Source organism: Cupressus sempervirens, chromosome 10 (genome assembly GCF_028749045.1).
Source record: "Cupressus sempervirens isolate cs-2001-9-10 chromosome 10, ASM2874904v1, whole genome shotgun sequence".
Lineage (NCBI taxonomy): Eukaryota > Viridiplantae > Streptophyta > Pinopsida > Cupressales > Cupressaceae > Cupressus > Cupressus sempervirens.
The window spans coordinates 750,198,911-750,263,642 of NC_143127.1; the positions used below are offsets into that span (position 1 = coordinate 750,198,911).

At 35.6% G+C, this 64,732-nt stretch overlaps 2 pseudogenes; both read right to left on the reverse strand.

Moving 5' to 3' along the window:
- Window positions 1–29,144: 29,144 nt before the first annotated feature.
- Window positions 29,145–43,169, reverse strand: LOC149536056 (cysteine desulfurase 1, chloroplastic-like; annotated as a pseudogene).
- On the reverse strand, window positions 43,166–49,696 carry LOC149536057 (cysteine desulfurase 1, chloroplastic pseudogene; annotated as a pseudogene).
- Between the last annotated feature and the right edge of the window lie 15,036 nt (window positions 49,697–64,732).

A 64,732-nucleotide genomic window follows, 5' to 3' on the forward strand; every position in this document is an offset into this window, starting at 1 on the left:
GCTTTTGGGCCCAAGGATAATAGAGAAAAATGTAAAGACATTTAAAAGGTGAAAAGGATATGAAAGTTTATACAAAAAAGGGGTTGCCAAATGAAAATAATTAGAGCATAATAAAACATGACATATGAAAATACATACAAAGTTTATTCCAAAAGTTTTTTAACTATTTCATTTTGACACATGTTGGTATATTTACATCCATGTAGAATTACTAAGGTACTTAAGATGTATATAAATTTTACATTCATTCTACTTTCATAAATTTGTACTTCCTTGAAGTAAGAAATGGAATTGAATACCTATGTTTTAATAAAGTTTTTGTTTGATTTAGAATCATCATGGTTTTTTTTTTAATCTTCAAATTACATTTACTTTTGTGTACTTCAAAAAATTCATGTATTATAATATAGATTTAATGGTACCACTATAAAAACTTTTTTACATATTTAAACAATATTAAGGGTCACTAACAATATTTAAAAAAATTCAGGATGGGTAGAAAGAATAAGTGGGAATCACTTATCAAGTTAGATGTGCAAGACATCCCAAATGAAGGAAATCATTTCTCAAGTTGTGAACTTGAATGGACACCTATTGGAGATGATAGTAAACAACAAATAGATTGGTGTGCTGCTATCCCTCTTGAGAAGCTCCCTCACTTTGTCAAAGGGGAAGGTTTATTGGATAGTACTGAAACAACGTTTGTGCGTAAAAGGATTTTGGAGAGTAATTTGATAGAACCTACTAATCATGCCACAAAGATGTATTCAAGATTTGTCTAGCTTTAATAAATTGATTAAGCATGTCACTTTTTTTTATATCTATTAACTTATATTTTTTCACATGTTTAAACAGTTATCATTGTGCTTTTGGGCCACTAGATAAAAGAAATGCACCAGCAAGTGAGGAAAGAAGTCACAATTTTATTCAAAAAAGGGGTTGTCAAACTCATTTTAATGTTAGGGTTATGTATGGTAGACCAGATGTTGCAATAATTACATATAATGAATTTAGTCATCAAGATGCCAATGGTGAATTTTGTCATGGAAAAAATGACCCTTCTACTGATCCAAGGAGTAGTTTTGCACCAAGGTTATCAACTGAATGTAAATCATATATTGAATCCTTACTATTGATGGGTGTGGGGATTGACACAATATGTCAACGAAATTACCTAGATTCTAGTCTAACAAAGTTGATGAATAAGAGGGATACTTGTTTTCTATGAAAGGATGTGTTAAATGCATGGAAAAGAGTGTGTTCCCTACATTCACAAAAAAATGAGGATGATGCAAAAAGTGTATGTTTGTGGCATATAGAGGCGAAAGATAACTTCTTTTTTTATAAAACACCGAAAAATAAAGAAAATATTCCATTTATCATAGGCATCCAAACACCATGGATGCAAGAGATGATGGTGAAACATTCACATGATTCAATTATTGCGATGGACTCCACATTCTCAACAAACAAATACTGTGTGAGTAGAACAATTGTAAATTTTTTTTATGGATTTTAATTTAGCCATTAGTTTTATTTGTCTAAAAAATTAATATATTGTTGCTTTTTTCATGTGTAGTATCAACTTTATACTTTGCTTGTATTTGATGAACAAGAAGCTGGTGTACCGGTTGCATGGGCCATATCCTCAAGAAATAAAGTTGAGGATATAAATGAATGGCTAATGGAGATTTATGAAAGAGGGAAACAATATAGAGAAGATTGGCATGTCAATGCATTCATGACATATGATGCTAGTGCTGAGATTGAAGCAATAAGGTTTTCTCCAACCTTAGTTTATAGTTAGAAGAATGCAAATTTTTAATGTTTAGTTTATACAGATATATGTTTTCCAATTTTTAGCATAAAAAAATTTTTATTTTAAGATTTTTTTTTTCGAATACTACTTATGAACTTTGATAATCAATTGTCTTGTAGATTATCCTTTAAGTGTCGAGTGTTGTTATGCATCTGGCATGTGCATAGGGCGTGGCTGAAGAATGTCTACAAGTAAGTTAATATTTTATTAGAATATATGAAAAATCAATACATAACATCATAACTCTATATTGTTGTATATAATCCAAATTTTTAAAAAATAAAGATGTTGGAACAAGAATATTTGATAGACTAGGTGAGATAATGTATGCAATGCATGAAAATGAAGACGCCATTACTGATTTGATAATGAAGTTCATAGAGGAATTCAAAGAAGAGAAGGAATTCATTAATTACTTTCAGAATTATTGGTGCCATGATGAGAGTCACATTGGTATGACCATCAAGATTATCTTTTATATTTTATTATGAATTTATATAATTTAAATTAATTATTCTATATGCTAAGATGTCATGTTTGTTTCTCTAGCGATGTGGGCAAAAAGCTTTTGGAGCTTCTCTCATGCAAATCAAGAAACTAATGCTTTGATAGAGTCATATCACTCCCACATCAAGAGTCAACATCTAAGTGATTGTTCTAGGAAATGCACAAGAAGAATGGATTGGCTCATCTATACACTTCTTCATAGGATAGAACCATTCTATAAAAATAAAAGATATTTGCAACAATCTGGATTTTTAACCAACTTCAAAAAGGAAAGATATTACATAACTGCATTAGAAAGATCAAAATTAATACTAGATACTGATTGCTATCAAGATGACCAGCTACCAAACACATATAAAGTTAGAAGTCAAACTATTCCAACAAAATGGTATTTCGTAAGGAAATTTAGACCAAATTTGCATGTGTGTGATTGTGAATGGGCAAAAAGAGGAAACACATGCAAGCATGTGTTGAAGATCTTATATATTATAAAGAGAAACACACACGATAAAGTTTTTAGTAAGTATCATTTAAAATTTAGCATTAATTTATTTACATTTTATTAAAAAAAATCTATGTTAACTATATTAATAGTCTCATTTAAAATTACAGAAGCTTCTACTCCATTGGTCGTTGATGATGAGGAAGTCATAGGAAGATTGAGTCATGACATTAATGTCATTGGTAATGATCAATATGATCTCTATAGTTAAATATTAAATGATTTTATAATTCTCAACATTAATTACTTAATATTTCAATTGTAGATGATTGTATACTTTTTAGGAATCAAGATGTGCTTGAGGTTAATGTTGGTGAATGTGACAAAATTGGTAAATTTCATAACTATCATTTTTAATGAAATTTCAATATTTATCAGTAATTTTGACTTTGTCATTACATTTGTATTGCAGATAGTTGGAATTTATCTACTACTATCAATGATAAGTTTTAAAAATTTGTTGATTATTTAAATTCATTTCTCAAAAATTTACCAACTAGTGATTATGACAAAGACATCTTTAGTCAATCTGTTGACAAATTTAGAGAAATTCATGCATCTCTTGCTTCAGCTTCCAAATTTAAACCAATCCCTGGCTCAGATAACATATCTATGAGATGAATAGCACCATGGTTTAGTCCAAGTAAAATGAAAAAAAGTCATTCCATTCACAAAAAGTGTAAATCCCTCTCTAGAAACTTAAATAGTAGAGTTTAGGAGAATAAAAATTTCCAGTTCCCCTCTATAGGATGCAAAAAGAAAAAGAAAAAGAAAAAGGTCATAAATCGCTCAAATATAGCTATTCAAGAAGAAAGAGATATTATCAGGCAACAAGGTGAGTGTATTTTTAAGAAAAAGTATTTTTGTAATTACATAGCAATAATTTTTATTTTCATTTCATGTATTAATCATACTTCATTGTAGGTTTGGGTGATCGAGAAAGTATTCCACGGCATCAATTACCTTTCTCCATTGATCTAAACCATACAACAATTGGTGAAGTGAAGTTTCCAAATGGTAAGCTTTTAGCTATTAAGTGTCTTTGTTACTTTTATAATAAAATACTTGGTTCATAGTTCTAACCACTTCTGTATGTACAAGATACAATTATTAGAGATCAACCATCAATGATCAATACTATCCCTATCCATACCTTTGAACAAGTTATTGTAGGTAGATAGTAATTTTAATATTGTTTAAATTATTTACATAAATTAATTTTATACTTGAACATTTTATATAAGTTAAAATGTTAAATATAAGTTTTTTATGTAGATTTGGATGATCAACAAGATGCTCAACAACTTACGTTGCCCTTCTCTATTGATCTTAACCAAACATTAACAACAATGGATGCGATAGATACTAGACAAGGTAATGACATTATATAAATCAATGAATTATGAGTCTTTAGTTTGTAAATTTATTTTGCAAAAGTTTACATACTAAATGTTCATATTATTGCAGGATTAGATGATGAACAGAAAAATCAAGAATACATGCAACCAGATTCCATTGAATCTAATCAGGCATCAACAAAAAATGATGCAATAGAAGCTAGATATGGTAATGAAGTTATGAACTAAACATAATTATGAGTATTAAATTGACAACTATATTTTAAATTTATTGATGATATATATTAAATGTTAATGCTTTTTTTGAATTAGATGACCAACAAAAAATTCAAAAAAGCATGCAACCATATTTTATTGATCTTAATCAAACAATAGCAAGAACGAACACAATGCGAAGTAGAGATGGTAAGGAAAATAAGAAATGAACTTCAATCAATTGTGTCTTTAGTTTGAAAATGAATTTTATTATTAACACAATATATTTGCAGGTGTTGATGATGTTTATATGGAGGATGGTGATCAACACTTTTTTGTAAATTTATCAAAGTGATAAAATGGTTCCAATTAGAAGAGAGGTCAATATAAGTCAAGACTAAGAGCTTCACTATGAAGGATTTTCAAAATATATTGTATTATTTTATCATCCAAATATTACATCCTTGATTTTGTACTTTTACAAGGGATTTGATTTTGTCTCGTAGTGAAAGCATTATGATGCTTTGAGTTATATTTTGGTAAAATAGTTGTTCATCATCTTCATATATTTATGTTGTCTTGAACTTTCCATGTGTTATTTGATTAAAGTTAGCATGTAACGTTTGATCCAACTTTAGTATTGCAATAACACAAATGTTGAAATAACATATGTGTATGGTTATGAATAACATGGTCAAATTAAGCAATTTTTTTGTAAAATTTTATGTGGTTAAGAATCACGTAATTTTTCTCATTCTTACTTAGAAGAAAATAAGATGACAAGATATAGAATATATAAAATGAAATGTTAAGTAGGTTAACTATCTAAGAAATTATATTCAACATGGTTGTCTTATGAATTATTTTGTACAAAAAATTGATACTTGATAAGTAGGAGATCATTTCCATGGAGGAAACTCCATAATTAAGCACAGTCAAGCTGGAGTAGTACTAGGATGGGTGACCTCTTAGAAAGTCTTGGTGCTTCACCCTTGTGAGCATCACCTAGATCCAATGAGTGCTAAGTGTTACATTTATACTCATGAGAGATGGATTCATGTTGAATCACTACTCATGAAACATGGGTCAATGAGTTTGACTCAAAATCACACACTTAAATCTTGAGAGGAATATCACAAATTGATGCTTGCTTAGTTTGTTGTCATTAAATAAGTTTAATAAATAAATGAGGAACTATTAATGTTACATGACAATGGAGACAACACATAAACATCTATGTTAAAAAATAAACAAGTTTGAAAACATATGTATTTTTATGTCGTATTTATAAAATAAATAAAATATTGTTAAATTTAATTAATTTATTTGTTATAATTATTAATTTTAAACTATTTCATTTCAATTTTTAAAATTATTTTCTTTTTCAAAATCTATTAGAAATCTTAAATATGTTAAATATAACTATGCAAAAATATTATTTTATTTTTTAATGTACTAAATTATTAATTGAATTTTATAATATAATTAATATAATAATCAATTGATTCAATCTTATCTTTCAAACAACTAATTTTTCTTTAAAAAACTTATTACTTCTATAAAATAAACAACATTTATTTTATTTCTATATTACTATATATTTAAAACAAAAAAATTAACAATATAATTATTATAATAAAAATATATAAATTCTATGTACTTATTTAAAATAACGAATATTTATTATGGAATGAGCTCTCTAGCTCCATTGATACAGACTCCACGAGAAAAATGGTGGGATGAGCATTTATGGGTTTGGCTGATATTAATTGCAAAAAGTTGGCAAGAAATATTGCTTGTTGGACAAGCTGGATGGCGGAGGGGATGGCGGAGGGTAGCATCGGATAACATACGATGCAGTAGAATACGGTAGTCAGAATGAATAGACGTCTGTACTTGCACCTGTCGATTGCATTTGTACTTGTGCTTGCAGAGTTAGGATGGAGTCGGAGGATGGAGGAGGGGCCTGGCTAGTAAAAATATGTTGCACCGTAGCCGATGCCTACTTTCCACTAGCCAATCATAACACTAAGTACATTCCCTAATCCTAACTACATCCCTAAACTTTCCTTTACCCAATACTAGTTAGGATAGTTAGGATATAGGTTATTAATTAGTAGTTGGAAAATATTAAATTGGGAGAGAATTTAGATTGTGTGATATATATATATATATATATATATATATATATATATATATATATATATATCTTTACAATTTTTAATGTACTTAATCTATAGTAAGTATTGAGTTTTTACTAGATGGCTTTATACCACAGTCAAAAATTAATTTGCCCAAAAATATTAAGGGGATGTAACTATGATCAAAGATGTAGAAGAGGGTTCATACATATATAACTTATCATATATTACAAGATTTGTAATAAGGTTCCTTTTTTAAAACTTAATGTCTTTAAATGCATAAAACCATACGAGAGCACCAAATCACATTGACTCAACATTATTTTCCTCATTACTTTATTTCTCATCGAGCATTACCGTTATGTCTTAGGGCCTCTATAGGTCATCTATTAACTTTCTTATATGACCTTGAATAGCATCAATTAGGATCTTATATGGAATGTCACCATGATATTAAGACCTTTTGTAGTTTCACTTACAACCCAACATACTTTAAGAAGGATCACCATGACTAACCTAAAAGCATTATAATTATGCAAACATAACTTAGACCTAAGAATGTCATTCATGACAAGGTAGGAGTGCTCTTGCAATAATGTTATCCCTTATGATTGAACCATTAAGGTAACACCTTCAAATTTGGATAATGATACTAGGTGAGACCTGACATGATAGCCTAGTATGAACATGAGTAATGTATCCTATTACTCTACCAATCCATAGGCCCTAGCCACATCTTGTGTTGTGAGAGAGCAACCTAATTTACTTAAAAATAATATATTAAACAAAAATAATAATAAAGTTCAAAAAAATTGTAGTTGTGTTTTTGCATTGTAATTTTAGGCATGACAATTCATTTTAATGTAATTGATATATATTTATGTATATGTATATATGTGCATGTATGTATGTATGTATGTATGTAGTATGTATGTATGTATGTATGTATGTATATATGTATATATGTATACATATCTATATCTATAGACATATACATGCATATATATAATTTTTTTATTATTAATCAATTATTTCTCTTATGTCAATCTTGTGATAGGAAAGATCAATTACAACATGTGGAAATGACTTCTAATTTTTAAGTTTTTCATTTTTACCCATTCCATTCAGACTCTGATAAATTTGTACATGTTTGGTATGAAGTAAAATTTGATAGTGTCACAAAATATATTCATAGTGAGCAATTTTCATCTTTGAGCAATGATGATAAAAAAGGTAGTACATCAGATGATGCCACTTGTTAGTACAACATACTTCTATGAGATCATTCACCCTACATTTATGTGGGAAACCAAAAAATGTGCTACATGTCCATGTTGTTCATCTTAACACCATGGGCCCCAAACACCCTCACATAATAAATTGACAAGCGTTTTAGGGTGAGTCTAGCCTCAAGATGTGCCTTCACATGTGGCAACAACCCTAGATGGGGATATTTGCATCATAGGTTTTTATGTACCTCCATATTCTGTTACCCATAACATTTTGTAGAATAATGATGAAATACTCATGACCTATGTAATGTAACTCTTCCTTGGCTATAGGGTCAGTCAACATGATAAAGACTTGATAAATGCAAGAAAACAAGATCGATTTTTTTTTTAGCACCTACAATCACAAAGGATAGTCTATGCCTAGGCCTTTAAAATTGGGAGGAAAAAATATTTTAAAGGGAGTTTGAACTAGGAATTGTTACTAAAATTGAGAGGATTCCTCTCTGTAAAACCTTATTATTATGATCAAGTTTTTGGGTTTTCAATATAATCAATCATGCCTTAAGTGCTTTGGTATTTTTTCTAAATCACATTGTCTTTATGAATGTCTTATGTCTAAATTGTGACTTTAATGTATAGATATTAATGAGACAATGCATTCAACTTTTCTATTTATAGTTAAATTATTATATGTTATGTTCTATATTTAAGAATTATTTCCTTTAGTGATGTGTAATTATTTTCCTATCAGAGGGATCCATTTTGTGTCTTGATACAGGTTGTATTGAGGTATCTTATGCACTTAGTCGGAAGTTTAGAACATTACCTTGATTTTCATCAAAATCTCATTGCACCCTTTTCCCCTCCACTCAACAAAGAGCCAACTTCTCAAATCCAAAATGGCATCTATTAAGGTGCAATAAGTGTCCCTACTCACTGAACATATCATAGAGGTTCCTACCTCCCAGGGGAAACTTTGGTCATCAATAGATTCTTTTATGGCATGCCTAATGGGATACTAATCTCAATAGTTGAAGATCTAGTACAATATTTATTCTTCACCTAATTTGAAGAATTTTGTTGAGATTAAACCACAAACAGAAATAACAATTACATGCAAATATAACCAATAACAGAAAATAATAGATCACATAGAAAAGAACACAAGGCACCAAGATTTAACGTGGGTCACCCAATCCCTCGGCTACATCCACCAAACAAAAAGTCTGATATTATTACGATCCAATGATTACAACTTGATTGCAATCCATAATCCCTTACTGTAGTGCCTGCCCTAGTTTGCATTTTTCTATTGTTGCCGAACTCTTTCTCGGTGAATTTTCTATTAGTTAAGCCTAATTAAAAGATTTAATTAATGGTTTAATTTAATGGAAAATTAATATGATATTTTAATATTTAGTTAAATTTAATTAATTGGTAAATTAATTAAATAAAAATAATTAAATTTGAAGATAAAAATTATAAGTTTAGATTTGGAATGTGATAATATTTATTTAATTTAATACTAATATATTTAGAGTACATTTTAAAATAAATGCTAAATAATAATATTATTTAAGTTAATAAATATTTTATCAATTAAGTTTCAAAAATAAATTTAAAAGTGGAAAAGATATTAAAATTATTAAAAGATTCTAGATCACATGATGTGTGCATGTGATTGAAATATATTAAGATAAAACAAGTGGATTTAATAAAGCGAGTGCATGAGATTTGAAATTAATAAATTAATTTTAAAAGGAGTCAAGTGAATATTAAATAAAAAAATTTAATTAAATAAATTAATGTGCATTATTTTAATATTTATTCACATAGGAGTATGCAAACTCGTGTGAGTTGTCATGTTGACAACACAAGAGTTTGCACTCTAATTATGCACATGTTGTCTACACTTAGGAGTTAACACATTATTTGAGCACATGGTGTCTACAACATTCTAGACACCTCATCATGTTTATCTTCTTATCGTGGAAGATATGTGCTTAGTTGTCATGCTTATCTCCTAGTTCTTTCTAGACACATTCTAGATGCATCTTAGAGGCCTTTATATACAGGATCTCCTAGTGTGTATGGACATCCTCATATGCTTCTACAAGCACTCCTAGTCACTTGGGGGGGGCGGGGGAGGGGGGGGTTTCGGTTCTTGGAGGAATTGCGAATGTTAGAGAAGGAAAGAATTTTTAGAAAGGAGATAGGTTCCAAGAGGAGGAGATTCTCTACAATTTTTTGAGGTGTAGCGAATTAGCATCAGTGTCCAGGTAGGCACTTGTGATTATTTCGCATATTTTACTACGCTCTTTCTCTTCCTATCTTCATCGTGTATGTTATGTGTGTCTGAATAATTCTCTATGAATGAATCTTCAATTTTGTAATTCGGGCATGCATATTGTTTCATCTAGTTATGGGAATTAAAAATATTATTGCAATCTTCCCTTAGTAGAATCAAGATTTGAAAATTGATTTGGGTTTAGGTTCGAATTAAAATAGAATCTTATTATTATGCATTAGTTTTATAAGATTTATTAACTACTCTAATCAAATTTAAATTTAATTAAGATTAGTTAATAGTAGAAGGAGTCTAGTTAATTATTAGTCAATTTAAGTAAATGGATTTTTTAATGAGGGCAAATTAAAAGAAAAGAGACATTAATAAGTATTTAGCGGAATTAAATAATTGAACTATTAATAAGATTGATTTTACTTAAAATCAATGAAGATTATTTTAAATAAATGATCGTCCTTGAAGTGTTTTAAGGAAATTTTAAACTAATTATTTGAAGGTTGATAAGTACTATTCTAATTATTTGAATAATGGGAGACGCTTCTTGGAATTATTAGTAACATTGATTTTTAGTGAAATAATGCCAATCAATGGGAACTAGTTCGATGATTTAAATAAGTAAATAATTATCTTATGACTATTTTAGAAAATTGTTTTAAAAATATGGAGGGATAATTCTATGCATTATTCAAAAAATAAATGGGTTGACTTGTAGAAGAATCTTATACTCTTGAAATATACTTGATACAAAATCTGAAACCTCATATTTGGCTTAACCATGTGATTGCAAAAGCAAACCAAAACATGTGTTTGTATCTTGTTTCTCTATGCTATATTTGTTTTGGGGTTTTGGGGTTTGTCCTAGCTTTGACTAGTCTTAGGTTGTTACCAAAGGCTTACGGGTTATGTGTTTGCGATGTCATGCTAATGTTGATCTCGATCTTTTTAAACCCAACCATGGCAATGTGATGGTATGGTCTATGAGATGTTTGTATTTACTGTTCGTTGATACTTTTTAGTCTTCTTATGTGAAGCTAAGGTGTATGTATTTGTGATATTTGACTTAACCATTTTTGAGTCATTGATCATTTATACTTGGACTACTTTCCAGTCACCTTGATGGGACTGAAGTGTTTGATTTGATCTTTATGATGTCATGTTGTGACATGTTTTGACTTGACCATTTTGGAGTCTTCGATCAGTATTACTTTGAGATATTTTTCGGTTGCTCATTGAGAATTGATGGATATTATGATTATCATTGGATGCTTTTTAGTTGCTCGTGGAGAACTGATGTGATTATTTTGATTATAATCTTTTGATGCTTTCCAATCGCTTGTTTAGGACTAAGGTGATTTTATGTGATTATGGATTTGTGCTTTTATTGAGCCTAGGGTAGGTTATCTACATGTAGTGTCAGGAAGTGGCTTGCAATGGGGGTTGGGGCCCTAAGTGGCTGCAAGGGTAACTCATTGTAAATTATTTAATAAGTGAAAAAATTTGCACTAAATTGGGATTAAAATGAATCTAATAAGATAATTGTATGTTCTTGCCCATGCGTCAAGTGCTAGTACAGACTAGGATGGGAGTAGAGAGAACGCTTGGTTATGACCTTGCATTTCATAGTATGCCTTGTCAACATGAGAGGATACTAGTGGCTGCATAGGGATCACTAGGGGGCTGGGGTCTATTGAGAGACTACCAGGGTAACTCTAGCCTGATTCGTACGATGACACTTTCTCACTTACATAGTAGGTTTCCTACATGTCATTATTGTGCCTCTGGGTATAGGTGTCGACCTTTTTATGTTGGAACCTTTGAGTTAGTATACTTTTAGGATTCCTGGACTTAGAGAGTACTTGTGTTATGTGATTTTTTATCTTGTGTTATGTGATTTGATATCCTATTTGGGACTTGAGATTATCTCCTCAGCGTGGTGGGAGTGGGCCATTTAGGTTCCACGCAGTCGGGTGGTAGTGCTTTTTCACTCTTACCATTTGAGATCCATCCATAGACACTGTGGCCGGAGCATTCTTTGTTGGTATTTATCTTCATTATGTTTTTGGATCTTATGATGGATGTTATTAACTACTATGTTTCTTTATATTGATGATTAGCATATGATAAATGATGTTATCTGCTTTGTAGGATCATCTTATGCTTTATTCCTTGCATGTTAAATTCCTTTATGCATATGTTGTAGCATTTTAGATTTCTTTCTACATATGTTGTAGTATGTTTTAGGAGTGACATCCCTACTATGGCAATACCGATGATCTCTTTGGTGACTTGGGATGTTACGCACAAAGGGATGGCTAGGGCTCACAATGGTCTAATGATGCTATTAATAATTGGGAGGAACCACGCATTTAGTTAAATGTGTTTTATGATGGATGATTATCTTTTACGATGGTTGTTATATCTTTATTGATGGATAGATGTATCATGTATGTTAATAGTTTCATTTACTTTATTGTACCTTGTATCATGGATTCAATAAGGATGATATATCTTTATTTTTACATATGTTTAATCTTTTGAGCTTTTCATACCTTGTGATATGTATAGTGGATGATTGAGTATTCCAAATTTAATTACCAAGAGGCATTCAGAACAAATGTATATTATGGACATTGGACTTCTTAATTATTCTTTCATGTAGATGCAATAGTTGTTAGACTTAGTTTTAGTTAGATTAAATGTGACGCAATGTCTTGGGATCCTTAAGGAATGTAACCTGTTATGTATGCTTATGTATGCTTTCAGTTGAATGTGTGTTATTGCTTCTGCTAGTAGGTGTTCGATGTGAATGGTTTATCTTTCATGATTTAAAAAAAAATTGTTTGGCAAACTTAGTAAAACTTTAGGTTAATTCTTTTGGATCCCTTGGTGGGGTGTTACACTTACAGCTCAATACTACTGCAAAAACCAATTTTACATCATAACTTCATAAAAAATACCTAACCCTAAGCCCTTTTATACAAGTAATTTTATGCTGCTTTAGGGTTACAATATGTCGGTCATATGTTGGCCACAATGTTGGGAAGTTGTTTCCTATTACCTGTAACCCACATAAAAGAAGAGCATGTACATATGCATATATCTCTAAGCTAAACATGCAATAGGAGGATTTGTACATTATGTAGATCTTGACTAGCAGGTGACTATAATTGCTTCCCTTATCCACATCAAATGCATCAGATAGAAAAATAAAATAGAAACATGCACCATACACATGCAAGTATGGAGTAAGTATCATAATAAATCTTGTGTACAAATCATCTCATATCCAAATATAACAACTTGTCATCATGAATATAAAATAATCATCACAAATCACATTTACTAACTAGGAATAATTAAAGAATCATTACTATGCAAGTAGTCATAATCATCAAATATAACTTGTGAAATATAATCAATAAAGTAAACATCATTGATATCCAAGTCATGAAATAATGTCATATATCTATGAATAAAATATCTCTAAAACTAACATATGCATGAAATAGGCCTAAAAGAGTTTAGCAATCAGAGAAGAAAAGAAAACTATGGGTGGGAAATACAAGGGACCTAGAAAAATCCCAAGAGGCTGAGGAGGTGGATTTCACATTTTTAAAGGAGTTTGATGTTATTTTTCCATGACTCAAATCATCCAATGATGTAGCAATAGGAAATGACCTTAGCAATAGGAGTTGAGCCTTTGGACCTAGTTTTTAATGAGAAAATACCAATCTAAGGGACATAGACATGTACCTATTAATAGGTGTTACATTGAACACCCATCTTAGAAACTAGCACATGCATGAAATAGAGCTAAAAGAGTTTGACAATCAGAATAGAAAAGAAAACTACAAGTGGGTGTGACAAGGGACCTAGAAAAATTCCAAGAGGACGAGGAGGTGGACTTCATATTCTTAAGGGATTTTGATATTATTTGTCCATTTGTCACTTCCCACATCTCTAAATGTTTAGACTCAAATGCTTCTGAGATGTAGCAATAGGAAAAAAGCTTAGAAGTAGGAGTTGACCCTTTAGACTTGGTTTTTGATGAGAAACTACCAATACAAGGGACATAAACTTTACCTATTAATAGGTGTTATGTTCAACACCCATCTTAGAGCCACAATTTTCCCCTAGTGACACTCATTATGGATCATAAGTGTAGGTTCAACAAAGAGAATAAAGAATCCCCCACTCACTCTAATACAACATCTAGATATGGGAAAAATTATTTGTTCTCATCTCCAAGGGAACATCCTAGAAAAAAGGATGCTTCCAAAATGTCTAGATTTTTTTCTAGTTATATGCCTATTAGTACCCAATATGGACTCGATGTTTAAAATTTTTAGTTCATCATTTTGAACCTCTTTGAACCAAGTTTCAAAGTAGTTCCAAGTATTTTGATGGTCAAATGGTTCATTTTGCAGGTTCAGTGCAAGTGAATCTCATATTCGTGGTTCGAAATGCAGATTCATTAATTCAGAAAGGTTCAGGATTCATGTTCAATTTTCAAACTCGGCTCCAATTCAATGGTTTGAAATAATTTAGTTCAAAGGTTCAAATCCACTTCTTGAGTTTTAGATCATGATGTTCAGAAGATAAGAAATTCAACACTTTACAATACCTAAAAAGATGCTCTAAGTTGATAACAGAAAAGAAGATAAAATACACGAAGATTTTGAATCAATGTCTCTAATATATTGTAAAATGAGCATAGTGCTTGGATTTATGCTTTTGAGCATAAACTTTCTTGGTTAGACAAGTTCTAAAAGCTCGTGAAAACCTCTGAAAAATAGTCATGTTTTCACATTTTGTATGTGAAATGCTTGTGCAGAAGTGGTGCAGAAGCTATTTGACAAAATGTCACCATATCATGATAGATCAAATTCATAAGGAAGCCCTTATAGTTAATTAGAAAAGGATAGTTGTATGCTAGAGCCTTCACAAAGATTCTCATCAACTGATAACGTCATGTCCCAAATTTTCTTGAACAAGACACACACACACATACATATACAATAATAACATTCAATTTAATTTCTTGGAAACCATTTAATTTTTTTTTTAGAACAAGTATAAATTCACAGTATTGAAAATTTCTTTCAAATATTACTACCATAATTGGATCCTTACATCAATTTACAAATCACATGAAGATCTACTGCTGATATTTTACATTACATAACTTTTACAAATGTGCACAAATGAATCATCTTTAAATCTTTAGCAGAAAGTGAAAATCTTCCAATCTTTTCTTCAACACATATCCATTCAGAAAACCTATACAAAACAACCGTGTATACCATGGAGAGCTCACCTCCTAGCCTAGGTCTCTAAGAGATCACCCACTGAGCTTGGAGAACCAAGACCAACTAGGTAACATTCAAGCATACACATATAAATTAACAATACATGATACAAAATCTAACACCCTTTTTGAGCTTACATAGTAGGTTACCAGAGGAACCAATAGAATGGGTGAAGGTGTTCCTAAAACCCTGAGGAGAAGCCAAATACATAAAACTAGATCTGCCTTCATAAGGCATACAAAATAAATACCTTCTCTCACAAACTTTCTCCCCTTATCACCCCCAAAGTGCATAACAAAGTACTAGCACATGCAACCCATACTACATGTTTATCCCCTTTCCTACTAGGGAAGAGACTCTGCACTCAGGGGATAGGCCCAACTAACCCCTTCACCCTAAGGGCCACTTCTTCCCTCCCAAGGGTGAGTGATGTCCTTCCACACCCATAACAACACACTCTCAAAATCAAATAAAAATAAGGCAATAGAAATTTCATCCACACCCAACAATACCATAGGGACAATGAACAACACACATATGCAACTGTAGCAAAATTTTCACATCTTTTATTTAGAAAGAAAAGAAACAATACAACACATAATTTCCAAAACATGACAAAAGCTCCAACCTTTCTCGAAGCTATGGTAAATGACTCAATTTGAGAAGAGCCCTCTATATCCTTCCTTAATCCAATCTCCAAAAAAAAAAATTTCTAAAACTAGAGAGTGGGTGAATATCCCCTCTATTTTCCAATTTCCCTCTAAAAGAAGAACATTCCTAATTTTCCTCCATCATGGAAGAGAACAAACACTTTAACTCAACCTAAGTTCCCCTATTTGGTTGGAATTATCAACTCACTGGAGATAAGGTGGGAATTTGGGTAAGTCCTCTTCCATTTTCGCAATACTTAAGATATGGGATTTTAAAAGTGTTAGAAAAGAGATTTTAACTCCAGTATAGCTAAAATTAAAGCCCTAACATATAGTACTAACATGTAGGTAACTTAATTTCACTAAAAGAACATTCTAAGACTCAAACAAAGCCCTCTAAAGTTACCCTAAACTTGGAATCCGAAATTTGATTGAATTAAAAACCTTCATAAGATATTTTATGCAAGGGGATGAAAACTTAAACATTTCTAACTAGTTAGGAATAAGGTTGGGTGTCTTTTACCAATGACTCAACCTGACTTGCCACTAAACACATAACAACACAAGTGTCAAGTGACACTATAAATACACATATAACATTATGAGTAGCGATTTAATTTTCACAAAAATAAATGTAATCTAAGACATCCATTCGCATTATGTTCACAAAGTAAAATACTTAACAATGAGGTTAAGATCTCTTCATTAGATCTAACCTTGGCAATCTCAATTAATCCAAGGTATAGTCTTGGCTCTCTATTTTACCATGGCTATTTCCTACACACTCAAACCACATATCAATAGTCCAAGATAAATAAAACATATGCATGATATAATTCCTCAATTAATACTATATTCATAATTGAATCAAAACATAAGACATTTCTCAATTGAATAACATTTTTTTTTTTCATTTCTAACCATTATGCATATATAATACAATCATTATCGAACTAAACATGACATGAATCTTTTGCACATTTCATGATTTTCATACATATATATAATCCATCTAACATTTATATTCAAACATAATTTCATACTCATTACTAAAATAACCAACCAAGTACATGAATGTAACTAATCATCAAGTATCATAAATAAGTTCTAACATCATAAATGATTACCATTAACTAAAGTGTCCCATAGTATCAAATAGTCTGAGTATCAGTCCAAAATAGTCCAACATATAACAAGGTCTCAAATATAAAGTATCTGTAATGCAAAATATAAAGTATCTAAAATGAAAATAAACTACTATGATATGCTATGATGAAGTATCTAAAATGAAAATAAAATGCTATGATATGCTATGATGGGCCAGGGTGAGGCCTCACATCCTCCGCCCCTAGGCATGAACCTCCTCTTGGAGTTCATCAAAGAGGTATGGATACTGAGCTCTCATCTATGTTGTGTCATCCCATGTAACTGTGACCTCATCATAACAATCCCACTGGACTCTAACTTGGTCCAACTCCCTGCCTCGAAGTGTTAGGGTCTGTCAGCCCAAAATATAAATGGGCTTCAGAGCTATGTGTCCGTCTGACACCACCTGTAAGGCACCCCAATCTATAATGTGAGACCCATCATAAATATACTTCCTTAATACTGAAACATGAAACACATTGTGGATGCGTGATAGGCTAGGTGACAAAGCTAAATGGTGGGCAACTGATCCTATCCTCTCCAGTATCTCAAATGGTCCAACAAATTGAGGTGCCAACTTAGAACCCTTTTCAAAATGGATCGGGCTTTTGTTTGGATGCACTCTTAGAAAAACTCTATCGCCAACCATGTACTCTCTATCTACCCTCTTAGCATTAACATACTTTTTCTATCTATCTTGGGCTTCCCTAAGGCGTTGCCTAATCAAATCAACTTGTTGCTCCATGTCCCTAACTAACTATGGTCCAATGGATACTCTATCTTCAATACTATCCCAACTCAAAGGAGTCCTGCAAGGTCTACCATATAAGGCCTGATAAGGAGGCATACCTATAGAAGTATGATGGCTATTATTATAGGCAAACTCCATAAGATGAAGGTACTCCTCCCACTTGACCTGATGGTCCATCCAATACCTTCACAACATATCCTCTAATACCTGATTAACCCTTTCTATCTATACATCAGTCTGAGGGTGATATGTTGTACTGAAATTAAGACTAGTACCCAAAGCTATATGAAGCTCACTCCAAAATGAAGATGTGAATAGAAAGTCTCAATCATAAATGATCTTACAAGGGATGCCCTAAAGTCTGACAATGTCTCATAAGAACACTTGCACTACTATTGCTACTATAAAGGTAGTACACACAGGTGAGAAGTGGGCGACCTTAGTCAATGTATCAACTATCACCAAGATAGCATCATGATGACGAGAAGACATAGGAAGGCCAACAATAAAGTCCATAGATATCACATCCCACTTCCACATAGGTATCTCATGCGGCTGTAAAAGTCCCCTTAGATGGCTGTGCGCTACTTTCACTCTATGACATTCAAGACATCTAGCAATAATATCGGCAATCTATACCCTCATTCTGGGCCAAGAATAAAAATGTCTCAAGTCTGAATGTAACTTCTTGACACCAGGATGTAATGCATATGGTGCTTGATGAGCCTCTAAAATGATGAACTCTTGGAGTTCACCTAAAGAAGGTACATAAATGTGTCCTCTATGACATAAAAGCCCATTAGGCTCCAAAGAAAAGTCTGCAATGAATTGAGATCTAATTCATGAGGGTGACAACTTAGACATTATTGTGATACTTGTCAAATATATATATATATATATATATATATATATATAGATGGGCAAGCTTATACAATATATGGCTAGTGAGAATGGAATTGTAACTTATTGTGGTTCGATTGAAGCAAACATTGACATTGATGCTTTTGATGAAGAGAAATATGAAGGCTATTACATATTGCTTGTAATTTTCATTATGTATTAACATGTGGCAAATCATTAAATTATGAATTTCTGAGTTTTCATTTATTTTGCAAATTATGAGGTATTTTAATTAGTTAATTTTTATCTATTAACAATTGTGAGTAACATTGTTTTGTATTATATAATTAATCATAGAACCTTTGTATGTTGAAAATGATGATTCAAAAATCTATATAATGTTTGATGTAGAATCTACATGAATTTCTGATATTTTGCTAATATTGTGTTTATAATATATCATAATAATTAGTGAAAATTCAAGCCTGTAGGTCATTGATAGTTATATTTCGTATTACTCTCTCTCTCTCTCTCTCTCTATATATATATATATATATATATATATATATATATATATATACATACATTTATACTATATCTCTATGCGCATGTGTGTGTATAGTACTATTTCTCTATATACATATACATATAGGTGAACTTTTACCCATGTTGGCTTACTCTAAGCTCAAACCTATACTTGTACCCAAGAAAAAATATGATACTACCATGCCCAGGCTTTGAACCCATACTTATTTCTATACTAAGATTGGTACCTTAGTTAAAAACATGCTCACATAAATATCAAACCTCTTTGATTGTATTTTGTATATTAAGCATTGCTTTGCAAATTCTTAATTGAGCTTTTTGTTGTTATATGTCCATATTTGTCAAGTTGTGGGCTGCCTTATTGTGATGTAAGGATTCAAACACGTGCCACTCTTTTGGATGCCTTGTTTTGATTTCTTGGTAAGATTTTATAGAGGTTTTTGCTCTTTGACAATGGTATTGCTTCTACATTTGGACAATAGCATAATATCTGAAGGAAACATGGAATAAAATTAGCCAGAGAATTTATATAAATTCAAACTTAAATGTGATATAGCACAAAAAAGAGACAAAGAGTATCCAGAAACCTTTTCAGCATGTGACAGATTATAGACATGTATAATGGAAGATGCAAAAGCTTTTCGGGTTTCTTTTAAGTTACAGGAAGGTTCCTTTTATATTCTTTTGTTAGATGTTAGTTGTAGCAGCACTGTTGCCGGTGTTGGCTGCATTGCCATTTTTACAATTTTGGTTTATTTTGTTAATCTTAACTTCTTTAACATTTTTATCAAAAATTGAATATTTGGTATTTGACTATATAAAGGTGTAGTGTATGTACTATATATAATCAGGACATATTGTTTTGATGTTTGTAAAGCTAGACATCTATTTTTGAATCTTTATTAGATGCGGGAGTATTATGTAAGTAGAAGATATGCATTTTTTTTTCAAAAGGTTAATTTGATTATCTATTTTACATTTATCATTTTTTTTTTTCATTTATTAATGCATGGAACTTAGGCATCCATTAGTGTCATCGATAGACAGGAATGCTCTACAGGAATGGGGGGGATCAGGGGTATATAGTAAGCTAGAGTGAACACGTTTAGTCATGATTATGGTAGTTTTTGTTCTGTGTTTTCGTGATCGTCTGTCTCTAGGCACGAGCTTGCAATCTACTGTCCTGTGACCATCATGACATGCTTCTATTTACAATACCTGTTGTAGGATTTTTGTTGTTTTTACTGTATCATTTGTTTGGCTACATGTGCAGGAACACAGGCAGCAAAATCTTAAGATTATGAGTGGAAGAGGAAGTATGAAGGTGGTGTAGGAGCACTTCAAATATTGAAGCCACAGTTGAAGATTATAAAGACCGCAAAGATCTTCAAAACAAATCAGAAGGAAGGAATGTATAAACAAGGTCATCAAATCAATTGGTCAGCCTTGAAACCTATAATGATGCTAAAATAATATTAGGTCTTCAAGATAGGTTTAGGTATAGGAAAGAGTTTAATGTTTAATAAAACCATTGTATGGTTTTTCAAGTTCAAACATTAAATAAAAAAAAGTAACAACTGGTTTAGAGGGAAGTTTAGTTTGTAATAATTTTAAAATACCCAACTCAACAATGATAGTTGGTTGGAATCAGTTATTTTAGGGTGTCTTATAAATTGGAAAGAGTCTCTGATGTAAAAAGGAGAGAAAATATTGGAAGACTGGTATGTACGGACTCGTGAACAACAATATTAAAACTTAGATATTCTGCAACTCAAATTGCATATTGTGTTCCGCAAACTGATTGGTTGGCTCTACAAATGCATTAATAAGGTTCCCTTCATCATTCCAAGTACTTTGTTGATAAGTTTCATGTTATTATAGGTTTGCTATTTTGCATGTTGCAAAACCAGTAGATTTCTCTTAATTATTTATTTTTTGCAGTAGGTTTTAAAGGAAATGAAGATCTTTCCATGAGGATGAAGGCCTGATACTCATGGAAAGAGTTATTCTAACATGTATGATATATTACTAACCAAGCACGTGCAGAATTAAACAAGATAGAGATTCTACCCGAACAAGGGGTCTATTTGTTGATTGGAGACATTAAACAATGTCCATGTGAAGGTGAATCCATTGTTAGTTGGGATTGGAAGTGTGTGTAATCAAGTGATTGAGAAAGCCCTAGTTCAAGAATAAGAACTGCTAGGAGGAGTCTGCCATAAAGTTCCCTTGTAAATTGTGTCATTAATTTTTTTATTTTCATTATTGTGAACTTGCTCCTCATCATATTGGTATCAGAGCTAAGAAAAGGTCTTGTGGAAGCGTAATTGGTCTTGTGAAGTTGGTTCTTGAATCCCTTAGTGAGCCCTTGTAGTTGAACTATCCTGAGAGGAGTAACCCTATAGTAGATTCTTGTCCCAAGTTGATCGAGCAACCATGTCTAAAGGAGAAGAAGAGATTCCTACAAGGTTGAAAAATATGGAGTTGGCAAAGATAGTGAAAGAACAAGTGGCAGATAACAAAAATTTAAGGGCATCATTAGAACAAAGGGACAAAGAGAGTGCTGAAAAAGATAGATTGATAAAGTCCATGATGGAGAGGTTGTCAGCACTAGAGAAGAAAGATAAGAGCATTAGATTGGATGAAGAAGTCAGAGATGAAGAAGAGGAAGAAGAACCCAAAGAAGAAGAAAAGGACCCTGAGGAAGTAAGAATGGCTAAGTTCACAAAAGCCATAAGAAATGAAGATAAAAGGGTAAGGACAAACTTACCTGTGTATGGAGGAAAAATGGATGATGAAGGACTAGTAGATTGGTTTGGTGCAATGGAAAATTGCTTTGAGTGTGAAGGGATAGAAGAGAAGGAAAATGTGAAGATAAAAAAGTCCAGGTTGAAGGGGCATGTTTTGTTGTGGTGGGATTGCATCCAGGTAGACAGATGGAAGAATGGTAGACCCAAGATCACATCTTGGTATACTATGGTGGACAAAATGAAGGCAAAATTTTTGCCAAAGGATTATAGAGTACAGTTGTACAAGAAAATGAGAGATTTCAGGCAAAAGGAGATGGATGTACAAAAGTACACTGAGGAATTTCACAAGCTTGATATTAGGGTAGATCATGATGAAGAGATGGAAGAAAAGATTGCAAGGTATATGGGGGGACTAAGGTTCAATATCCAAGATGAACTTAGTCTTGCTACCCCGAGGTCAGTTGATGAATGTTATCAGTTAGCCTTGAGGGCTGAAGAGAAGATAAGGAGACAAGAAAAGAAGAGCAACAATAGAGGTGGATCTTCCATGAGAGGAAGAGGGGGAAGAGGTACTACTAATTTTCAGAGCAGTAATGATAAGGATAAGGACAAAACATTTTCAAAATCAAGAGGGGGTTATAGAGGTGGAAGAAGTGGAGGAAGAGGAAGTGTAGTGTTCACGGGAAGATGCTTCACTTGTAATGAAGTAGGCCATCAGTCCTTTCAGTGTCCTAAATGGCAGGAAGACAAAGGGAGAGAGAGAAGAGTAAACTTGGTTGATGAAGAGCCAAGAAAGGATGAGCAGAATGAACCCATTGAACTTCTTCCAGAAGAAGGAGAGTGCTTACTAATGGGAAGAAGCAATCAAATACCAAAATATCCAAGCATATTCAGATCAAATTGTCTCATTCAAGGTAAGGTATGCAAGTTTATAATTGATTCAGGGGCAAGTAATAATATGTTGTCTTATGAAGTTGTTAAGAAATTGAATTTGAAAACTTTTGCACATGCTGCTCCTTATTATGCTACTTGGGTCAATGAGAATCAGAATTTGTTGGTTAAAGATCAAGTGATGGTTGAGTTTTCAGTTGGGAGTTATAGAGACAAGGTACTATGTGATGTCATGCACATGACTTGTGGGCATCTCATTTTGGGAAGATCTTGGCAATGTTCAAGGAGAGTCATGCATAATGGCTATGAAAATACATATGTAGTTCAACAAAGAAAGGTGAAGTATAAGTTGCATCCATTGGTGAGGAGTCATAAGAAAACTATACTGATGTGTTTTGGTAGAGATATTTTAGTGCAGGATCAGGGTACTCCACATTATGATACTGGTTGGAAGCAATGCCAGGCTAAGAGGCAGGACAATTCAAGGGTGGTAGGGCTGGTTGAACAACCTTTTGTTTTGGTTGGAGCAATGAAGTATCCTCTAAGAGGGCAGACAGATGAAGGTGATATGGTGATAGAGCAAAGACAAATAAAGACTTTCCAACAGTCTAATGTGTAGCATCAATACTATCAAGCAAGAGGACAATCTAACCCAATTTTTTTTGTATCTAAACCTTGGTGTGTGACTACAGGAACCAGGATGAAGGAGCATATCACTTTGGGGAATAATTTCACCCCTCAGCAGCAGCAAATGGGAGCAAGGAACAATGGATCAAAGGTCAACTCTTGGGGCAAGAGTTCCTTTTATGGTGGGGAGTATGGTGCAGGAGCACCTCAAATATTCAAGCCACAGTTGAAGATTATAAAGACCGCAAAGATCCTCAAAACAAATCAGAAGGAAGGAATGTATAAACAAGGTCATCAAATCAATTGGTCAGTCTTGAAACCTATAATGATGCTAAAATAATATTAGGTCTTCAAGATAGGTTTAGGTATAGGAAAGAGTTTAATGTTTAATAAAACCATTGTATGGTTTTTCAAGTTCAAAAAAGTAACAGCTGGTTTAGAGGGAAGTTTAGTTTGTAATAATTTTAAAATACCCAACTCAACGATGATAGTTGGTTGGAATCAGTTATTTTAGGGTGTCGTATAAATTGGAAAGAGTCTCTGATGTAAAAAGGAGAGAAAATATTGGAAGACTGGTATGTATAGACTCGTGAACAACAATATTAAAACTTAGATATTCTGCAACTCAAATTGCATATTGTGGTCCGCAAATTGATTGGTTGGCTCTACAGATGCATTACTAAGGTTCCCTTCATCATTCCAAATACTTTGTTGATAAGTTTCATGTTATTATAGGTTTGCTATTACGCCTGTTGCAGAACCAGTAGATTTCTTTTAATTATTTATTTGTTGTAGTAGGTTTTAAAGGAAATGAATATCTTTCCATGAGGATGAAGGCCTGATACTCATGGAAAGAGTTATTCTAACATGTATGATATATTACTAACCAAGCACGTGTAGAATTAAACAAGATAGAGATTCTACCCGAACAAGGGGTCTATTTGTTGATTGGAGACATTAAACAATGTCCATGTGAAGGTGAATCCATTGTTAGTTGGGATTGGAAGTGTGTGTAATCAAGTGATTGAGAAAGCCCTAATTCAAGAATAAGAAGTGCTAGGAGGAGTCTGCCATAAAGTTCCCTTGTAAATTGTGTCATTAATTTTTTTATTTTCATTATAGTGAACTTGCTCCTCATCAGAAGGTGACTGCCATAAATGGCGTTAAAATCAACGCAATCAACGCAGTCTTCACATGATAACAAACCCGCTCACACTACATTAAAGGAGTAATAACGTTACGTGATATTCGAATTGATCTGTTCAGTGGATGGCCGGGGAAGAATTGGCAGCTCAACCTAAAAATCAGCAAAGCAAACTTCTAAAATACATGAATGGCGCGTGTATTGCCACAATGGGCGGATGATGAGAAAGATTTATCAGGCATTGAGATGCCATCTATTTCGCCGAAACCCTCCGCTTTTTAATTGCGATGCCCTCCACATTGAATATTTTAAAGTGTAATTTATGAGAGGTTTCGACACTACATAAACTCTATATTAATTTTTTTTTAATTAATATTTTTTTTAGAAAGTTTTATTTCATGGGCGTTTAACGTGCAAAAGCAGTTCTTTTTTCATCGAACACAGCAACGATGTTGGCAAATGCGTGAAAGAATTTGATTTAAGTGCGCCTGTGGAAAAAGCGGTGACAGCTCCCAATGAAAGCAAAGATAAGTCATGCGAACTGTTTGACAGGAAGCTTGATCGCAATGTGGTCATCAATGCCATGGTTGCTGGATATGCACAAAATAGATATATTGAGAGAATATATTTGTTTAAGTTGCAACTGCCCTGGTATACGTAAGGCGCATCTGCCCTGGTAGACGTTCATGCAAAAAGTGGAATCATAGGTAAGGCGCTAGAACTGTTTTATTGACTGCCTCTCTGAGATGTCGTCTAATGGCAAGCCAATATTGCAGGTTATGCATATTGATTTGTTCAATATACTGCACACAGTGAAGCCAAATTGTCGCATCCATGATCATCAACAGCGAGTTCCTGGGAAAAATGATCTGCTGCGTGTTGAAACTTGAAATCCAACCTCTTCAAACAACTCAATGATGGTATGAAAAGGTTTATTGAAGAAGTTGGAGGGGTTTCTCTCATTAATGCTGCAGATTTGACCAAAACGTATCACTCACCACTTCAGCCTACTTACGTATCACTCACCACATTCTCGTTCACCATTTCAGCCTGCTTCTTTTAATTTGACTTGCTCCATGTTTTCCATTCCTATGTAAGAGTCATAAGTTGCAAGGTCTATTTTAACTCAAACATTTTCAATCGTAGAAGTTGCCCAACCCGAGCCGAGTGGGGACGCACAAGGTGAAGAGTTCAATGGCTGGCCAGGAAGAAGGATGCGTGTAAAATACGATGGATAGAAGCAGAAAACTGCGGAGCGAGGCCCACTCGAGTTTTCCATGCAGAGTTTGAGTTTAAACTTATTTATTTATAAATTTTATCTTTGAGTTATTCAGAGCTCGCTCTTATTTAGCCAATAACATAGGCATAAAATCTGGATCAACTAAAGAAATAAACTAGATGGATAAAATCGATACTTTCTAAGTTTCTGATTTAGAGATACATGGCTGCAATGCATGTTTTAATATATTTCCATAGCATTCATATCTGTATTCAGGGAAATGAATTTTATTTTATTTTTTATTTATTTTTGAATAAAATAAAAAAAAAATTTGTAAGCTTCTAATTAATTTTTTTTGTTGATTTAAACTAGCTGATTAACCCAAATAATAGAGCCAATCCATGAGTTTAATTTAAGGAGGAGTTTTAATATATATAAATAATTTATTATAATTATTATTTAAAAAATAAATAACTTTGAAAGTATTTATCTTTTCACATGATATCTAAACATATTATTATTAATGTGGTCGATTTTTTAAGATGTGGTTTTCAAAGCTAAGTAATTAAATATTCTAACACACTATATAAAATATTTCTAGCTTTACTAATACATTTAATAATTTGATTTGGAAATGATATAAATCTGTCTTTCAACTTGAAAAATAACATAGTGAATTAAGGAGAAAGTTATATTTCTACACTTAGCATGAACCCATTTTGTCCCAATATTTTCTATAACCTGACTTTGATACCAAAATGTCATGCCCAAATTTTCTTGAACAAGACACACACACACACATACAATAATAACATTCAATTTTATTTCTTGGAAACCATTTAAAATTTTTTTTAAACAAGTATAAATTCACAGTATTGAAAATTTCTTTCATATATTGCAATCATAGTTGGATCCTTACATCAATTTACAAATGACATGAAGATTTACTACTGATATTTTACATTACATAACTTTTACAACTGTGTATAAATGAATCATCTTCAAATCTTTAGCAGAAAGTGAAAATCTTCCAAGCTTTTCTTCAACACATATCTATTCAGAAAACTTGTACAAAACAACCCTGTATACCATGGAGAGCTCACCTCCCAACCTAGGTTTCTAAGAGACCACCCACCAAGCTTGGAGAACCAAGACCAACCAGGTAACATTCAAGCATACACATATAAATCATTAATACAGGATACAACATCTAACACCCTTTTTGAGCTTACATAGTAGGTTACCAGAGGAACCAATAGAATCAGTGAAGGTTTGTCTAAAACCCCAAGGAGAAGCCAAATACAAAAAACTAGATCTACCTTCACTAGGCATACAAAATAAATACATTCTCTCACAAACTTTCTCCCCTTATCATCCCCAAAGTACATAACAAAGTATTGACACATGCAACCCATACTACATGCTTATCCCTCTTTGTACTAGGGAAGAGACTCTGCACTCAGGGGATAGGCCCAACTAACCCCTTCACCCTAAAGGCCATGTCTTCCCTCCCAAGGGTGAGTGATGTCCTTCCACACCCATAACAACACACTCTCAAAATCAAATAAAAATAAGGCAATAGAAATTTCATCCACACCCAGCAATACCACAGGGACAATGAACAACACAAATATGCAACTGTAGCAAAATTTTCACATCTTTTATTTAGAAAGAAAAGAAACAATACAACACATAATTTTTAAAACATGGCAAAAGCTACAACCTTTCTCCAAGCTATGGTAAATGACCCGATTTGAGAAGAGCCCTCTATATCCTTCCTTAATCCAATCTCCAAAACCAAAAATCTCTAAAACTAGAGAGTGGGTGAATATCCCCTCTATTTCCCAATTTCCCTCTAAAAGAAGAACATTCCTAATTTTCCTCCATCATGGAAGAGAACAAACACTTTAACTCAACCTAAGTTCCCCTATTTGGTTGGAATTATCAACTCACTGGAAATAAGGTGAGAATTTGGGTAAGTCCTCTTCCATTTTCGCAATACTTAAGATATGGGATTTTAAAAGTGTTAGAAAAGAGATTTTAACTCCAGTAAAGCTAAAATTAAAGCCCTAACATATAGTACTAACATGTAGGTAACTTAATTTCACTAAAAGAACACTCTAAAACCCAAACAAAGCCCTCTAAAGTTACCCTAAACTTGGAATCCAAAATTTAATTGAATTAAAAACCTTCATAAGATATTTTATGCAAGGGATGAAAACTTAAACACTTCTAACTAGAATGGCATAAAATTCTCAAAATTGATCCAATAGACCTTTTTCCAAGTGTTTTTACTAAGCCTGTAACTACATTTCTAATTTTTACCAATTTCACTAAGGAGGCACCAAATTTTATGTTTCTAGGTATAACTCGAACTAGTAAATTCTTGTACAAAAACTAACTTCATAATCAAAAAGTTTGTCTTCTCCTAGTTTTGGTAATATATAATATCACTATATTTTCTTACTGGAAACTCCTTGAAAGTTTGTTTGAAAACCACTCCCTGCTACAAAACTCTGGCTTGCAATTTTAAAATTTTAAAAATTAAAAAATGTCTAAAGTCTAAACTTTAGGAAATATCATTTTGAAAATTTAAAAATCTGCACATAAATTTAATGTGAACACATGTCATGATCTTGTGCTTCGTCACCACCTCACTTCATTCGGGACCCATTACCATGTGGTGCCTTCCCACACTCCCGCAATATCTAACTTCCTCACATCTTTATTTTGTGGGCATGTGGTGATCACAGGATCTTCCACATGGCAGAATCCTATGACTTTGCATCTGAACCTACCACATCAGCACCTATGCATATTCATTCAAAATTACTCATCTATTACCTCCAGTTGGTAGACCAAGGTGGGTCCCTCCACATATTGAGTGCCATAAAAAAGGCCGCTATCTTCAAGATGTGTTACTCTTTGTGTGGAATCATATTTAGGGTGCAAAGTGTACACCCACTTATCAATGTGGGATAAAAATTTCTAACTACTCATGGTGTGAAAAATAGAGGCTTCCTCCTCAACATTTTTGCAAGAAATTCACTTACCTCTTTCCTTTGCAAGCTCCTATTCCACATACTTAAGCATATTAGGGTCCTCTGCTATGATAGCAGTTTCCTGAGTAAACGTGAAATCCCGCACTTTGAATGTTGGACTAAGAATTGCATATTGTAGGGCACAACCTCGAGCAACACATTCACTAGCATTCATTGTCCTTCTTTTTTATTATAAAAATAAAGGCTTGCTTGACAACTTGCATTGATTCCCAAGTAGCAATGAAGAGGCTGAGCACAATGGTGTCCAGAGTGAACTGTAACTCCATACTGTTGATGAAGAAAGGTTATGATATCAGTTGGATGTACATTTTCCACAATAAAAGAACAAAGTACAACTCATTCACTAACTGTGTTTGGTACAGGCCCATAAATCCTCACATTTTTTTATACTTGATAGACTTTGATAAAGATAATTTGCCAGCTCAACCTCATACTCATGAATCCTCTACATTCCAATGACTGACAAATAGTCTATTGCCATCCCAAATCCTATAGCCTCACCAATTGCAAGAGTACCAGCCTCAAACCTAGAAGGAGGTTCTACATATGTAGAATGATCCATGTACACATCTGCAATCATTTCTCCTCCACCTAAAAATGGAGGCATTGATGCCAAGAGTTTGATTTTCCCATACAAAAAGCCAATGCTTGTAGGTCCACACATCTTATGTGAAGATGCAACAATGAAGTCTACTCCTAGCTTTTGTACATCAACTTCCATGTGTGGCACACTCTAGCAAGCATCAACAAGCACCTTCACCCCATAGTTTTGTGTCCATTGAACAATTTCTTGAAAATGATTAATACACCCAAGAGTATTAGAGACTTGATGTATGACCACAAGTTTTGTCTTCTTGCATATAAGTTTCTTTAATTGTTCTAGATCGGGGACTTCCTCTTGATTTAAATTCATAAATGTTAGATTGCGGTGACTGTTCATACTTCATAAAAGGGCTTAGGGTTGGGTATTTTTCATTATGTTGTGATACGAAATTGTTTCTTGCAGCGGTATTGAGTTGTAAGGGATTACGGATTGTAATCAGGTTGTAATCACTGGATTGTAATAAGATCGGACTTGCTGTTTGGTGGACGTAGCCCAGGGATTGGGTGAACCACGTTAAATCTTGGTGCCTTGTGTTCATTTCTGTGTGTTCTATTATTTTTTTTGTTATTGGTTATATTTGCATGTAGTTTTTATTTCTGTCCGTGGTTTATCCTAACAAGTGGTATCAGAGCTTGGTTTTGGCCTGGTCATGGGTTCAAATCTCCTCGGTGCTTTCCCGACCCACGTAAGCACCTGGTATGCACATCGAGGGGGATATTGTTGGGTGATGTGACACACTCCCCTACCCACAGGTGGTTAATTATGTGGTGTTCCACGTTCACTAACAGTCATGGCTTTTGGTGCAACAGCAAATGGGCCCTACAAGTGGTATCAGAGCGAGGTTGTTTTTCAGTTATCCTTTGCAGGAAAGTCTCACAGTTAAGCGGGACTCTCATGGTTGAGTGGGAGCGATGGCAGATGAGGGTAAGTTGAGGGTTGACAGGTTTAATGGGCAAAACTTATAATTATGGAAGATGCAAATGGAAGACTATCTATATCAGAAGGATTTATGGAAGCCGTTGGAAGGAAAAGCCAAGAATCAAGGAACTATGTCAGAGGCTGAATGCGATCTTTTGGACAGAAAGGCACTCGAAAGCATTCGATTATGCTTGGCACCATCAGTGGCATTTAATATTACAAAAGCAAAGATGACAGAAGATTTGATGAAAACCCTAGCGACACTGTATGAAAAGCCCTCCGCTTCAAACAAGGTATTTCTCATGAAGCGTTTATTTAATATGAAAATGACAGAAGGTGGATCTATTATAGATCATTTAAATGAGTTTAATACTATTACTAGTCAGTTATCTTCTGTGGGTATCAATTTTGATGAAGAAATTAGGGCTCTCTTGATTTTGTGTTCTTTTCCTGAAAGCTGGAATGGCTTGGTAATGGCGGTGAGTAATTCTGTTCCTGGATCTAGTACCCTAAAATATGATGATGTGATCGGTGTTATTTTAAGTGAGGAAACTCGTAGAAAATCCTCAGGTGGATCTACATCAGGAAGTGCTTTAAATGCACAAAGCAGGGGCAGAACGACTGAGAGAGGAAGTAACTCTGGAAATCATGGGAAATCAAGAGGAAATTCAAAAGGGAGGATGTCTCAATCGAGAGGACCAAATGATTGCTGGTACTATGGGAAACCAGGGCACAAAAAGAAAGATTGTTGGAATCGAAAGAAAAATGAAGGAGATAAATTAGATGGAGACAAGGAGGCAAATGTGGTAAGTAACAAATCCAAAGAGGATGCTTTGCTTCTGTCTTTAGAGAGTGTTGATGATTCATGGGTTTTAGATTATGGTGCTTCATTTCATGCTACACCTCATAGAGGTTATTTCATTGATTATGTCCAAGGGGATTTTGGGCTTGTTTATTTGGGGGATAATGAACCCTGTCAAATTGTTGGAAAGGGAAAAATTAAGATTAAGTTGCAAAATGGGAATCATTGGCTACTACATGAGGTAAGACATGTTCCAAAACTAAGTAGAAATTTAATTTCAACAGGGAAACTCGGTGATGAGGGTTGTGTAGTTACTTTTAATGATAAAAATTGGAAGGTTTCAAAAGGTTCCCTTGTAGTAGCAAAAGGTGTGAAAGTAGGCACCTTATATCTTTGTACAGGTCATATTGTTCCTTCTACTTTGATTGTTTTAGAGAAAAATGAATATTCAGGAACAATTACTGCAGTTGAGCAGGGAGAACAAATAGCTGCTGTATATTCTGATATAGCGTTGTGGCACAATAGACTTGGGCACATGAGTGAGAAAGGTATGAAAGTACTTCATTCAAGGAAAGTTTTACCAGGTCTAAAATGTGTGAATATGGATTTCTATGAAAGTTGTGTGTATGGAAAACAAAAGAGAGTGAGTTTTGTAAAGACAGGGAATGAAAACAAAAAGGAGAAATTAGAGCTTGTGCATACAAATGTATGGGGACCAGCTCAGGTATCTTCCCTTGGTGGCTCTCATTATTATGTTACATTTATTGATGACGCAACTAGAAAATTATGGGTTTATTTCCTTAGACAGAAATCTGATGTATTTCAAACTTTTAAGAAATGGAAATGCTTGGTTGAAAATGAGACTGGTAAGAAACTAAAATGTCTCAGATCTGATAATGGTGGTGAGTATTGCAGTCATGAATTTGAAGATTATTGCTCCAGTAATGGTATTCGTAGACAAAAATTTTTCCCAAGGACTCCACAGGAAAATGGAGTGGCTGAACGCATGAACAGGACTATAATGGAGCATGTAAGGAGCATGAGGTTGCATGCTAGGTTTCCCTTACACATGTGGGCGGAGGCTGTCAATACTGCAGTATATTTGATTAATAGAGGTCCCTCTAGTCCTTTGGGCTATGGTATTCTAGAGGAAGCATGGACTGGTAAGAAGGTGAGTTATTCTTTTCTCAAGACCTTCGGTTGTGAAGGTTTTGCTCATATAGACTCTGAAAATAGAACCAAGCTAGAAGCTAAATCAAAGAAATGTGTCTTTGTTGGATATGGCATTAATAAATTTGGCTATAGGCTTTGGGATTTTGAAAATCTTAAAATTATTAGAAGTTGGGATGTCATATTCAATGAGAAAGTGTTGTACAAAGATCTGTTGCAGCAACATGAGAAGAAAGAAGATGATTATGTAGTGCTGGATGATACTCCAAAAGCTAATGTTCCAGCCATTCCTCATGATGTGCAACAACTGCAACAACAAATACCACACACACCAGTGAATGTTAGACGGTCAACAAGGCAAATTAGACCTCCACAAAGGTTTTCGCCCTCTTTTTATTCTATTTTACTTACTGATGCTGGTGAACCTGAAAGTTATGATGAAGCTGTGTAGGTGGATACTAAGATTCAGTGGGAGTCTGCAATGAAAGATGAAATGGACTCTTTGCTGAAAAATAAGACATGGGATTTGTGCAAGTTGCTTGTAGGTAAAAAGGCTTTACAGAATAAATGGGTTTACAGGTTGAAAGAAGAGGAAGGAGGTAAGAAAAGATTTAAGGCCAGGTTAGTTGTAAAAGGATTTGCACAGAAAAAGGGAATTGATTTTGATGAGATATTTTCTCCTGTTGTTAAAATGACTTCTATTCGTACTGTTTTAAGTCTTGTGGCTACTGAAGATTTTCATTTAGAGAAGATGGATGTTAAAACAACCTTTCTTCATGGTGATTTGGATGAAGAAATATATATGGCTCAGCCACAGGGTTTTGAGGTCAAAGGTAAGGAGAACTTAGTGTGCAAATTGAAGAAAAGTTTATATGGCTTGAAGCAAGCACCTCGGCAATGGTATCTGAAATTTGACAGTTTTATGCATGAGCATGGATATAATAGGTGTCATTCAGATTACTGTGTTTATTTTAAGAGGTTGGATGATGATAGCTACATTATTTTATGTTTATATGTTGATGATATGCTTGTAGCTAGGTCTAACACGGATCATATTAAGGGGCTAAAATGCCAATTAGCACATGCATTTGCTATGAAGGATTTGGGGATAGCAAAACAAATCCTTGGTATGAAGATTTACAGAGATAGGAAGAAAAAAACATTGATGCTATCTCAAGCTGATTATGTTGAGAAGGTGTTGCAACGTTTCTCTATGGAGAATGCTAAAGATGTCAACACACCTTTACCCAGTCATTTGAAATTGACTAGGGAAATGTGTCCCAAGACACAAGAAGAGAAGGATAAGATGTCCAAGGTACCCTATGCTTCAGCTGTAGGAAGCTTGATGTATGCTATGGTATGCACTAGGCCAGATATTGCACATGCAGTGGGAGTCGTTAGCAGGTATATGAGTCATCCAGGATTTGAGCATTGGAATGCTGTCAAGTGGATTCTCAGATATTTGAGAGGGACATCCAATAAGTGTTTACACTTTGGGGGCTCTAATACTGATTTACAGGGCTATGTTGACTCAGATTTGGCAGGGGATATTGATACCAGGCGGAGTACTACAGGTTATGTCTTTACTGTTGGTGGGGCAGCCGTGAGCTGGGTTTCTAGGTTACAGAAGATTAATTATTTATCCACTAAAAAGGCAGAGTAAGTTGCTGCTACAGAGGTAGCCAAGGAGATGATATGGCTTCAGTTCTTCTTGGAAGAATTGGGACATCCTCAGAAGGATAATTGTTTATTTATAGATAGTCAAAGTGCCATTCATCTTGCTAAGAATTTAGCTCTGCATTCTAAGACCAAACACATACAGTTGCGATACCATTTCATTCGGTCAGTTTTGGAGGATGGACAGTTAAAGCTAGAGAAGATACATACCAATGAAAATCCAGCAGATATGTTTACAAAGGTTGTAACAAGGGAGAAGCTAAACTCCTCTTCAGCTTCAGTTGGTCTTTTAGACTAAACGTGAATAAAAGAACAACAGAGTCCAGGGTGGTTTGATCCAGTGGGAGCCCCATGTGGTAGTTGTATTGCTACAGGATCAGTCTCCAAGTGGGAGATTGTTGTTTAGTGTGGAGCCTGATCAGTCCCCAAGTGGGAGATTGTTAGATTGTGGTGACTGATCAGGAAAGTACTGTACATACTTCATAAATAGTGTGGTTTTTTGGGCAGTAGCCGACATGGTAGCCGACATATTATGGCCGACATATGGCCAACATGTTATAACCCTAAAGCGGTTTAATACTTGTATAAAAGGGCTTAGGGTTGGGTATTTTTCATTATGTTGTGATACGAAATTGGTTCTTGCGGCGGTATTGAGTTGTAAGGGATTATAGATTGTAATCAGGTTGTAATCACTGGATTGTAATAAGATCGGACTTGCTGTTTGGTGGATGTAGCCCAGGGATTGGGTGAACCACATTAAATCTTGGTGCCTTGTGTTCATTTCTGTGTGTTCTATTATTTTTTTTGTTATTAGTTATATTTTCATGTAGTTTTTATTTCTGTCCGTGGTTTATCCTAACAATAAATTTTAGAATAGCTTCTATCTTCCCAACAACAAATTGCCACAGAACTATTGCACTCATCTCCTTCCTTCATATTTGTAAGATCCCATGAATATGCAACCAAATTGATTTCCTCTGTTGCATTATGAGTAAATACAATTTCCTTAGAGCTAGATGGATTGATGGAGTTTGCCATCTTTTTTCAAGCTAGCACATATTCACTTGTTTCTTTTTCACTTAGAAAATGGATGCCATGGTGAATATTTGCATTGTAGTTCTCGTAGTATTTACATACTACATCTATAACAAAATGTGGTTTCTATGGGGTTGCAACATTATCTAAATAGACCAACCTTGATCCATTAACTTTGTGTATCGTGAAACCAAGAGAAGAAGTGTAAAAAGATGTAATGGTTGGGCTTGGACAATTTGCCTTAGCAGAATAAGCAATTTCGTGCTTGTTTAATCCATAACCATTTAACAGTGCAGGGTTTCCTCCTACATAAGCCATATTGTTTCCATTGTAACTTACTCCCAATCCTAGCCTTTCAGAAAGCACTAGTCCTCTCTTCCTGGAATGCAACAAAATCTCAGTAGTGCCTAATACTCCAGCAGAGAGAATCACAAAATTTGATGACAAATAGTGCAACTCATCCTAAAGAACTTGTCACCTTCTCTTTGGTCTTTTGTTCATGCCTCTATCTTACAACATTTTAATAAAATAAATTCATTATAACCCATTTTAGTCCCTTTGAAGATTCCACAATGCCCTATCATTCTGACAAGATTAGTCGAGCCCCAAAGTGGGTCCAGCTAAAAAAAAATTTGTTTCCTAACAACTAAAATGTAAAACTGATCTATTGAACCCATCATATTGATTGAAATCAAAATTGATCACTGAACTGTCAATTAAACCTCATTTTATCACTTTGTTGCAGATTGCCAACTTTGTACCAGGAGGTCCTTTGACTGGCCTTAAAAACTGACCCAAACATCTGATCGAGCTTTGGAGTCTTACCCACTGATTCTCTATTCTACACAGTTGTACCATGTCAAATTTTGTCTCATGAAGAATTTGGGGTCAAAAGATATTGATTGTCAAAGTTGAACTCTCAGAATTGCTTGCAAGAAAACATGTCAGAAAATAATAAATTGTGTTCAGATTTGGCTTTGAAAATTGGGCAAATTAACACTTGGGAGAATGAAAACTAGGGCATTTATTCATTGTCATGAGGACAATACAAATCTGCAATTTGGGCTCATGACGAGTAACTAGGCATAAATGGCAAGCGGTTAAAGTGAGCTACTCAAAATTTGTAGATTGAAAATAATGTCAAAAAGTGGTTATTGCAAATGGAATTGACCTAGAAAAGTGTGTAGATGGATTCGTCAAGGCTTGAAAAGTGGCACACTCAAAGTATTTTCAGAGTACAACATAATGGTATAATCCATTTGATCTCACCTATCATAGATTTCAAGATATGACATCACGAATAGGGGTACTGACAAATCTGCACTTGCTGACACCAATAAAAAGTCAAAAATTACATTTGGAATTGTGTTTGACAACTGATTGAATAGATTCGTCATAAGCTCAAACTTGAAATGTAGTATGTCTCTAGCCTCTAAAATGCAATGTAAAATGAAATTCATTATTTTGGTCAACTGGGTCAAAGTTATAACAAGTCAAATAGGGCTTCCCAGAATTCAGAACCAACTGCATCAGTATGACAATAACAAATGACCAAATTTGAGGGGTTGAAAACCTAGTCAAACAAATTTGAAACAACTCAAAATCTAAAACATAGGCTCTTTGATATGGACTCTAAACATTGTCAAAGTGGTGAGTCATGATACATTTCTGGGTGTGAGATATTTAATGACAAACACAACCTCCTGTCGTTGTTTGACACTTAGGTGAAAATGCAAATTTAACAATTGCTCAAAACGGGATCTTACGAAATGGCTTGAAATGATAGTTTAACTTTGTGGAACACACAAATGCACTAAACGAAAGGTGTTATAAATATTAAACACCTCCCAGGACTCAAAGATATAGTCAGGTACATATGCATTTAAATGCGCTTATGGGGCTTAATTTCTCAATGGTACTTCAAAATTAGGGCTTCAATTTTGAGTCTCAATAGTGGCTTTGTTTGGGGATGCATGTCCCTTGTGGGCATGGCAAGGATTCAAATCTCTAGAAAAAGCAGACCATTCCCGAAACAACAAAAACTTCTCTCTTGAACAACTTTATTGAAAGCAAAAGACAACTACACCTACTATATACACACAATGACCTCGAGCCACTGAACTTCAACAAAAACCTTTACCTTTTTCATAAATCTGATTTTCATCTACATTCTTATAAGGTAAAATAAAAACATCTCTTCTATTAGTCTCATCAATTAGATCAGCATCTTGAAACACACTACTTAGCAAAATTGAATCTACACCTTGACTCTCACAATGCATATAAAAACTAGATTCATCTTCAACCACTTGCTCATTATGAAAGTACTTATCAGCATGCTCAAAAATATCAAACTCAAACTTAAAATCCTCTTCATCAAATGAAGCATGCATGCTATTAGTCTCAAATATGAAGGCATCATATTCAACATGGGGAAAGGGATCACACATACCTTGAAAATGTGTATCCTTATGCATAGCTAGATTGTACTCAAATAAACACTCTGATTTGTATTCACACATGTCATCAATGTCATAGTTTGAAAATAATCCATAATCTTCAAATGGTTCTTCACAATTAGCAAACATAGTAGTCTTCATATTAAAGTATTCATTATAAAATTCATTACAAGGTGCATGCTGATTTTCAATAACACCTTGATCATACACCTTGTCATCCATCTCATGAGATGCAACATAATCATCATTTTCACTATCAAACTCAGAAGAAGAAGAAATTGATCTCTCACAACAATAAGATAAAGTATCATCATTAAGATCATCCTCAACCAAATTTGAACCTTCCATGTTCTCTTCAAACAATATGTTGATAACTCCATATAGTGATCTTCTTTGAACATTTTGACAAAATATGGGCTAATCATCATCAGGACTCTCATCATATAAAGTGTTAGTGTATACTTTAAAACCACTGCCCATTTCATCTTCGTGGAGATTTTTAGTATGTGAAGAAAAATTAGAACCATATGAAGACTCATTTTCTACTCCATCAATGAAACATGTAGAAGATAGATCAATATTAGTTGCATTGTCTTCAATAAGGTGATTCAAAAGCCTTGCAAACCAATTATCTTTAGGTGCTGATGCATTAACCTTATAATTACTCATATACTAATTATTAGTGCACACATCCTCAAGACATTCTTATACACAATTAGGTAATTCGTCCTTATGGATAATCTTTTTATCTTCATATTGTGTAGACAAATCTTCTTTACAGCTTTTAACCTCTAGCTGATATGCACAATTCTGAAATGGAACTTCACTTTCAAATTTAGAAATAGAATTCATACCTTTACTCATGTAAGAGTACTCACTTATGTCATTGCTTTCTTCTTCCCAATTTGCATCTAATTCATGTGAAGATGAATATGTGCTATTACTGTCCTCTTCTTGACTCGAGCAATAACCCTTCCCATTGTCTTCACATGATGCTTCTTCACAATACATTGGATTGGCAAGTTCACCTTCATCACTTGACACATCACTTTCAGCCTCTTCATCCTCATATTTTGATGAATAACTTTCCTCTTCATGACTAGTTATGTTTTCAACATAATGCAAATCATCAATAGAAGAATGAATAACTAAATTTATATCTTGCACATATACTTTGTCAAATGAATCAACTCTATCATCTGCTATTGTAATACTATGTGCGCCACATTTTGCAAGAAAAGAATTAGCTCCTCTTTGCAACAAAGAATCTTCATCTACACATGTTTCTTAATTCTAAAATTTCAACAAGATTTTTTTACAATAGCAGGGGTACTTATTTGCTAATCTGAAATCAAATACTCTTTATGACATTGATTCATGCTTTGCACCTCATCTTGCTAGAAAACATTTCTAGAGAAGTGACTCTAGGTCAATCCATATTTTATGTTATTTTCAATCTCTATTGCCATCATGAATGTCTGATGCAAAGTCTTAGGTTCCTTATCTCTCAATAGGTAGCTCATCTTCTTATGAAATGCATCAAGATAAACCACACTTGATCATCTGGCCTATAAATTTCAGGAATTTCATTTAAAACCTTTGCAAATCTGATATTAAATTCAAGAACTAACTCACTATTCCCAATTTGGATATTTAAAAACTTATCAAAATAATCAGAGATGCTTACCCTTTCCCCAAACTACTTCGTAAAGGCTGAAAGTAATTCATCCCAAGATGAAATTGAACAGGTAGGCAGAAAGGAAAACCAAACCCTAGCATCACCTTCTAAAGGCTGAACAAACAACTTCATAAGAATGTCTTCACGAGCAATTTCAAAATCACCAACCAAGTCACTGAATATCTGAACATGATGACTGGCTGAATTTTCATGATTTCTACCAAACCTAGCAAAATACCTTATGAGATTATACAACATAGGGTTAGAAAAACCAAGAATGCCATTAAAATATAATGACATATATTGCTTGGTAGAAACATATCTAGCAATTTCACTAACAGGCTGCATACTAGATGAAAGGAAACTTGACATTCTTCAAATATGTAAAACTCATTCACCCATAATAAATCTTAGATTCACAACTTGCAGTAGATCTATACCCTTCTACCAAATAAATCTCTTCAAATACACTTCAAAAACTTAAAAACAACAGCTGAAACTCAATCCAATGAAGTGTATGAAATTTTTCAAACCATTATCCTCCTCTTAGTGCTGAAAAACACTTGATGGAGAACACATCCATATACCACTTTCTTTCATGACAAGAATATCATCATGAAAAATAAAATACCTCAAGTGGTTCTGCTGAAACCATTGATCTATTGACTGGCATTGGTGTTGATTTCAATTCTTTACACCACTAATCAAATTCTTATAGAGCCGCCATCTGCTTGAGGAGAAATAAATGAAAACACTACTATGATTCACTTAATAATCATTCAAAAATTCTTATGACAATAGATCAATCACAACACTTCACAATTCATTAGTCAGGAACTCATAGACTTTCTCTTCTTGCTTACAACTTATCAAAACATTCAGATCTACACAACTTAGTTGAAAGTTCTTGAAAACATTTATAGAACCAATTTGCACTAGCACAAAGATCCTTTAGAGAGTCGCCCTTCACAATTGTGAGAATGATTTTAAAACATGATTTATACATGACAAATCTGAATTGGATTTTCAACTTGTAGAACTTTGCAAATCTTTAAACACTTAGAAGAGAGAAACTACTTTAAAACAATTCTGACTCTGAATTTACAACAGTACTCTGAAAACCAAACTGGCTGAATTGAGTGAAAATAAAACTTAGTAGTAACATAACCTACACTCAATCATTCAAATATACTACTGCCCTGAACAAAGCATCATTGGGGTGCATGATATTTGAGTAAGAAAACTGGAAAACACATCAGATAACTTACTGCTGCAATTTTTTCACACACTTCTCCTACTGTTTTGAATCTCTTTTTCCAAATTCTCAAGGTTTGTGTACTATTCAAATTCAATACAATCCCTAGTAGAGTCACCATTTTTTTGGTGTTTTGAAGAGTTACGGGCTTCAAATTACCCTGATAAGAATATGACACATCTAGGGTCAGCTAAATCCCATCTTTAACACATCATTTTCGGCATCGGGCCAACTATAATGCTTGACCCTTCTTCTACTTCAGGCTCTGCAAAACTTAGGTGGGTGGACCTCATATTCAATTAATATGGTACCAGTGCAAAAGACATATTCTTGAATCTATTTTAGCATATTTAACCCTTGTTTTTCCTATTAACTTATGCAATAACATAGACCTGCAGTAGCTAAATGCAAGAAAATGCAATTCATAAGCTGAGTGAGGGCTTCACATTAAGGTTCTTCAACATGAAAAGGAAATATGATTGATTAATGATGTTGAATTCAACAAAACCTCAAATGTGCAACAATATGAACAAGTGATCCTATAGCTGATTAGTGCCTTAACCATTGGAAAATTTCATGAATCAAACACATACATTTGTGATATATATGGAATTATTCATACACCAAAACATCAGATCTATCCTATCACTTTGTGATTCAGACATCAATGTTCATTAAGACCCCATTGTCATGAAATATCCTTCTCAAATAACCAGCAACCCTATCAAACACATCAAGCATTTCCTTGGCCCTTTGTTCCAACAACAAAACATATCTGACATACAACCTTAAAGGGATGCAAATGGATCTTAGCTCCTTGTTCCAAGACCACATAAGACTATAGATTACTAAGATAGGAGATGAGAATTAGAATGAAACTAATGAAATGCTTGCTCATTTGTATTCATTTCTTTGAAACAATACATTCAAATGCATGAAATCAAAACATGAAAACACCTAATAGATCTGAACTTCTATTTTATCTCTCCTACTACTATTCATACATGAGAGAATATGTTGAAGAATGAAGGCAGAATCACCATTCTGGATCCAATAAAGTGGTCTCACAGAAAGATTGAGAATTTCCAACCAACAATGGTCTCACAGTGAAAAAATTGGAACCCTTAAAATGGATGAAAGAAAGAAAGATATAGAAGAGGATGAATTCCTAGATCTACTCTAAAGATGACATGTGTCCACCTAAAATTTCCTCCTTTGTAGTGAAAAGAATCTTTCTAATCTCTCTCTACAACTGATAAATCAAGTCCTTGATCATTTTTCCTTTCTAACTAAAAATTGGAGCCAAATTATACTAGAATGGCATAGTATTCTCAAAATTGATCCAATAGACCTTTTACCAAGTGCTTTTACTTAGCCTATAACTACATTTCCAATTTTTACCAATTTCACTGAGAAGGCCCCAAATTTTACGTTTCTAGCTATAACTCAAACCAGTGAATTCCTGTGCAAAAACTAACCTCATAATTGGAAAGTTTGTCTTCTCTCAATTCGAGAGATATATAATATTGCTATATTTTATTATTGGAAACTCCCTGAAAGTCTATTTGAAAATCACTCCCCTACTACAAAACTCTAGCTTGCAATTTTAAAATTTCAAAAATTAAAAAATGTCTAAAGTTTGAAGTTTAGGAAGTATCATTTTGAAAATTTAAAAATCTACACTTAACTTTTTTGAAAAAATAATTTAAAAAAGACATTTTAAAATTATTTTTAAATTTTTCTAGCCTCTCCCTTGAATTTTGGGGTCAATTGTGGCTTGATTTTTTTGCCACATGGTAGCATCTAATTGGCCTACCAAGTCACCACATCATCACCACGTGACAATTTTTGAATGGCTACATGATTGCCACCTCACTGCTTAATCAACACTTTGCATGTCACCGCTAGTCGAGCCTATTTTGCCACGTGTCACTTGCCCACATGCCTGCATTTCTTAATCGGTGAGCATCTCCAGCTTGTGGGCATGCACCAACCCTCTGATGCAGATACATGTCACAATCCTATTCTTCATTGCCACCTCACTTCATCTGGGACCTGCTGCCACATGGCACCTTCCCACACTCCCACAATATCTAACTTCCTTGCATCTTTATTTTGCGGGCATGCGGTGACCATAGGATCTTCCATGTGGAAGAATCCGATGACTTCACATTTGAACCTGCCACATCAGCACCTACACATATTCATTCAATATTACTCATCTATCACCTCTAGCTAGCTGACCAAGGTGGGTCCCTCCATGTATTGAGTGCCTTCCAAAAGGTCACTATCTTCAAGACATATTAATCTTTGTGTGGAATCATATTTAAGGTGCAAAGTGTACACCCGCTTATCAATGTGGGATGAAAAATTTTGACTACTCATAGTGTGAAAAACAGAGGCTTCCTCCTCAACATTTTTGCAAGAAATTCGCTTACCTCTTTTCTTTACAAGCTCCTACTCCACATACTTAAGCATATTAGGGTCCTCCACTATGACAGTAGTTTCCTGAGTAAATGTGAAATCCTGAACTTTGAATGTTGGACTAAGAATTGCAACACATTCACTAGCATTCATTGTCCTTCTTTTGTATTATAAAAATAAAGGCTTGCTTGATAACTTGCATTGATTCCCAAGTAGCGATGAAGAGGTTAAGCATAATGGTGTCTAGAGTGAATTGCATCTCCATATTGTTGATCAAGAAAGGTTGTGATATTAGTTGGATGTATATTTTCCACTATAAAAGAACAAAGTGTAGCTCGTTCACTAACTATGTTTGGTGCAGGCCCATAAATCCACACATTTTTTATACTTGATAGACTCTGATAAAGATAATTTGCCTGCTCAACCTCATATTCATGAATCCTTTGCATCCCAATGCTTGACAAATAGTCTATTTCCATCCCAAATCCTATAGCCTCACCAATTATAGGAGTACTAGCCTCAAACTTGGAAGGAGGTTCTGCATATGTAGAATGATCCATGTACACATCTACAATCATTTCTCCTCTACCTAAAAATGGAGGCATTGATGCCAAGAGTTTTCTTTTCCCATACAAAAAACCAATGCCTGTAGGTCCACACATCTTATGTGAAGATGCAACAAGGAAGTCCTAGCTTTTGTACATCAACTTCCATGTGTGGCACACTTTGGCAAGCATCAACAAGCACCTTTGCCACAATGTTCTATATCCATTGAACAATTTCTTGAATAGGATTAATACATCCAAGAGTATTAGAGACTTGATCTATGAACACAAGTTTTGTCTTCTTGCATATAAGTTTCTTTAATTGTTCTAGATCGAGGACTTCCTCTTGATTTAAATTCACAAATTTTAGAATAGCTCCTATCTTCTCAGCAAAAAATTTTGACGGAACTATTGCACTCATCTCCTTCCTTCATATTTGTAAGACCACGTGAATATGCAACCAACTTGATTACCTCTATTGCATTACAAGTAAACACAATTTCCTCAGAGCTGGATGCATTGATGAAGTTTGCCATCTTTCTTCAAGCTAACTCATATTCACTTGTTTCCTTTTCACTTAGAAAATGGATGCCTCGGTGCACATTTGCATTGTAGTCTCATAGTATTTACGTACTACATCTATAACAAAATGTGGGTTTTGTGAGGTTGTAGGATTATCTAAATAGACCAACCTTGATCCATTGACTTCCTATATTGTGAAACCTAGAGAAGAAGTGTTAGAAGCTGTAATGGCAAGGCTTGGACAATCTTCCTTAGCAAAATAAGAAATTTCATTCTTGTTTAATCCATAACCATTTAATGTTGCAGGGCTTCCTCCTACATAAGTCTTATTGTTTCTATTGCAACTTACTCTCAATCCTAGCCTTCCAGAAAGTACTAGTCCTCTCTTCCTAGATTGAAAAAAAATCTTAGTAGTGCCTAATACTCCAGCAGAGAGAATCACAAAATCTGATGAAAAATAATGCAACTCATCCTAAAGAACTTGCCACCTTCTCTTTGGTCATTTGTTCATGCCTCTGCATTACAACATTTTAATAAAATAAATTCATTATAACGCATTTTAGTCCCTTTGAAGATTCCACAATGCCTTATCATTTTGACAAGATTAGTTAGGCCCCAAAGTGGGTCCAGCTGAAAAAATTTCATTTCCAAACAACTGAAATACAAAACTAATCTATTGAACTCATCATATTGATTGAAATCAAAATTGATCACTAAATTTCCAATTAAAACTCATTTTATCACTTTCTTGTAGATTGTCAACTTTGTACTAGGACGTCCTTTGACTGGCCTTAGAAACTAACCCAAACACTTGATTGGCCTCTAGAGTCTGACCCACTGAGTTTGTGCTCTACACACTTGTACCATATCAAATTTCATCTCATGAAAAATTCAAGGTCAAAAGATATTGACTATCAAAGTTGAACTCTCAGAACTGCTTACAAGAAAACATGTCAAAAAAAAAATTGTGTTTGGATTTGGCTTTGAAAATTGGGCAAATTGATAGTTGGGAGAACAAAAACTAGGGCATTTTATCACTATCATGAGGAAAATATAAATCGGTAATTTGGGCTCATGACAAATAACTAGGCACAAATGGCAAGCAGTCAAAGTGAGTTACTCATAATTTGTAGATTGAAAACAATGTCAGAAAGTGGTTATTGCAAATGGAATTGACCTAGAAAAGTGTGCGAACAGATTTGTCAAGGCTTGAAAATTGGCACACTCAAAGAATTTTTAGAGTAAAACATAGTGGGCTAATCAATTCAATCTCAACTATCACGGAGTTCAAGATATGATGTCATGAACAGGGGTATTGACAAATTTGCACTTGTTGACACCAGTAAAATGTTAGAAATTGCATTTGGAATCACATTTGAAAACTGATCAAATGAATTTGTCATAAGCTCAAACTTGAAATGTAGTATGTCTCTGACCTCTAAAATGTAATGTGAAAAGAAAATTCATCATTTTAGTCAACCGGGTCAAAGTTATAACAAGTCAAACAAAGCTTCCTAGAATTCAGAACTAACTACATCAGTATGACAATAACAAATGACCAACTTTGAGGGGTTTAAAACCTGCTCAAATAGATTCAAAATGACTCAAAATCTAAAACATAGGCTCTCTGGTATGGAAACTAAACATTCCCAAATTGGCAAGTCATGAAACATTTTTGGGTGCAAGATATTCAATGACAAACATAGCCTCTTGTCGTTGTTTGACACTTAGGTGAAAATGTAGATTTAACAATTGCTTAAAACAGGTGAAAATGTAGATTTAACAATTTCTTAAAACAGGATCTCATGAAATGGCTCAGATTAATAGTTTAACTTCATGGAACATACAAACACACTAAATGACAGGTGTTAGAAGCATTAAACACCTCTTGAGACTCAAAGGTATAGCCAGGTACATGTGCATTTAAAAGTGCTTATGGGGCTTAATTTCTCAATGGTACTTCAAAATTAGGGCTTCAATTTTGAGTCCCAACAAGATCAAACCTCTCTAGATTGTTATTTATTCATGTTCAATCTAAAAGACCAACCAAAGTTGAAGAGGATTTTAGCTTCTCCCTTGTTACTACCTTTGTAAACATATATGCTGGATTGTCATATGTATGTATCTTGTCCAGCTTTAATTGTCCATCTTCCAAAACTTACCAAATGAAATGGTACTACAACTGTATGTGTTTGGTCTTTGAATGTATAGCTTAATTCTTTGCAAGATGAATGGCACTCTGACTATTTGTAAACAAATAATTATCATTCTAAGGGTGACCCAATTCTTCCAAGAATAACTAAAGCCATATCATCTCCTTGGCTGCCTTTGCAGTAGCTACATTCTTTGCCTCTATAGTGGATAAAGCATTAACCTTTTGTAACCTAGAAACCTAGCTTATGGCTGCCCCACCAACAGTAAAGACATAACCTATAGTACTCTACCTGGTATCAATATCCCCTACCAAATCTAAGTCAACATAGCTCTATAAATTAGTAGTAGAGCCCCCAAATTGTAAACACTTATTAGATGTTTCTCTTAGATATCTGAGAATCCATTTAATTGCATTCCAATGCTCAATTCTAGATGACTCATATACTTGCTAACAACTCCCATTGCATGGGCAATATCTGGCCTAGTACATACCATAGCATATATCAAGCTTCCTTTAGCTAAAGCATAGGGTACCTTGGACATCTTATCCTCCTCTTCTTGTGTCTTGGGACACATCTCTTTAGTCAACTTCAAATTACTAGGTAAATGTGTGCTGACAGCTTTAGCATTCTCCATAGAGAAATGTTGCAACACCTTCTCAACATAATCAACGTGAGATAGCATCAATTTTTTGTTCTTCCTATTTTTGCTAATCTTCATACCAAGGATTGTTTTTGCTAGGCATTTCAGCCCCTTAATATGATCCATGTTAGACCCAGCTACAAGCATATCATCAACATATAAACATAAAATAATGTAGCTGTCATCATCCAACCTCTTAAAATAAACAAAATGATCTAAATGACACATATTGTATCCATGCTCATGCATGAAACTTGTTGGTGCTAAAGATTGCATGGTCAATTTTCAGCACTATTGAAAAAATCAAGTCCTTAAACATTTTTTTAAAAATGCATATGTACCTGGTTATACCCGACTATTCCATTGAAGCCCCATAGGTGTTCAATGTTTCTAACACCTTCCTTTCAGCCTGTCTACCTGTTCCATGAGCTCAAATCATCATTCTGAGCTATTTGGCGAAGTCCTGTTTTGAACAATTGTCAATCTTGCATTTTCACCTATGTCAAACAGCGATAGGAGGCTATGTTTGCATCTAAATAACTCGCACCCAGAAAGGTTTTGTGACTTTCCACTTTGAGAGTGTCTAGTGTCCATAACTGAGAACCTATGTTTCAGATTTTGAGTCATTTCGAGTCCGTTTGACTAGGTTTTGAATCCCTCGAAGTTGGTCACTTACTGTTTTCATGTTTTTGCAAAATATTCAAAATTCTGGGAAGCCTTGTTTGACGAGTAATAACTTTTCACCAGTTGATCCAAATGTTGAATTTCCTTTTGCATTGCATTGTAGACATCAAAAACTTTCTATGTTTCAAGTTTTAGCTTATGAAGAATCCGTTTGATCAATTTTCAAACGCGATTCCAAATGCAATTTCTAAAGTTCTACTGGTGTCAGCAAGCACAAATTTTTCAGGACCCCTGTTCGTAGCGTTATAACTTGAAATATGTGATAGATGAGATCAAATGGATTGTACCACTATGTTGTCCTCTGAAAATACTATAAGTTTGCTAGTTTTCAAATCTTGACAAATTCATTTGCACACTTTTCCAGGGTCTTTCCATTTGTAAAAATCACTTTTCTGTCATTCTTTCCAGTCCTGCAAATCCAGGTAGCCTACTTTGAACGTCCGCCATTTGTGCCCAGTTATTCGTCATGAGCCAAAATTGCATAGTCATACTCACCTCATGACAGAGTTTGAACGCCTTAATTTTCATTTCCCCATGTGCTCATTTGCCCAGTTTTCCAAGCCAAATCTGAACCCAATTTGTTGTTCTCTGATGTGTTTACCTACAGGTGATTCTGAGAAGGCAACTTTGATAGCGAATGTTTTTTGACTGGGAATTCATCATAAGATAAGATTCAACAGGGTGAAAGTATATGGGGCAGAGAATTAGTAGGTCAGGTTTCAGAGCTTGGTCAGTTGTTCGGGTCAATTTTTAAAGGCAGTCAATAGACCTCCTGGCACCAAACTCATAGTTTGCAGAAAGTGATAAATTGAGTTTTTAATGATCATTCTATGATTAAAATTGATTCCAATAAGTCTGAAAAGGTCGGTGGATCACCTTGGCATTTCAGTTGTTTGAAAATGAATTTTTTTTTAGTCAGACCCGCTTTGGGGCCCGACTAAGTGATAATAAACTGATAAGGTATATTGGGGTTAAATTTTTCTAAATAGAAGAATTATAATGATTGCAATCATTGCAATTTTTATTGTGAATGCAAGCCATTTATGAACTATGTGAAGAATAAGATATATATGAAATCGTGACTAGCATGCTAGGTGATGATAAAGGAGACTTTGTGGGTATTGTTTCTCGTGAGATCAAATTTGGGAACATTGTTGTTTCGACAACATCTAAGGATCTAATGAAGGGAAATCTTTCTAATACAGAATGTGCACCTAGCTTGCAACTTGTTTGTACTGGAGGTCATTACTTTTGTCATCTTTCCTTGGACTAAGTTTTGAAGTTTATGAAAGCAATGAGACTTGGGATGTGTTGATCTTCCCACATTTGAGGTGGGATTTGTAGCAGGGAGAGCAGCCTAATTACTTATTTTTCACCTTGTTGCTGCTCCTCAATAAGGAAATAGAGCATCCAAGGTGCCAATCAAAGAAAAGAAGTCCACACAGATACACATGCATTATGACAAGCAAGCACATTAAAAGAAAGCCATAGCATTAAAGTAGAACATGCCAAAGCAATTTACCATGTATTTCAGGGCAGTCCACACACAAGTAGTAGTGAGGCTATCCGACATAGCAAAATTGAAAGGAGGAGGCACCTTCAGGAAAGAAGAGGGACGGCAACAGTCTATTTGGGAGCCCACATGAGGAGGTAGTTAAAAAGAGTTCCACGCATTGTTTCAAGAGGAAGAGATAGCTATAAACAAAACAAAAAAGAGCATATCCATAGAAGAACTGCCCACGTCAAAGAGTTGGAAGCTGCAGCCAAAGGTAGGAAGGAGCAAAGCAAGCGCCATTGAGCATGGAAAGAATGGTGAATGGTCAAAACTGAAGTCAATCCATTCTTAGGAATGAACAACTTGGAATAGAGATCACGCATTTTCCAATAGAATAGGCAGAAGCTGTGAAGAGGTAATTCACACACCAAAGGAGGTCACCCATGACAGCAAAGTAAGAAGCCACCTTGTGAATAGGATGCAGTCCACGTATTAGGGGTGGCAAGCATGTAATAACACCTGATACGATGGAGAAGACTTACCCTGCGCATCAAAATAGGAGAGGCACCCATCATAAAGCCATAGAGACACCAGAATGAGAGCAACCCGCAAAGAGAGTGGAAGACATTTAAAACCATTATCCCACATTGGCTGCAGGGGGTAATTTTTAATTTTTCAAATACAATCTCATGCACATTATAAGTGTCTTGAAAGGCACGGGGTTTTGGAAAGCCGCTTGGTGCATGGTGGGGACAAGTCATGCTCAGTTAGGTGATGACATAGCAAATTTTGAATGGGTGTGCCATTAAAAAACCGATGACATTAGCACAATCAGAAAACCCAAGAATCCGGCTAGTCGCTACCTTGCTAGCCGAAAAATCTTGGCAACTCTGGTTAGCGAAGTAGCGAGGTTGTCAGAAAATTTCAAAAATCCGGCGAACGATGAGATGCTCTAGATGAGAGGGAATTGTGACATGTGGCGCATCCAGCGGTCCTCGCTTACTCGCCAAGTGAAAGATGCATGACAATTAACATAGTGAGTTAGCGAGAAGATGACACGTGGCGGATGGTGCAAATCAGGCAGGCTAATCAGCAAGTGATATGTGGCACCAGTCAAACCAAGGTTGACCACGGATTAAAAGGGTTAGGGAAATATTGAAGAGTTAAAAATAATAATATTTTATTATTATTTTTGTTGAAAATGCCCTCGTCAAGTTTTAAAATCAAATGGGACATTTTCTAAAGTTTATACTTTAGAATTTTTCAAATTTTATAAAAAATCAAATGTGTAGACCTAGTTTTCTAGCAGAGGAGTCATTTTCAAAATGACTTTCAGTGGGTTTCTAAGATGCAAAATAGGCAATGTTATATATCGCCAGAATTGGGAGAAGACGAACTTTTCGATTCCAAAATCAATTTTTGCATAGGTATCAATTTGTTTGAGCTACAGGAGGATTTGTCTCAGATACTTGAATTGCAACCATTTTTAGACCAAGAAGTTCAGTTGTGATTTTTGGCAAGTTAATAGCTTGAGTATGCGTAAAAGACAAGGAGAATTCAATTTGGGGCATTTCTGAGTTAGTTAGATGAAGTTTTATTAGCATTTTGATGCAAATCAAATATTTAGCAAATAATGGATTTCATCATTCAGCTGGGGATATTTTGCAAATCAGTTACAATGTAATGATGAAACAGAAGATTAGATGGATGAAAGAAGAAAGAGGTTACTCATTTGCACAGGATTGAATTTCAAGTGGACACTTGTCATCTTCAGAACAGATCCGAGAATTTTTTCTCTTCTATATCTTTCTTTCTTTCTTTCATTGAAGGGGTTCCAATTTTTTGTTATTGTGAGACCACTGTTGGTAGAGAATTTGCAGTCATTCTGTGAGACCATTCCTTTGGATCCAGAACTGTGATTCCACCTCCATTCTTCAACAATTTATCTCATGTGAACAGCAGATAATACATATAGTTATGATACATTAGGTTGTTTCATGTTTTAATTTCATGCATCTGAATGTATATTTTCAAAGAAAATGAATACATATGAGAAGCATTTCTTTAGTTTCATTCTAGTTCTTGTCTCCTGTCTTAGTAATCTGTAGTCTTATGTGGTCTTGGAATGAAGAGCTAAGATCAATTTGCTTCCCCTTCAGGTTGTATGTCTGATATATTTTGCTGATTGGAAAGAAGTGCCAAGTAAATGCTTAATGTGTTTGACAGGGTTGCTGGTTATGTTGAGAAGGATATTTTGTGAGAATGAGATCTAAATGAACACTGATGTCTAAATCACATGGTGATTAGATAGATCTGATGTCTGGGTATACAGAATATGTCCTGATGTCACAGATGTATGTTTTGAATTCATGGATTTGCCAAGTGGATTAGGCACTGATCAGAGATAAGATCATTAGGTTTTGCTGCATGTTTGAGGATTTTTTGAACATCAACATCAATAATAAAATGCTTTTCCCTTTTCATATTGAAGAGCTATAATAGAATGCCCTCACTCAGCTCATTAGATTCCTAGATCTGCATTTAGCTACTATAGATGGATGTCATTTCATGAGTTATCAGGAGAAATAAGGGTTTTATTTTCTTCATATTAGATTCAGTGTATGCTTTGACAACTGGTACCATATAAAGAATCTGTAGGTCCACTCGCCTAGGTTTTGCAGAGCCTGAAGAAGAAGAAGGGTCATGCCTTATAGTTGGCCTGGTGTCTGAATGGATGTTTTGATAATGGGAGTTAGCTACCCCTAGATGCATCTTGTTCTCATCAGGGAAATTGGAAATGGGTAACATTTTCAAACACCAACAAAACTATCAAATTTCAGCCACCATTGCCGAGGTGCTTTCTTCAAGCCATATAAACTTTTCTTCAATTTGCACACTAAGTTGTCCTTACCTTTGACCTCAAAACCTTATGGCTAAGCCATATATATATCTTCCTCAAAATCACCATGAAGGAAGGTTGTTTTAACATCAAGTTACTCTAAATGCAAATCTTTAGTAGCCACAAGACTTAAAACTGTACTAATAGAAGTCATCTTAACAATAGGAGAAAATATCTAATCAAAATTAATGCCCTTTTTTTGTGCAAATCCTTTCACAACTAACCTGGCTCTAAATCTTTTCTTACATCCATCCTCTTCTTTTAACCTATAAATCCACTAATTCTATAAAGCTCTTTTACCTACAACCTGTATATGAGAAATATGTTAGCAAGAAATACTAATCTATTAAGAGAACAAAGCATTAACTAACATAAAAATCATAACATATATGAGAGACAAAGTGAAACCCTCAAATGAGAATATGAGCCATAAAATGGCTCTCCCAATGAGGATGGTCACTTGATTTAGGGATGAGTCTAAGTCAAGGATTGGTATGTATGCTCAAACTTGCTCTATGCTTCAATGGTGGGGATGAGTAAATGGAAAATTGGTAGCTTTGTGAGCTCTCAATTTGGCATTATAAGGGTATGGTTGATGGCTTTTGGTTCTCAAACTAGCATTATAACTTTGGCTTAAAGGTTGTGATGAAATGGCTTGGGAGGGGATTCAATTTATAGGCAAAGGGCTTGAGGGTTTGAGGGCTAAGATGCAAGGATGGGGAAAAGCTCATGGAGGGCTCAGATTGCATGAGAGGAGAGCACATGGATTGTGCTTCCTTACAGCCAATTAGGGAGTGACACATGTCACTAGGTGAGTGGATGGAGGAAAGGGCAAGGATGAGTCAACAAAGGAGGCTCAAGCAATAATATCTTCATAAAGACCCTCATAAATGGCTTGTAAGAGCAATGAATGGACTTGTAAGAGTCTTTATGGCCTTTGTAAGAGCATTCATGGCTTAGTGGTTGGGATATTTTGGAGGGAGTTGAGATTGTTGACTTTTCTTGGCTTAGGAAAGTCTTCAGCTTGCTTAGGGAATGTGACAACATTAGGGGGTGGATTAGAGGTGATTTAGGATTAGATTAGGCTTGCTAGAGATATGCAAGTGGATGACATTAATGAGGGTGGGTAAGTTAGTGGCTAAGCTTGGTTAGTATGGGTGGATAGGGTGGATTAGGCTAAATGGAGGGTTAGAGATAAGTTAGGGGCTTTTAGATTTGAGGGATTTATTTATCAAATAGATTTATTTAATAAATGGGGATTTTGGAATTAGATAGGAGAATAGGATTTAATTGATAAATGATTGGTTATTTGATTTATCAATTAGGACTATAGATGATTAATTAAATTAATCAACTAGGGGATGGCAAAGGATTAATTAAATAAGAATTTAATTAATGATTCCTTTAGAGATGGCTAAATTAGATTACCAAAGCGGTGTAATAAAATTTAGGTGTCTACATTTTACCCCTCTTTGACATAGTGTTGAGACAACACTATTTCAAAGAAGGTCGAATGAAGATGACATGAGGAAGATGTTTTAGCAACAAGGTTGCCCCAATCTTAGATAAGAAGAGGAGAGACTAGACGTAGAGATGCCCCCTCAAGAAGGCGGCGGGGAGAGAAAATGAGGCTCGACAGCTTCTTGAAAAATACAAGAATCCGAGATGAGTTGAGACACAGGTTGGAAAAGAGAAGGGGCTGAATTAGCTCCAAATCTCACTATGGGAGAATGATAAAGGGAAATCAAATGCACAAGCTTAAAACTTTCCAGGATTGGGGGGGGGCGGATGAAGGAGCAGAGCGCTATAAAAAAGGAATCCAGGATAGGGAGATGGATGATGGGATGATAAAGCTGATGCAACAGTATTTCAAATAGTTAGATTGGTAGAAGATGGGTTTCAAAGATCCCTAGGACTAGGATTGTGGATCTCGAAAGATGAGGCTTGGTGGATTGATTTGATTGGTGGATCCCTAAGACTAGGATTGTGGATCCCTAAAGCTAAGAGTGATGATTGATTCTGAGAGATACTGTTGCACAAGTTGGGTAAGGAGAGACAAATGTTGGATATGGATGGGGGATAATGGAGATGAAGGGAATTCATTGAAGCTTTTTGAGTGGGGGGATACTTCAAAGAGAAGTACCACCATGTAGTTGAGCACTAAATTTTCTATAGGACTATTGGTTAATTTCCAAGGTTACCAAGAACATTAAGGCCTTTTCACCAACCATCCAGAGGACTAAGGGATTGACTCAAAACAAACACACAAGGATTTCCCCAGCATCACACATGAATCTCAAAAGAATCAGAGTGGAACCAACACTGGGTAACCCACAAGAAGAAAAGAAAAACAAACAAAAGACCTGATCAGGACGTTACACTCAGATTGCCCCATTCATAGCATACCATGATATGGAAGATCATGGCAACCTTGAGGAGGGAACAAAAGATTGTTTGGAAAAGATACTTCAAGACCCAAAAGGGAAAATTCTAAATCAAAAGAAAGAGAAAATCCAAAAATGAACTATTTGCCAATGAGATGGGTAGGATGAGGTACTAACGGACCAAGATTAGACATGAGGAAAGCTATATCCTACAAGGATCTATCAGAGACCACCTAAGCTGATGGATCTGGATGAGTGATGCATCTGGCAAGCTGAACTAAGAAGGATAACACTTTGGTGATAGGAGATCTATCTAAAGGATGCATTGGAATAGCTAGCCAAGGGTTGTACGATGTGTGCAAGATGGAGATCAAGGAGGAACTGACACAAAAGTTGGATAGATACAATGGTACTAAGCTAAAGAGGATGTACAAGCTGACAAACCAAGAAATGTTACAAATGTACAAGGTTTGTTCATGTTTTTGTTTTTGTGAGATGGAAATGTTTGTGAAGGGTGGGATGTCTGTAATAATTGATAGGCAAATAGGTAGATGGTTTGCAAAAAGCTTAAAGAAAATGGGATTCTTTGTGTGCATGTGATAGGATACAAGATTATTTACAAGCTGGAATATGGTACAAGCTTTGGGCAAGATTCGAATATACAAGCTATGATACAAGGGATGATACAAGATTTACAAGCTAGGGGACAAGATTTAAAAGCTGAGGTACAAGATTTACAAGTTGTACAGGAGGTATTTACAAGCTTCATCAAATTTTGGATATTTGGTTGGGACACCAAGGGAACAAGCAGGTGTATTAGGGGATGGTGGGTGAATAGATGAGGGATAAGATAGTGATATATAATGGATTAGCCTTAGTACACAAGGCGCCTGAATTACCAGGTTTTCACCAAGGTACCTATCCAAGGTGCTTGAATTGCCAAGTTTTCACCATTGGACGCTTATTTCTCTTTAATATTTTTTTGTATTTTTCAAAAGCTAGGTATACCAAATATTTTCAAGCATAGAACTTCTTGAGATGAATGATGTTAGTAGGGTCATTCAAGAGTTCTCCTTCATGTGTAGATAATTGATAGGCTCTGGAGCCAAAGGAGGTAGTGATAACATAAGGACCACGCCATGTAGGTTCAAACTTGCCTTTCTTTTCTCGATCTTCTTGGACTTTCATGTTTTCTTTGAGGACCATGTCGCCTAACTGAAAGTGTCGTGGGAGCACCTTCTTGTTGAAATTCTTTTTGAGACGAGTTTGATAGACTGTGAGATGATCATAGGCTTGTTGTCACTTCTCGTCTAAGAGATCTAGATGGGTGAGTTTGGCTACTGTATATTCTTCATCTGATATTTGCCCTTGCAAAGATATGTGCAAGGAGAGAAGTTCAACCTCTATGGGTAGTACTGCTTCGGCACCATAGACTAAGGAGTATGGAGTTGTGCTTGTGGATGTATGAAAGGAAGTTCGATAGGCCCATAGGGCTAGATTTATTTGTAGGTGCCGATCGCGGCCGAAATCATTGACAACTTTCTTTAGGATTTTGAGGAGGGTTTTGTTAGTTGCCTCTACCTGGCCGTTACCTTGTGGGAAATATGGGCTAGAAAAGTAGTGATGGATACGAAGGGAATTGCATAGTTCTTCCATGTTGAGATTTTCAAAGTTACCTTCGTGGTCAGTGAAGATGGTGGATGGGATGCCAAAGCGAAAAACAATGTGGTACAAGATGAACTTGGAGACCTGAACTCTTGTAGTTGAGACTAGGGGGACCGCTTCCACCCATTTAGTGAAATAGTCTGTAGCTGTTATTATCCATTTATGTCTATCAGATGAGAGAGGTGTGATAGTTCCAACTAGATCAAGGCCCCAACAAGCGAAAGGCTAAGGTGGTGTAATAAGCTATAGATCTTGTGCTGGAGCGTGCACAAGATTTGCGTGCTGCTGACATGGGACACACTTTCTAACAAAGTCACAGGAGTCTTCTTCAATGGTAGGCTAATAGTAGCCTGCTCTAAGGATTTTTCGTGCTAGGACAATACCACTCATGTGGGTACTGCAAAGTCCAAAGTGTACTTCTTTTAACGCCATTGTGGCCTCATTTTCATCTAAACATCGAGAGAGAGTATCATGATAACCTTGACAATATAGGGTATTGGCTATGATAACATAGCGGGATGATTTTTGAATAAGGTTCTGGTGTTGGGTATGTGTGAGGTGAGGGGATATGATACCATCGTTAAGGTAACCATGAATCTCATGGTACCAAGGGGATTGGGGACCAACCAAGATACAAACACTGTTTGCATCCTCATTCGCATAGGCGGGTGTGAGGAGCTGCTCGACTAAAAACTCATACTGTGTAGCTACTTGGGCAATTTCCAAGAGCGAGCTGATAGTAGCCATAGCATCTGCTGCTTTGTTCTGCATTCGAGGTAATTGTGTAAACTGAAGCTTTGTAAAATGCTAGGTTAGCTAATCAACTAGCTCTTTGTAGGGTAATAGCTTTTCATCTTTGGTTTGATACTCATTTAGGGCTTGCTTGATGATGAGTTGAGAATCCCCAAAGATTTGTAACTCAGTAATGTTCCATTCTGCAACTATCATTAATCCTGCTATGAGAGCCTCATATTCAGCTATATTGTTGGTGCTAGGGAATTGTAGCTTGAAGGCTTTTGGAATGTAATCTCCTTGAGGCGTGACCAACAATATTCCTGCCCCTGATCCATGGGATGTGTGTGAGCCATCAAAATAAAGTTTCCATGTGGGTTGTTCTTCAATTAGAGAGACATGTTCATTTGGAAATTTTGTGATCAAAGGATATGTATCTACTAGAGGCGCATCAGCTAGGTGATCTACAATAGCTTGCCCTTTGATTTCCTTTCTGTACACATACTGGATGTCAAATTCGCTAAGGAGCATAACCCATTTGGCCAAATGGCCTGTAAGTGTTGTTCTAGAGAGCATATACTTGAGAGGGTCAATCTTGGAGACTAGTTGGATGGTATGATTTAGCATGTAATGGCGAAGCTTTTGAGTTGATAAAAATACTACCAAACAAGTTTTTTTCCATAGGAGTATAATTGAGTTCATAACCAACTAGGGTTCTACTGATGTAGTAGATGGCTCTTTCTTTGTCGTAGTCATCGTGCTGTGCTAGAAGTGCCCCTAGAGTAGTAGGCATTGCTGATATGTACAAGATCAGGGGATGACCAAGAACTGGTGGAACCAAGATAGGGGGATTGATGAGATACTGCTTGAGATGGTCAAAGATGCATTGACATAAAGGATGCCACTTGAAGTTCTCATCCTTCTTTAGCAAATGTGCAAATGGTATACACTTATCTGCAAGCTTGGAGATGAAGCATTGGACGGATTGAAGCTTTCCCTGAAGAGAGCGAAGTTGTCGTAGTGTCTGAGGAGGAGGCATGTTTAAGATAGCCTTGACCTTCTTGGGGTCGATCTCTATAACTCATTTAGAAACTATAAAGCCTAGAAGCTTGCTAGATGTGACCCCAAAGACACACTTCTTGGGATTCAGCAGGAGATGATATTTGGCTAACCTATCAAAGACTTTCTCAAAGTTAGCAAGATGATCCATGAAGGTATGAGATTTGACCAAGATATCATCCACATAATCCTCCAAAATGCTATGGATAAGATCATGAAAAATGGTTGTCATAGCTATTTTATAGGTAGCCCCAACATTCTTTAGGCCAAAAGGCATCATGTTGTAACAAAAGGTTCCCCAAGGGGTAGTGAATGATGTCTTATGCTAATCCTCTTCTGCAATCTTGATTTGATTATACCCAAAAAATCCATCCATGAGGGACAAAATTTCATGTCCAACTGTAAGATCTACAATCATATCTATGTTGGGTAAGGGAAAATCATCTTTTGGACAAGCTTTGTTAAGATCTCTGAAATCAGTGCAGATTCTGATGTCACCGAAAGGTTTAGTGATGGGGACCATGTTGGAGATCCACTCTGAGTAGTCGATAGGTTGGATAACCTTAGTAGCTAACATTCTTTCTAATTCAGCTTTGACCAATAATGCCACCTTGGGGTGCATTTTTCTAAGCTTTTGTCTAACGGGCTTGATCTTTGGATCGACTACAAGATGATGAACTACAAGCTTTGGATCAAGTCCTGGCATGTCCTGATATGACCATGCAAATTGACCAATGTTCTCTCTTAAGACCTCAAAGAGGAGGTCAGCTTGGTCTTGTGATAGGGATGTAGCAATGTGAACAAGTTTAGGGATCTCTAAAGAACCGATGTCAACTTCTCTAGTATCCTCAATTAGGATAGAAGACAACTCTGGTCGATTATCTTGAGGAGGTAATGCTAAATCCTCATGTTTTGCTTGTGACTCTAGATTTTCTTGCTGAGGGTTTTTCTTCGCTACCTTAGCTAGTCTCAGATTCACCTTAGTTCTAGTTTTGGGTGTATCAGAACTAGGTTGGGGATTTTCTCCAAAATACCCCTTGGGATCTAGCTTATAGATATAGGGGGAATTTGGCTTTGTTTTCTTGTGAGGTGTTTCAGCTCCCATGAATCTCAAAAGTGCTTCCTCTGATGTGAACTCATCAATGTTTATGATGCTTGGTTGGTCCCAATCTATGAGTTGTGGATGGGTGAGTGGTAGGTCAATGAAATGGATGGATTTTTCTTGGAGAACAGAGTCTCCGAGGAAGATTTGGTCTAGGATATCATCGTAGGCTCTCTTTTCAACTTCCTTAGGAATGTCTTCGATTTCGACAAGGTCGCAGTGAATGTTCAAAAAAGTGTGACCGTTCTCATTGGTGCCCCCAGTTGTGGGTATGCCAAAGCCAAGACTTGACTTCAATTCCCACTTGTGTGCATCGATGGGGCACTGCATGCCTCTTTCTTCTAGTCCTCGACCACCACCTTGATAGTTCCATTTGTTAGTGATGAGCTTATGTTCTTGGGGATACTTCTGGCTTAAGTGATCAAGGCATGCTTGATTTCCCTGAGGTGCATCCTTATGTAACCAATTGTTGATATCCAGAGTGAGCTCCTCATGAAGAGGGATTTTTGAGGATACAAAGGTTGTTGGGCCAAATTGTTTGTATCGAGGAGGTGGAATCTCCTTAGCTTTGTGATATGTTGGTCATCCATGGGTGTGTGGATCAAGTGGGAGTGCCCCGATAGCAAATGCATCTGATAGATTATACTCTCCACAACCTTTGTTACTGGTCTTCATGGTAGACAGGGTGGAGGCGAGGATGGTTTCTGGGTCATTACAAGTGTGGGATGAGCTAGCGATGGATGTGCCAATATCAATTGTAGGGCAATGGTTTGTATATGAAGCTTCAACCACATTGCAGTAAACAAAGTGTTCTGGATCGGCATGGATGGTTACCTCAATGCCCTGATGCAAAAATTTGATGCACTGATGGTAAGTGGATGGAATGACTTTCATGGAATGAATCCATGGGCGATTGAGGAGGATGTTAAATGGTAGGTTTAGATCAATAACATGGAAGAGTGTCTCTTGGATGACTGGCCCAACCTTGATTGGAAGAAAAATAGTTCCCTCTGTGGTTCTTTCCAAGTTTTCATAAGCTTTGATGGTGATAACCTCACTGATGATATCTGCCTCAGTATACCCAACTTGTTTTATGAATTTTAGGGTGCAAATATTCAAGGCTGATCCATTATCTATCATTACTCTTTTTATGGAGAAATTGGATACCATAATGGCTATGCAAAGAGGAAGGGTGTGATCTGGCTCGACCACGGGTATGTCGGTAGGTTTGAATGATAGGGCACATGAGGAGGATAGGTGTCCAACGAGATTACAAAAATTAGTAGTGTTTATATCTAAAGGGACATGGGATTCTATAAGAGCACTATAAAGGATGTTCTTGTACATAGGACTAGTGCGGAGGAGGTCTAAAATGGAGATTTGGGCTGGCATGTTCCCAAGGTGTTCCAAGATATTGTACTAGCTTTTTGATGGAGCTGATGGTGCTGGTGAAATGTGTAGGCCTGCGATGTTAAATTGCGCTCTTCAAGTGGTGACTGCACACTCATTGTTTGGGCCTTGGATATTGGTAACATTGACAGAAGGTTCTTTCTTGGATATACAACCTATGAGGCTACCATAGTCTATATAGGATAAAGTGTGGTCATTGTTCTTCCCATGCTGTTGGTTTGGCTGGCGGTTGTTGGTGTTGTTGTTGTTGGCTTGGATAGGTGCTTTTCTAGGATTTTGGTTGTTGTGAGGAGGAAAAGCATTTTGATAGATCTGTAAGCCTACATTGGGAGAGGTTTGGGCACCAACGGTGATTTCTTTCTGATCAATGAGGTCCTGCACATAATCTTTCAGTTTCATGCATCTGAGGGCGGTGTGACCTTTTACCCTATGAAATTTGCAGTACTCATTGTCTTTGTACCATGCAGCTTTGGATTGGCTTGGGTCAATTTGCTAGGTAGGAGGAAATTTGATGAGGTTTTCCTTGACTAATTTCTCAAAAATGACATCCAATGGCTCACCAAGGGGTGTATAGTTTCTAGGTGCAGGTTGGAATCTGGGTTTTTGCCCTGCAACTACATTGATGGCATTAGCTTGATTGCTAGACCTTTGAAAGTTGGGTCCTAGATTGTGGCTTTGATAGATTTGGTGATTCTGTTGTTGGTAGTTGATAGCTTGTTGATTTTTTGATTGATACAATGGGTTGGACTGGTTTTGGGAAGGACCAACAATATTCACATGTCTGGTGTCAGTGATGCCATCTATTGCAACGTGCTTGTTTTTGTTCCAATACCTAGACTTGTCATTGGAATGTGATTGATTTTGGTTGGCCTCCTTGTAAATATTGACCACACCATCTTAATGAGTCCTTTCTCAAGGATCATTCCTTTTTCTTTGATGTCTTTGTAGGTCTGTAAATAGTTCATGGTCATGTGGTGAGCCAAGCTAGGATGGGCATTATCAATAAACATTTTCACCAAATGGTGCTCTGGCAAGGTACAAGATATGCGGGTGGTAAGGGTTTACCATCCTTGCAGATATTCGGGAAGGCTTTCTCCACCTTTTTTCTTAGTGTGGACAAGATCAACTACTGAGAGCTCTGTTTCAACAAGATGGGCATACTGGACTACAAATGCCTCAGACAATTTAGCAAAGTTTTTAATTAGGCCATATGGTATTCTATAAAACCATTCAAGAGTTGGTCCGGCCAAGCTTTTGGGAAAGAGACGCAAGAGGAAGACGTCATCATATGCCACTTCTTGGTAGTGCATGTAAAATTCTTTGATATGTGTGACAGGGTCTCCTTTTCCTCTGAATTTGTCAAACTTGGGTGTCTCAAAATGCTAGGGAAATGGTGTCACAGTAACGGCTCTGTCAAATGGGTAAGGACACACATTCTCAAATTTGAAGGTTTTTGGATCATTTCCCTCCTGGATGTTTTTCAAAGCTATCTTCATGGCTTCCCATTCTAAATTAATGGGTGATGGTTGGGGTGCCCCCAATGTAGGAGTGCCCTGAGGTAGGTATGTGTTAGATGGGGCAATGGAATATGGATGGCTTTGAGGTATGGGTTAGTAGGTATTGTACATGGCTTGGGAAACTAAATGGTCGATGATGGGTTGTTGAGGTGGAGGTGGCACATATTGCTCCATGTGTTGTGAGGCTTGCTGCTGATATTGGATTTGAGGTTTGGATTGAGGAACATAGGCTTGCTATGGGATAAATGGATTGCTTTGTGCAGGTAAGGTATAAGATGGGTGTGAAGCTTGGGGAAAGGATCGGGGAGCTTGTGGAACTTGACTTTGGATTTGAGAATTTTGACCAATATATGTGGGTTGTGCCCCCATTTGGGAAGGTATCTACATGGAAAAGGAGGCCAAGTAATTGGTGGTTGGTGGTGGTGGATTTTCTCCTAGAAGTGGCATAGAAAAATAGTTGGTGATAGGAAGTAATGGATTAGTTGGTGGTGGAGGTGCTGGGAATTGAAAGCTTGGGAATGGAACTGATGGGGTTTGATAACTTGGTGGCTAGATTTGAAAGCTTGGTAGAGGGGTGGCAGGAGCTTGGGTCACTTGAGAGCTTGGCAGAACATTGGTAGTAGCTTGTGGGGTTTGATAGCTTTGTGGAGTGAGGGTAGTAGCTTGTGGATTTGTGGCTGATGGTACTGAGCTCCAAGGACCTAGTGGAAATGATGGAATTGTACTCTGAGCTGAGGTAAACAAACTGGGGGTGATGAAAGGTTGATTACTTGGCCCCATGGGTGGCATCCCGGTTGTATATTGCTGAGGTTGGGCAAAGATGATAGCACTAATTTTGGAGATGGGTGGATTTGGAAGGCTGGGTTGGAGAGTAGCAATAGCAATAGTGAAGGTAGTGAATGGTGAGGTGTTTTGGGTGAAGGGGGTTTGGGATGGGGTGGTTTGGACCAATGGTGGAGTGGTGGTGGCTGGATTGGCTTGTGGAAGGAAGATTTCAACTTGAGTGGAGGCTGGTATGTTTGGGTCTGTTGGATCATATGGGGTGGGTTGAGGCTCTTCTTTTGGCACATATTGAGGATAATTCAAATTATAAGAGCCTATGGGTGGTGGGAGTCGCTCAAAAAGTGGGTGAGATGGATCTGATAAGGGAGGAGCTCTTCCAAAGTCGAAGGCTCCTATGTTGTCCCTTCAAAAGTTAGCCATGATTGTTTCCTTATTTTTGTCTATAATGGCATTCACCAATACTGCATTTCTTGGTTGGTTCATGAAAGCTTTAATGTTAGTAGGTGATGGTATGGTGTTCTCTAGGCTGAAGGATGGTTGACTGATCAAGGGGAGTGAAGCTATTTGATCCAAATGATAGGGCTCCATTGTTTCCTTCTTTCTGGCTAAGCGAGTGACAGGTGGCATGAAAATGCAGAATTTTTCCTAGGGATGAGATGCAACAATGCTAATGAATGCAAAAGGGGAAGGCTTTTCTATGCAAATGATTTCCTAGGTTGAGGCAAAGCTATATGAAAAAACCTAAGGAGGATTGGGTTGGGGATTCTAACTTCAAAGATATGTTGCCAAATCATGAAAGGTCTGCTTTCTTATGTGCAAGCTTGGTGGTGATTGTGTCAACTTAAGGATAGACTGATGATCCTTTAGGAAGAACATGAGATTGACCACTTGTGGATCCCAACCTTTAGATCAAGTTGATGAGGGATAACAAGTGACAAAGCTAGATTACCCTAGACAAAGCTCTGTCAAAAGGATAACCTTGGTGAGGCTGGTGGATTTGGCAGATGTTAGGAATGACAAACTTTTGGCAAAGTAACAACAATTTTGAAGGCTTGGATGTGAAGTTTTTGGATTGCTGGCTAGATGGTTTGGTTCTAAATGAGATGGATGAGCTAAAATGCTTAAGGGGAGGACTAAAGATGGCTGGCTTTCCTACAAAGATGACTCTAAAGTGAAACTTATGCAAGAAGATGTGGAGAAACAAGGGGGTCTAATCATAGAAATCATGCCTAGTTGGTAATGCATAAGCAGAGTTAACTCCTAGATGTTGGTTAAGTTAGATGGTGTGATCTAACTAGGTGTCTTGAAGGGCTTTGTCAACAGCTTTGTCCTCCGCTTTGTGGAGTTTGGCAATTCGAGGGCTTGGTGTTAGTTCCTTTCTCTTGGTTGAAAGTTCTTTGTATGCCTGAGATGGCTTGAGTTTGGCTTTGTGAAACTTTTGTTTAGGTTTGGGTTGTTCTGACATGAATTCTTGAATCTGCTTGGCTTTGAGAGATCTTGGTTGTTTTGCTTCAACTTGTTTGACTTCTAGAATAGGCAATGACTATAGTAAGTGTGCTCTAAGCTAGGATCGACCAAGTTTGGTAAACATTCATTCAATAGATAAAAAATCAAGCAATAGATAGGAACAACCAGATAGAAGTTTTTGATTCTTAGAATGTGATACTTGTGCCCAGGAGTGTGTATGTTTTACAAATGTTTCGATTAGTCACTTCAAACACATTAACACCTTAGATGGTTGTCTACAAGGCTAACAGTTGGTTTAGATAGGGAGTCCTCAATATACCCAAGGTACGTGAGGCCCAAATTTGTAGATGAAACCAAAAAGATGTCACACAGCCGAGAGGAGTAGTAACCCACTCCTCCTCTTTCACTTCTCAAGGGTATAAAGTTCTTTGAGGCTTAGCTCGAGTGACAAAATCTTGTTTCCAAGAGAGGTTTCTTTAGATTCACCTCCCGATTTTTATACTTTGTCAGAACGCTAGAGTTGAGGTCATCCCAAGGGGTGATGAAATCCCCAAGCAGGCCTCCTAAAAAGAGAAACAAGGTTTTGGATCCTAATCTTATGCACCCAAGATGGCCTCGAAAGACAAGGGGAGAGAAGACTTGGATGACCTTGGGCT